We start from the raw sequence: 72,089 nt of genomic DNA on the forward strand, positions 1-72,089 counted from the left end.
TAAATAACAAAATTATGTGTGTCCGAATAACACTGAGTATATTAATTCGTTTACGGTTTTATTTTTTTTCTCTTTAGTTCTCGATTTTCATGTGCTTACACTGCAGTAATACAAAATATTACGATTACGAGATCATCAGACTTCGGCGAGATTTAATATCTTTATACATTCTAATTAATATATTCCGCATAATAACAAAATTTAGCTTTCATAACAATAAGTGGTTACATTTAAGAACTAATTTTGTTTTTCGAATGTTTAACCAATAGACATCGCTATTCTAAATCAAAAGTAACCAATATCTTCTTACGTCATCGGAATAAAAATTTATAATCGCTGTTCATTTCGGTTTCTGGTGTCATAGTGTAGAAGGTTGTGTTTTTTTACAAAAGAGTCACCACTTATCAAGGTCCAGAGGCCACGCGAGGATAAGGGTTAATAAGCGTACAGTGGTCAATGAGACAGTGTCGTAGTAATTGTTAGTAGTGAAAATTTGGTAAATTGAATTACTTAAGGGGAACGGCTCATCAAGAACTTGTTTATGTTGGACTTGAAGACGACCATATTGTAGTCAGCCAGAAAGCAGGCAAATAGAACAGAGTTCCACAGGTATGCAGTTCTAAGAAAGAAGCCTTGTTCATGTAATCTACGTTTAGGTTTAGGCACAGATAAAGAGTGGGGGAAATTATTGATCGTGTTTTCAGCTAGACGAGTGTTTCTTGTGAAAGTTTGGCGAGGTGGGACCATAGATTGTAGCTATTTATGACTATTACATTTGTTCATTTAATGTTGGTTTATTAATTGGTGTATTTGTAAATTTGTTATTAAAACTTTTCATACTGATCGTAATTGCAAAACTCAGAATATATGTCATTACTAAACTTATGATGGTTAAATGCAACCATTATTTTTATGGCAGCAATAATGATTATTTCAAAAGAATTCCTACCAGTTATTTGCTACTAATTAGCAATGATGTAACTTTACTAGGGTTATATTATTATTTGTAAATAGTAATGCCCACGGATCTTATGCACGTAAAAGACTATGTGTACACACGTATCCATATGCTGATATGTTATGTAACCACCCGGGGTAGATGTATACAGGTGTTATATATGGAGTTATTTTCAATGTCTATATCATATGGTGTCGTGCATCATTTATCATTCAGATTTCGGTCACACTAAATGATTATGGTATATAAAAGATGTGTCAAGATTGAGGTTAACGATTTGAAAGAGTATTATTGGAGCGTTTCACTTTAGTGGAAACATAAACATTGGTTTTAGGGAGACAAATAAATAAATATATATATATATATATATATATATATATATATATATATATATATATATATATATATATATATATATATATGACGATAAATTAAATCAATCCTTTTTAAAAGAAAGTAAAATGCATTTTAAGTGCGAAAAAAGTCCATTAAAATTATTGATTACACTGACAATTTATTCATTAAAAATATAAGCAAAAAACAATCTATTAATAATTAAAAAGAATCCTGTCTGTTTCGTTTTTGTTTTTTGTTTTTGTTTTTTGTTTTTGTTTTTGTTTTTTGTTTGTTTGTTTTTTGTTTTTATGAGAAGAGGTTACAATTTTGCCTATCAGTATCTGTCTGAATTAATCGTTATTTAAAATATTTTTTTTTCTTAGTGATCTGCAATCTCCATTTTCTTTTTCAATATTTTGTTTTCATGATTATAAAAAAAATTCTTACGCTGATCATTATGTGTACAAGAAAAATATTGTTTGCGAGAATTGTTATGATTTTTATCGCATGAAACATTTTCTTCAATTATATTATTTTTTCGGTGAATGCTTAATTCAATGATAATATCAATAGTTCGAGATATTCATTTTCTTTTTCAAGTTATATTGAATTCATTAATACGGACTTTAGATGCCTTTTTCGTAATGTTTCTGAAATATTATTTTTTATTCTTAACATCTACAATACTTTATTTTTATATTAAAAAAAAAAAACAGAAATTCATGCATATTTTTTTTAAACTTTAGCAAACTTTAGCATCTTTTTTAATGCTTAAAACTTTAGCATCTTTTTTTAATACTTACAACTTTAACAAACTTTAGCATCTTTTTTTAATACTTAAAACTTTAGTAAACTTTAGCAAACTTTAGCATCTTTTTTTAATACTTAAAACTTTAACAAACTTTAGCATCTTTTTTAATACTTAAAACTTTAGCAAACTTTAGCAAACTTTAGAAAACTTTAGAAAAAGTGTTTTTTTGTTTACAAAAAATGGTAAACCCTGTGTTTTGTTAGAGATTTTCGTGATCGCTGACAACAAATCTGATATTCAACCCTGTCACAAATTTACCGTTTAAATGGTATTAACCCTTATTTTTCGCTATATCACCGTATTCGTAAACGCTACGCGTGAGCAGTGTGACGACACGTCCCGATTGAAAAATTCCAAAAGGGAATTTGTCCCCGAAACGTATCGTAAAATAAAAAATTTAAAAAAATGATGATGTACGTGCCGGTCGTAGAATTATCACGATCAAGTAGCACCTACCCAGATTCTGGACAGTCATTCCGTCGTGTAATGTTCTTATGAGATTCACGGTTGACGAAATGCCAGGCAATGAATTACGGAACAATACGGTCATATATTTATTATGCACACGTCATTTATTACGCATTAAAGTTCAATAACCAAGACAAAGCAATCAAATGGGGTTTGTATTACTGTACTAGGTGTATCAGAATTTGGGGGGAATTTTTGAACACGAAACTGCAAATAAAATATAAAAAACTCATAATTTCTCCTTTAAAAGTGGGTTGTTTATTTTCTTTATGGATTATAATTCCAAAATAAACTATTAAAGTTGTACGAAAACTAATAGAAATATTATTTTTTTATTTTTAAAAAAACAGTAATAAAATCAGTTGAATTTTACGAGTTAAGTATTTTTCAATTTTTAAACTTTAAAAATCTATCGAAATTTTTCTATTGATTCAATTTTTACGATATTTTCAGGGTCAGTGTGAAATTTTATGCTCTTTCCAATAAACTGAATATAATATTTTAAACAAACGTGTTTTTTAATTCACGCCCCCCATTTTGAAATATCTATTAAAAAGTAAATAATTAATTTACTCACCAAAGTTTTATATATCACAAATTGAAGATAAAAGATAATAAATAATATATTCAAATTTAAAACAAAAAAAGAAGCATTTTTTAGAAATTTACCTGTAAAGTCCGAAGTTTAAGAATTTTTTTTTTAAAAAACACGTTGTTTTTTTTGTTTTGTTTTTTTTGTTAGTGTTGTTTTTAAATGAAACCTTGGTCCTTGCTTCTTTAATTGAACAAAAAATTCGGGTTTGAATTACATTTTTCAAATAGTTATAAGCTTGGAAAGACAGCGGGTCGGATTAATTCACGCACCCCATTTTGAAATGTTAGAAATTTACCTGTAAAGTCCGAAGTTTAATAACTTTAAAAAAAAAAAAAAAAACACGTTGTTTTTTGTTTTTTTTTGTTTTTTGTTTTGTTTTTTTTTTGTTTTTTTTTTGTTTTTTTTTTAAATGAAACCTTGGTCCTTGCTCCTTTAATTGAACAAAAAATTCGGGTTTGAATTACATTTTTCAAATAGTTATAAGCTTGGAAAGACAGGGGTCGAATTAATTCACGTCCTCCATTTTGAAATGTCTATTAAAAAGTAAATAATTAATTTATTCACCAAAGTTTTATATATCACAAAATGAGGATAAAAGATCAATAAATTATATATTCAATTTTTTTTTTTAAAGTGTTTTTTTTAGAAATTTACCTGTGAAGTACTTTTTTTAAAAACCACGTTATTTTTGTTATTTTTTTTTAATGTAACCTCGGTCCTTGCTCGTTTAATTGAAAAAAAATTAGGGTTTGAATTACATTTTTCGAGTAGTTATAAGCTTGGAAAGACAGAGGGTCGAATTATTCAATATATTTCATGCATTCGTAAGGTCAGTTTCTGACATACCTATTACTGTACACATTGTTGGAATTCTTTTTGTACCAATAATAGTGCATCCCCCTGTTTACATTTATTATTTATATTCTGGTTCTTATATTTGATTTTCTGTATTTCGTATCCTTTTATTCTTAGTTTCGAACAGTTTGGGTTTGTACGAAACTCCTTTTAATTTGAAGAAAAGGGAAATGCTAGCTCCTTGATGACGTCACGAGCCCAGCGCGAATTTCGGTCTCTTTTTGGTTCCAGCGGCGTGCAGACAAGGAATTTTGGAGCCTCCTTCAAAGAAGAAAACTCGGCAAGAATACCCCGGACATGCGACGAGGCATGCTTCTGAAAACTATCTACATGGCTACGGTCTGAATGTATTTGGAAGGAGTGTAATTTAAAAAAAAGGACCTTATATTACGTGGCTACGGTCTGCACGTATTTGGGAGGAGTATAATGATTTAAAAGGACTTTAAATCGAGATAAAAAAAAAAAAAAAGAAAAAGGCACGTGCCTGACTGGCTTTCAATTTGTGAGTACGCTCCTAAAATTTATTACATATGAGAGTGTGATTAGGGACTACTATTTTGAATCATAATATTGTGTTCGTTCATGGATACGACATTTTAATATAAGAACCAGTGTGTTATTTTTTTCATTATATGTTACCTTAGCGTTCTTTGAATTTAATGCCCGCAAAGGGAAAAATTTGCAACTAATTTTATTGTAAATAAAATTTCTTCTTCGTTTTGAAACAAGACCTTTATATTTTATTCTTTACCCTCCCCCCCCTTTATTTCATGCTTTTATTTCTTTTTTTTTTATTCAGGCTAGTTACTTTCGCGTCGAATTTATCTAGAAACAAGATAAATTTCCGACAACATAGATTCGAAAAGTTGTCAAAAAACAAATATATAACAAATAAATGTTATCAAAGGCAAGATAAGTTACTTTTCTTCCTAACTGGATATGTTTTTAGTGTTTTTATTCAATGTAACACGTTTATTCAGCTAAAAAAAATACAGTGTTTACCGATGTATTGGAAAATTTTAAATAGCGCCCGAATCTATCTTTGACACGGTAAGTTTGGGAAAAGGAGTTATAAATTAAAAAAAAACTAGACAAAATACGGTTAAAAACTCGCTCAATATATGTTACCGTGAAATAGACTGATATATATATATATATATATATATATATATATATATATATATATATATATATATATATATATATATATTCGGTGGGTTTTTAACAGTATTTTGCATGTTAGGTAGGCGTTCTGTTGTAGTAAATATAAATTTACCCAAAAATTAATGCATTTTCATTAAAAGTTTAACAAAACCATGGGTACATTATACTTTGTTAATTAATAAATACTGAAAGTTTTATTAAAATTGTTTGATTTTTTTTAATTTAGTGACTTTTTAAATAAAGGAGGGAATAAAAATATTTATATATTTTAGAAATGGCCATTCATTTTGCACGTGTGTAGTAAATTCACAGGAGAAAAATGGAAGAACAAAATATGCCCAGTCCAAGGGAGGTAATTTCACAAAAAAAACTTCTTTCTTTGGACTTGTCTCCCTTGCATTGTGTTTTAAAAAAAAAGCCAAAAAAAACGTATCGTGAGATGTCTGTTCGCTGTTTTGTAAAACTTTTTTTTTACTAATATTGACAATCAGCATAGATATTTCGTGAAATCGAGTCATAGGAAAGCCTTAAAAAATATCTTAGTAACCCCTGAAGATTGAACTTTCTTTATGATTTATGGACACATCTTCAAACCCATAGTTCGAATTCTTGCAATGCAGATTGCAGAGCTAACCTCTCTTTTTCTTAGTAGAGAAAGGGTAATGTGAATTTTACACCTGAGGAAAGTCGTAGGTTATAACGACCGAAACTTTGTAATAATAACACCCAAGATGAGAATAGTGTCCTAGTAATCAAAACTAAAGGAAATTACTTTTCTTTTCTTTTTTTCTTCTTTTTTTTTAACTGATGTTTACGCTTGTACGCTTTGTCGCCCATTCGATGAAAACGACCATTTCGTTTGGGAGTCAACAATTTATTTGTCCCAACTAAACAAAATCTATATAAAAACAAGTGAAGCATGCATGGTTCTCCGTAAGTGCACAGTGAACGAGGCATAATAAATGACTAAGTTCAGCATTTGCCCCATTTAGCCCCAAAAGTCCCCAGGGGTAAGAGTGTCAGAAGTCGCCATTAAAAAGGAGTGATTAGTTCGACTTTCGAAGCTTATAACAACATGAATAATGTCATTTTAACCCCTATTTTTTTTTTTCAATAAAAGGAGCAAAGACCAAATTTTAAAATAATAAACGGTTTAATCGAAAAATGTACAATATTTTTTTTTTAATCGGTTTTCTTTAAAAAAAAGATTTCACGAAATTCAACGAATTTTAACTTAATCTAAGGTACTTGTACAGTTTAGTCAAGAAATTAAAAAATGAAAATATCGACAAAAGATTAAATTGTACGCATCCGTTATGGAATGAAGTTCTCTGAAGAAAAAAAATTCACTTAATTTCATCAAGTAGTTTGTGTGTGTGTGTGTGTGTGTGTGTGTGTGTGTGTGTGTGTGTGTGTGTGTGTGTGTGTGTGTGTGTGTGTGTGTGTTACAGCGGAAAAGCACGTTTTTATGAGAGCACGTTGAAGGCGGCCATCTTGAATTTAAAAAAATTATTGGAATTTTAGAAATGCCAAAGGTAGATAACTCCAGTTAAAGCGCTGACACCCCTTCCCACCTTTAATACTAGCTTTTCTTCCTAAAAATCGAACATTTTCCTCGGTATCATAAATTGTTTTTACGCTGTAAAAAAAAAACTACTTGATGAAATTAAATGAAATTTTGTTTTCGTTTAACTTCGTTCCATAACGGATACATACAATTTAAACTTTTTTTTTTTCAATATTTTCATTTTTTTAATGTCTTAACTAAACTGTACAAGTACCTAATCTAAATATCATAAATATATATAAATTCAAAAAAAATCACTTACCTATATAAAATACTAATCAATGGCTGCTTCCATTCTTCATTTATAAGAATTTGTCCACATTTATATTTTATATTCCATGTACTTTTTAAATAAAAGAATATTTTTAAACAACCTATCAAAAAAAAAACGCCATTCTGTAAGCAATTACCCGGTGTTAGCGAAACGGTGTTCATTGCTTTCTTGCAATTGTCAAATACGGATGCATAAAACGGTCATAAGTAATTATTTTAAAAACGTAAAAACAACACATACGCGTGAGCCGTCGTGCCTTGTGCGTTCACAAGTGTTCAATTTTTTTCAGGACAATATTTTAAAGATGTGAGCTTTCACTTAAAAAAATCAACGTGGTTTTTAAAAAGAAAGTTTTAAACTTTTGACTTTACAGGTAAATATGCACAGAACTATTTTTTTGTTTGTTTTAAATTCGATTATTTTATTTATCTTAAATTTGTGATATATAAATCTGAGGAGAGAAAATTAATTATTTTCATTTTAATATACATTTCAAAATGGTGGGGGTTAATTAAAAAAAACGTTTGTCTAAAATATTATATTCGGTTTATTGGAAAGAGCATAAAATTTCACATTAAATCTGTAAATATTGTAAAAATTGAACCAATGGAAAAATTTTGATAGATTTTTAAATTGAAAAAAATTTAACTCGTAAAATTCAAGTCATTTCATTACGTAGAAAAAAATGGCTGTATGAGCGCACACAGGCACTTTGTAAAAACCGTTTTTTAAAAATAAAAAAATAAAAATAATACTTCTATTATTTTTCAAAAAACTTTAATAGTTTATTCTGGAAGTATATTCCATAAAGAAATTAAACAAACTACTTTAAAAAGAGAAATTACGAGTTTTGTATATTTTAATCGCAGTTTTGTGTTAAGGGTGTAAAAAATCCCAAAAATTCTGAAACACCTAACTCAAGGGACGTCAAATCCTGGTGAAAATGAACAGACGGTGCGGTTTTTAGGCCTTAACATATGTAAATTTGAGTTCTGGACCATACAAAAAAATAATAAATAAAATGACTAAGTTCATCATTTGCACACGCCCCATTTAGTCCCGAAAGTCCCGAAAATATTTAAATTTGAGTTCAGCACCATGCAAAACTGCTAAATAGACATACACAGAAAATTTGGGATAAATATGGTAAAAAAAAGTCCCAAAAATGGAGTGTTTTTATTAGCCCTAAAAGAGCCCCTGGTGCACACGCAAGAGTTATTGCGAAGTATAGGCAAACAAAATTATATAGAAATCAATTACTTAACAACTTTTCAGAAAGTTTTATAAAAATCCAAGGCATCAAATTTTTTTAATAACCACAAAATGCCAATTTTAGCCATTTTAACTAGAAAGTCAGCTCTGGGGGAGGGGGTGGAGTTTTTTTTGGAAAATCCGATCTGTTACTTTTTTACTCATATCATGTTTAACGTTTGTGAAAATTTTCAAAAATTCCAAGGCGAAGTTATTGAGAAAAGTGCGGACAGACGAACAGACGAACGGACAGGGGTTAATTTATAGGACCACCTTCCTTTTGTCGGGGGGGGGGCAATAAAATTGTTCACAGGTATTTAGAGAAATATTAATTGATTTTATAAATGTTATCCATGAAAAGAATTCTTTGTTAAAAGTTTAGTCTAAAAGTTATTTTTACGTTTTTTTTTTTGGGGGGGGGTGTCTTGTTTCTTTTTTTAATATTATTTATGGGTACTTGTACAGTTTAATCAAGACATTAAAAAATGAAAATATCGAAAAAAGGTTATATTGTACGTATCTGTTATGGACTGAAGTCTCCGAAAAAAAACTTCATTTAATTTGATCGTGTAGTTTTTTTTGTTTTATTTTATTTTATTTTTTATTTTTATTTTTTTTTTACAGCGGAAAAAACACGTTCTTATGAGAGCGCGTTGAAGTCAGCCATTATGTAATTTGTTGAACATAACTCAGTTTAAAGTGCCGACACTCCCTCCCCATCTTTAATACTAGCTTTTCTTCCTAAAAATCGAATCCTTTGCTCGGTATCATAAGAAATTGTTTTTTCGCTGTAAAAAAAAAAAAAAAAATACTACTTGATAAAATTAAGTGAATTTTTTTTCCAAGTACTTCATTCTATAACGGATACGTGCAATATAACCTTTTTCGATATTTTCATTTTTTAATGTCTTGATTAAACTGTACAAGTACCTAGTTATCTATGTCGTTAGACAAAAATATGAAGCCACTTGGATTTTTTATTATTTTATTATTTATTCTATAAAAACTGTCTTGAAATAGTCTAACTGAAATCTTATATTTTATTTTATTTTGCCTCTAGACAAACATTTTTGCTAAATATTTCAAATTATTTACATTTTTGAAGGAATTATTCCGTATTTAGATTGAAAATGTAGAATTACTAACAAACAAATGTAATCCTTTGTACAAAAATAAAACCAAGTCACGGCCAAAATTATATCGAAAAATGAAATAATATTTTTTTTCTAATCAAAACTTGCTTCAAGCTTTAATGTTTACAAAAAAAAATAAAAATAGTCGTTACGTAATTACGTTTTCAACTACGTTCGCCACACACCAAAACGTTTCGGTAATTCTTGAAAAAAACTAATTCTTTGTTATTACGCTTTCACCACACCCCAAAAAAGGCTGGATAAGAATGTAAGTTTCGAGGTAGTTTCTTGACGCTAATCCGAACAAATGCATATCGAATAAAAAACCGTAGAGTTCTGATTGAAATCTATGCAACTCGATAATAGGCCCTAAAATGGACGACATGACGTAATGTTCCATTGTAATAAAAGTTTAACAATGTATCAAGCGGACGACGGAATGTAAACCGTTAGATTCATTACGATGTAAGGGAGACAACGTTGTTCAGACAAATATTTTCAGTGTTCATTTTAAGACAAAATATATAGTCAAATATTGTTTTATTTAATTGTCCTTATTTACTTCCACGATGGCAGAGTTAACCAGAAGAAATAACTGTCAATGGATTACATACACACACGCATATATATATATATATATATATATATATATATATATATATCTATATATATATATAGGGTGACCCCCCCCCCAAAAAAAAAGCTAAATGGAGGCTATCTAGAACATATGCTGTAGAACGGAGAAAAAAGGCCAAAGACCCTAGTGTTTTGATGTGATGTTTTGAATATAATAAACTAGTTATGACCAAAGTTTCATTTCATTCGGACAAAACACTAAGAAACGGGGCTTAATTAGAGTTGGGTCCCGTGTGTTTTGGGGCGGGTCACTCTCTCTCTCTCTCTCTCTCTCTCTCTCTCTATATATATATATATATATATATATATATATATATATATATATATATATATATATATATATATATATATATATATATATATATTGTGAATTATTCCATGGATTTCTGCGTTTGGATTATTATGGACCATCTTCTTCCAATTACGGGATGTCTTTGGATTTTACTTGTACAAATGGAAATTCTTTTAACTTTCTTGAAGTTTTACATTTGGATTTTACCGTCACTGGATTTTTTTATCTTCCACCAGACTATCCATTAATGTGTAATCACCTTTTTCTTTACCATATTCCCTCTGCTTAACTTATTTTGTTTTCAAGTAAGATCTTTGACTTATTTGTTGTTTCATCAAATACTTCTGCATGCAAAATCCGATCCTGGATTTTGCTAATTCATACCCTCTGATGAGAAGGAGAGTATTTCTTCGAAACTCCGCGGATTAAGGACTATCCATTTATCTAGTGTTTCCTTTTCAGATTAAATATGTTTTTAACTCATTTCAAAGTGTTTTTTAACATATTTCATTAACTGTTTGCTCATATTATAAGCTCTATTTCCTATTTGGTATTATCGAGCTTTTATATCTGGCTGAGATAATTTTATAAATATTAATTCTTTAATATTTATAATTGTCTTTAATTTTACCATCTTGGATCATTTTGGTAAATTCAATTGTAATTTTCATTATATATATATATATATATATATATATATATATATATATATATATATATATATATATATATATGTAAAATCTTTAGTCATTGAATAAATTTAAAAATTTATGACGTGAAATGTTTGAGCTTCAGATTCCAAGATTTTTATTATTCTATGTAAGACAAAGGATTTCGATGTCTACCATCTCTTCAGATGAGAAAATATTTGCAAATAGTTATAATGGTTTACACCTTATTTGCTAAAGTCAGTGAGACATGGAAAATCACAATTACAAATTGATTGAGTAATTAAAAGTCATACAGTAAGGGAAGTTAAAGAAAAGGATATAAAAGTTAACATCCAAATTGCATGCTAAAATCCAAAGTGAATGTCTTCAACTTTAAGTTTTATACCCTTTTCTTTAACTTCCCTTACTCTATGACTTTTAATTACGCAATCAATTTTTAATTGTGATGTTCCATGTCTTTTTCCAGTTATTCAAAAAGAAAATACAACGTTGTTGTATATGGGTCGTGGAATTGTATTTATCTGCAAAAGATCTAGCTAATTTGCATATTCTTTTAAACATTCATTTTAATTAATTCCCTATTACTTTTTTTTTTCGGTTTTCTTATGGGATGATAATCTTTAGTAAACTATTACGTGTAATTATATTCATGCAGATATTCTACATGATATATACTTGCATAATATTTGCGTAAAAAGGCTATAGTAAAAACACAAACGTCTTTATATATATTTATGTATGCGTATATTTGTTTAACAAATTTGCCTACCTACTTTCAGTTTTTTGTCTACAGACATAACACTTAATATATAGGGTATTCGAACCCATGCAAAATTTTATATTTGGGTTTTAGCCGGGAAATCGGTGCAAAAGTGTGAAAATTAAAAAAATTAAATTTGCCAGGTGAAGGTCAAACGACAGCATTACGAATATGCATGCATAAGGTAATAGCTATTGCTTATAGCTATTAGTATAGCTATAAACGTAATGTAAAAGCTATTAGTTCATGTTTTAAGTTTTACCATGCATAGCTCAGGCATTAATGTTAAAGGAAAAAGTAAATTGTAAGCTAAACGTTTTGGTTTTGATTCGCAGTGGTGGCGTACGAGTTGTTTTTTTTTTTGTTTTTTTTTAATAGATATAGGCAAAAATGGTTGAATAAACATGGAGGAACATAGTTTTGAAAGCCGATTTATCATATTTTTTGTAAGTCTCCGACTAGTTTTTGATTGTATTTGAAAGATTAAAGACTAAAGTTAATTTTCAAAAGGAAAAAATATTTGTACACATGAAAGAAAAAAAAAAGTTATGAAAAATGTTTTCACGGCGAGCTAATCAATTCGGCTAACTTTTGAAGTTAAATAAATTCATTATAACAATCCTTTGAAAGATAAATATTAGTATTTAGTAAATTAGTAAAGTTCTATGATATTGAATTGAATTTAAAAAAAAAAAAAAAAAAAAAAAACACCTTGTTTGTACAAAAAAAAATAGCTTAATTACCTCCCCAAAGCGAGAAATTCTCGCTTGGTAGAATGTCAACAAAACTGAAGTCTCTAAAGATGGATTATATTTAAGCCCAAAATCATAGGCAGTCGAAAGGCTGTTTTAAAATGACGTCAGATAGTTTAAGAGAGGTAGGAGGTGCTGGATTTCTTTTTTTCCCCAGCCGTGTATCCATACATTTCTATCGTGAACATTTCTATGATTTTTACGATTTTTTAATTAAATTATTTTTCTATGTTCCTGCCATTGAATTAAAATATTTCTTTTTCATTTTTTAACATTATATAAAACTTATGTTACGCCAAAAGGTTCACATTCGTGCAAGAAAGGAAAATATTAGAATTTACATATAAAAATTATGCAGAACCTGTGATTTAAAAAAATATATATATATAAATATTTTTGCAATTAATATATAGACTATAATATATGAAATATAAAATATTAAATAAACAATGCTTAATTCAATGATAATATCGGTAGCTCGGGAAATTATTTTTTCTTGGAGTTTTATTGAATTCATTAATACGAACTTTAGGGGGCTTTTTTCGTAATGTTCCTGAAGAAATTATATAATTTTTATTAATTGTTATAATTTCACTTTATTTTCATTAAAAAAAAATCAGAAAAAATAAATTCACGCACTTTTTTTTACTACTGAAAACCATAACTTCAGAAGCAAGTTCTCAAACAGTTGTGCATGGATTGGATTCAATTAAGACTCTTAATTGATCGTTGACAACATTCGATAACTGACCACTATGCCGATCATCTTCAAGACTCGTCGCCGCCATAAAATTTCTTAAACCACCATTGTGCTATGCGTTTAGTAGTGGTTCCTGAACCAAACATTTTTTTGATATCGCAAGCTGTTTCAGTAGCTTTTTGGCCTAGCTTGAATTGAAATAAGAAAATTATGCAAATTTGCTTTTCTTCCATCTTTTATTCAACGTTCTGAAAAGAAAACTTAATTGTTTTAAAACGATTGTAATTTAAACGATTAGATTGAACGAACCCCCCTCTTTAAAATAATATATAAAGTAAACGCAAACTTATTTGGAAATTCATCATTTAAAATCGAAATTAAAAATTCCGCAAGAAACTTTTTTGTCATCCTAATATATTAATAATGTTCGCATTAAACAATACAATTTGAATGAACAAATCAGTATAACATTCGTTTGAATAGCAATCGAATGGAACATCGATATTAATACAGAAATAAGCACAGAATGAAATATTAGATATTTGAATTATTTGGACTACAGTTATTTTAACAACGTTTCGTCTGATGTAACCTACGACCTTCTCCCGGTGTAACTCAGGATTCTTTTTTGTCAAACTCGGGAATCTACACAGAATTTATAACAGTAGCCTGGGTAATCCATATTAAAAATTCAAACACAGAAAGATGAAATATTTTCTTCATAACTAATCGTTTTTATCATTGATGTTGTTGCTAATAATTTGTGAATCATTTGCATATTTTTTTATATGAGCATTGGCACATTTAAAATCATGAACTCTTCCAGGTGTAAAAATTACATACGATATCACTTTCTTTTTTCTTTTTTTTTTTTTTTTTTTTTCGTGTCTGGTGTTGAAAAAACTTTATTTTCATTTTTAATCTTAATATTTCAGGGTGTTTATGCTTTTAAAACGCATTTTTAATTGATCCAGTACAACATAAAATAAGTTAAATATACATTGGAAATATCATAGGATGTGTTTAATGTCTTAATTGATGATGAACCGCCAAAAAGTAATTTATGCATAGATTAAAGGGAAATTATTAAAAAATTTTAATTTACCGTTAACTATTTTTATTTGCTTTTTTAAATATTTTTGGTGTGAATTTTTATCATTTTTATACTATTGTTTAATGTTATCAAGTTCGATTTTCCATTTTTTTTTTTTTTTTTTTAGAATGTTTGTTAATATTTTTCCCCCTAATCTTAAAAATTTAAAACTTCCAATTATTTTGTTTAATTTTGTTTGCAAAAATATTCTTTGGGGAGGGGTATCGAATGGATGTATTAAGGTTATTTTGTAGAGTTCGTCTGAGTGAGATGATTCCATTTTACTAAGAGATTCGAGCATTTTTCTCATCCGAGAATTTGAGACGCTAAAACCAGCACGACTTGGACGAATTGTTTCTTTTTTTTTCCCCCTACTTATTGTTTTATCAGGAAAGTGTATTGTCGAAAAAAATAAGTAAAAAAAGTCCTCGAATTTGTGTCGGTTTTAGTGTCCCAAATTCTTAGATGAAAAAATTTTAGTAAAATGGAGTTATCTCCCTCAGACCAATGACGAATTGCACAAAATTGTGTGTGTGTGTGTGTGTGTGTGTGTGTGTGTGTGTGTGTGTGTGTGTGTGTGTGTGTGTGAGGGGGGGGTCTGTACCTGTGTGTTGTGGGACCCGGAATAAGTTCGATAATTAAGCTGTATATGAGCATGTATTCGTATGAAAAGGGAGAGGGAAGAAGAGAAGATGGGGAAGAGGGAGGGAGTGTGAGAGGGAGGGAGAGTGAGAGGGAGAAGAGGAGGAAAAGAGAAGAAGGAGAGAGAAATACGTAATCCATAAGTCAAAACTTGTTTTTTACTCACGTTTCGAAAGATGTGCTTTTTATTCCACATTTTCAATTTATAACAAGTTGCCTCTCTTTCTAGTAGTATTCTAGTATTTTTATGCCCTCACTCAGAAACGGTGAAATCCTTTTCAACTCGAACATTTTATTTTTCCTATCTTTAGTCTTATTTGTTTTGTATCTAAATAATAAAATGAATGTTCGTCCTTAAAATCCACGAAACAACATGTTTTTATTTACTAGGTACGTGCAAAATGAATAGCCGATGTTCAAAGTGTTTTGACCCCTCCCTTTACTTACAAATTCACCAAAAATCAGGAAGTCAACCACCTTTAATAAAATTTTCAGTGCATATCAATTAATAGTTGCGGAATATAATGAAGTCATTATTTTTATCTCAATTTACAACCACCTGACGTATTATTTTGTTTAAACAAAAACACATTTACTAAAGTTATGGTTTTCAGTAGTAGGAAAAAAATTATGTAATTAATTTTTTATCTTTTTTATGAAATAAAACATCATAAATTGCAACAATTAATTTTTTTAGGAATATTACGAAAAAAGCCCATCATGTCAAAGACACATTAATTCCTCGAACTAACGATATTATCATTGAATAAAGCATTGTTTATTTTATATTTTCACATTGTTTATTTAATATTTTAATATTGTTATTTTATATTTTAATATTGTTTATTTAATATTTTAATATTGTTTATTTAATATTTTAATATTGTTTATTTAATATTTTAATATTGTTTATTTAATATTTTCACATTGTTTATTTAATATTTTAATATTGTTTATTTAATATTTTCACATTGTTTATTTAATATTTTCACATTGTTTATTTAATATTTTGACATTGTTTATTTAATATTTTAATATTGTTTATTTAATATTTTCACATTGTTTATTTAATATTTTCACATTGTTTATTTAATATTTCGACATTGTTTATTTATTATTTTGACATTGTTTATTTAATTTTTGACATTGTTTATTTAATATTTTCATATTGTTTATTTAATATTTTCACATTGTTTATTTAATATTTATTATATATTATTTATATTTAATATATATTATTTATTGTTTATTTAATATTTCGACATTGTTTATTTAATATTTTGACATTATTTATTTAATATTTCGACATTGTTTATTTAATATTTTGACATTGTTTATTTAATATTTTCACATTGTTTATTTACTATTTTCACATTGTTTATTTAATATTTCGACATTGTCTATTTAATATTTTCACACAAAAAATATAATTGCAAAAAATATTTCCTCTTTTTTTAGATTAAATTTTTAGCATAATTTTTATATGTAATTTTTATATGTAATTTTTATATGTAAGATTATAATATTTTCCTTGCATGAATGAACATGTAATCTTCAGTGTAACACTATTTTTATATCATCTTAAAAAAATGAAAAATTTAAAAGAACACAGAAAAATAATTAAATTAAAAAAATGGTAAAAATTATACAAATGTTCATGCTAGGAATGTATGGATGCACGGTTGGGGAAAAAAGAAAAAAGAAAACCAGTCGGTTTAGTATCTCCTCTCTTCTTTCATCCACCTGGCATCATTTTCAGATAGCCGTTTGACTTTCTGACATTTTGGGCTACTGTAAAGCTCATGCTAGACGAATTGTTATTTGTTTTGTTTGTGCAAAGCTAAAATCTCTCGATTTTGAGGTCTAATTAAGCTATTTTTTGGCACAAATAAGGCGCCTTTTTTATATATAATTCAATATCTTAGAACTTTACTTTACTAATTATCTTTAAAATAATCCCAGAAAACTAATATTTATCTTTGATTTATTTTACTTCCAAAATTTAGCTGAACGTGTCAGCTTCCGAACGTCGCGGTAAAAACATTTTTTATTTTATTTTTTTTTTTTTTCATATGTAAAAATATTATTTTCCTTTTTAAAGATTAATTTTAGACTTTAATCTTTCAAATACAATAAAAAAAAGTAATCAGAAACCTACAAAAAATTATGATAAACCAGCTTTCTAAACTTTGTTCCACTATCAGTATTCCGCCGATGATGCACGTACGTGTTATTTATTTTAATGCAGCAGCAACACAGAATTTTTTAAAAATTAATTCTTGTTTAATTTTTAATCAATATTAAATAAAGTTCAGTTTCTGTATAAATCAGATCGTGTTCCCTTCTTTTCTTTTTTATTGCAATTTTTAACGTTTTCTAATACTTTTGACAAAAGTTACCATGCATTATTGGCAGCCTGACTTTTCGAAATGTCTCCTTTACACCAAACTCTATGATATCACGTTAAACCATGCAGGTCTTTTTACTTTGCAAAAGCTATGAAATGACGCCACCCACTAACAACGGGTGAGAGAGCACAGAACCTGTTTTTACTCTGAAAACATATTCTGCATCATTTACTACTACTACTACTACTACTAATAATAATAAGATGAGGAAGAAGAAGAAGAACAACAACAACAACAAGACAACTACTACTATTAATGATAATAATAATAATAATAAGAAGAAGAAGAAGAAGAAGAAGAAGAAGGAGAAGAAGAATGTGGTCCTTAATGATTCTATTACATACAAATAGGTATTTATTTAATAGATATTTATTTGCTTCCCCACGTAAGCAAAATATGACACAAAATCAGTTTTTTATGTGGGGTGAAGGGGAAGGGGAAGGGATAGTCTATATAGAGTTGCCTCTACGTGTGCCAACAACCAATTGCCACAAGGACAATGGTCACAAAGCGCAGCATCTGGAAACAGATACTACACTTTGATCTAAGCCAAAAGGCCGAACAAGGTCAAGGCAATCTAAATTTCATTTATAGCAATCTAGAATGAGTTACTTCACTTGGGATATCATGCAGCTCTAGAGTGTGTTTATTTACTTTCTCTACGGGAGGTTAGACACAACGTCAGAAGGGGGTTTGAAAAGCTAGTGCACTAGGTGAAATATACTCTGGCCTAAAAAACTGCCTGAGCAGCCCTGTCGGTATTTCTAGCAGCGGCATTGTGGGCGATCACCCCTTCTCAGAGAAAAGGTAAAGTCTCAGGCAATGGACATTATAGGACTGCTTAACTGGACAGCAACAAAGTCATTGTCAGACTGTACCAGAAAATGAAAGCGATAAACAAATAATGAAAGGATCAAGTTAAATCAGCAGATCAAAATTCGTTCAGTTAAGAACATGATGGACAGCATACGATCACTGATGAACTCCCTTCTCACACATTTGATCGTCTTGTGCATAATTTGTAAATAAGAGTGTTTCCTTTCTCTTTTCTCTTTTTTTTTCCAAAGAAAAATTTAAAGTGTAATACTTGATCTGTTCTTGGTTTAAGGAAGATTAATCTTTCAAAACTGAGACAATTTCTATTTCTGTTCCTTACTTGCCATATTTTAGGTTAGTTGGATTTTTCTTTTTAAGTAAAAGAAAAACACACAACTTTTGCTCGTTTGAACACTCTGGATTGTCTCATTTCTGCACTCAACTTGTGCGTTTATTAGTTGTTAATTCCCTTCATTCCGCGACAATTGTTTGGCGGCCCGGAGGAAAAGGCTTAGCTAATGGAGCCAAAGGTGGTTTCGTGGATAGGTTTTAATCTCCTGATCAGCAGGAATTGTCATCTTCTACACTGATAATTGCATAAGCATGATACAAAGAATATGATTATTTAACTATAATACACACACACACACACACACATATATATATATATATATATATATATATATATATATATATATATATATATGTATATATAAAATAAGTTATAAAAATATATATGGCAATTAAGCTACACAGTATATTCCGCGTTTCATCCATGCTAGGATTCATCAGGCTTATGCGAGAATTCGAGAATTGTGCTGTTGTCTCGCATTTTTATATACGCACATTCTATTGTTTTTTGTTTAGCCAATCAGCTTTCTAGTTTCCACCGCTCCCCTCCTAATAAGCCAATGGACAGGCACTTGCAGGACAAAGGCTCAGTTGACTTCGGACTCACATATTCTTTGTGTGTGTGTTTTTTTTAGCGGGAAGTGTAGATATCTAGTGATTTGACCTATTTTAAACCTATGCGTAGTTAAATGTGTGTGTTTTTGTTTTTTTTATTATGTTAGTTTATATATATATATATATATATATATATATATATATATATATATATATATATATATATATATATATATATATGATAATTTATGTATAGGTATTTTTATTTTATTTATTTATTTAGTTTCTATTGTTATTGTTAATTTTAAAATTATTTTGTATATTTTGTCCTAGAGTAAAGTTTACCGTGAGTACACAGTTGTTCGTTATTCTCTCCTATACAATTTAATAGATGGTGGGGTTCTTTAAAGTATATGATAGAAAATTTTTCATAAAGGTATGATCTAGATTGATCGTCTAGGTGTCTACATGTGTTTGCTTGTCTTACTATTTTCCATTCGACTACGACTACCGGCGAACGTCCACTTTCTTTGAGTTCCCAGTATTTGTTTGCTAGTGTTGTCATTCGGTGTTTTTTTTTTTTTTTTGAACGTACTTTTGTGATCATAGTATCGGATTTTGAAATCTAAGGAAGTCCTACCTATGTAATATTTCTTGTTATTTGGTTTTCTTTCGCATATATTGTGGGATGGTAAACTATGCTTTTGGTTAGACATTTATTTTGAAGTGGGCAAAGTGTGCGTGATCTATATCTTGTTCGTTATTAGTATTTTTATTTTTATTTCCACTGTGGTTGTCGTTGTCCGACATTATTATTATTATTATCATTATTATTATTATTATTATTATTATTATTATTATTATTATTTTCACTAATTACATATGTGTTCTTTGTGTTAGTTTCTTTTTGCCATGATGTCCACTTTTTATTGTTTATTTTGTTCTTGTTTACATTGTTTTTATTTAATATTTTGTTATTATGTGCTATCATTATAATCTCTAAATTTTCGCAGCAGCTGTATGATAGCTGTTTTATAATTGATGGTGGGTGTTTGGACTTAGAGTTTACGTATATTGGATTAGCGTTATCTTTTAAGTAGGGTTCATATGTGCTCTTATCTAAGTTTAATGTGACGTCGAGGAAGTTTGTTATTTCTATGTTAGCTTGTATGTCTACTTTTAGGCCTAATTTTTTTCATTTCCATGTATATGATTTTCTTAAAGTTATCCCTCTTGACTTTGTTGAAGTTTTTTATCATAGCTAGTCCATCATCTCTATATAGACTGATATCCATAGTATCAAATATGCTTGTGAGGGTATATAGAATGAATAATCCCACAAGATCTGATGCCTCTGCAGAATCCAGATGACCCATCGCCAATTCAAAAGAATTTGTCATTTTAGTGTTTATCAATTGACTATTGTTATTTACTAGAACTGATTTTCTACATTTTTTAATAATATGGATTTCTTTCGAGGATATATCAGTGTATGCCTCGGCAAACTCCAGGGTAATATGGAAAAATTCTTTGGATATCGAGGGATAGAAGTCCATGATGTCGAACTGTATAAACGTACATTTATTTTTGTTTTCTATATTTTTAAACCAAGTGATTCCTTCGGCAGTATTTGCCCACTGGTTTAATTCTAGGTCTTGTTTGATTTGTTTGTTTACTCTAGAAAGTATTGCTTTGCTAATTCTACCTATGTCTGGTTTAGTTGGGTTTATTAAACGAGTACTGGGATTATTATTGAAGTCTCATTTGTGGTCTTTGAGCAAAATGTATGCTTCTCTAGGTTTCAATTTGCCAACTTTATCGCTAATTTTTAATTTATCTGTGATTTGTTTACTTTCAGTATTTATTATATCTATATAGTCGCATTTGTTTGTGTCTAGTTTTTTGTAGTCTTTTTGCAATGTTTTCTGTGATTAGTTTGTTATATTCTTGTCTATCTATTTTATAAAAAATTTCTAGTTTTATCTGCTTTTACAAAGATTTTATTAAAGGATTTATGTTTCTAACGATTTTGTGTAGTTTCCGTTGGAAATTGTTATGTTGATTGTGGACTTCTAAATTTTTAATTACATTTAAAAGGTTTTTTGCTTTTGTATTTTTTAGGGTTTTAAAACCATGCGATTCCTTTTTGTTTATGTGTTAATTTTTAAGGAAGAAATTTGCTCGCCGTCGCATTCGGCGTATTAGTTCATCTGTTTTTTTTTTTTAAATTAATTTAATGATATAGTTATGCTTGCTAGATGTGGGGATGTTATTTAACGATGTTTCAAAATTAACCCTTTCCATATCTATTTTTTGGTGTGGTGAAATAAATTCTTTTAAGAGTGCTCAACTGTTTCAAGAGTTAAGTATGACAACTTCATTTAATCACTTAAACTAATATACGAAAGTATTATTTTATGCGTAAACTTTTACTTAAACAGTGCTCAATACATAGGAAGCGCTAGTAAGTAAGTTATAAAATATGGCCATTAAGCTACTCAGAATATTCCGCGTTTCATCCATGCTAGGATTCGCCAGGCTTATGCGAAGGGATATTGATTCGCAAGAGAAAATAAACCTTCGCGGTTTATTTGAGATACATTTAACTATTTAACTGCAAAGAATTTTATAAGACTTGAGCTTTTTTTTTGCTTTGTTTTTTTTTTTTTGTTTGTTTGTTTGTTTTTTGTTTTTGCATGACGTGGTCAGTGGGTTCAAAATTTCGTAAATCTCTTAATGTTTTTTTTTTCGTTAATTGGAAAGAAGTTTATATAAAATAATTTTATAAAAGAAATACTAGGTTCTCTGGGATGCAATATAGAATAACGTATATTTTGGACTAAGTTACTGCATGAGGGCATATATATATATATATATATATATATATATATATATATATATATATACTACTACTACTACTATAAATGTGTGTGTGCGTGTGTGTGTGCATTGGCGTTCAAATTGAAAACTCTTTTTTTATTTATTTAAAAAGAAAATACAACTCTTATATATGGGTCGTAGAATTGTATTCATCTGCAAAAGATCTAGCGGATTTGCATATTCTTTTAAACATTCATTTCAACTAATTCACTATTCGGTTTTCTTGTCGAATGATCATATTTAGTTAACTATTACGTGTAATTATATTAATGCAGATATTCTACATGATTTATACTTGCGTAATATTTGCGTAAAAAGTTTATAGTAAACACAAACCTCTTTATATATATGTATATATGTATGCGTGTATATATATATGTGTGTGTGTGTGTGTGTGTGTGTGTGTGTGTGTGTGTGTGTGTGTGTGTGTGTGTGTGTGTGTGTTTACAAAATTGCCTACCAAACTGCTCTGTCGTTTTTGGTCTATAAACATGAAACTTAATATATAGGGTATTCGAACCAATGCGAAACTTTATATTTGGGTTTTAGCCGGGGAAAATCGGTGTAAAGGTGTGAAAATTAAAGAAATGGAAGTTGCCAGGTGAAGGTCGAACGACGGCATTACGAATGTGCATGCGTATCGTAATAGCTATTGGTCCATGATTAAATTTTTAGCCTTGCACCAAACATGTTTTTATAGCAGGCATTAATGTCAAAGGAAAAAGTAAATCGTAAGTTAAACGTTTTGGTTTCAGGTCTCGATGACTTTTAACTTTTTAAATCATTGCTATATATTCAGTTCAATATAATATAATAAAATATCATATTTAAGCGTATTTAACGACCGGGCAATACCGGACAGCCTGCAAGTATATATATATATATATATATATATATATATATATATATATATATAAATGCAACTGTGTGTGAGTTCGTTCCTTATAAACTCCGAAACGGCTGAACAGATTTTCTTTAAAATTTACAGAACTTTGTTTTATAAGCCTGGGAGTGATTTTAGTAAAGTTTTATCTCAGAATACCCCCGATAATTAATGATAATCGATAATCGATAATTTGTCTATCATCGGTAAAGCCATTTTTCTATGTCGTCACTTAGCAACAATGATAGAACAACAGGCCATGAAAATTCTACTGTGGATAAGTTGATAGCGTGTTTTTTTTTGTTGTTATTTTTTTTGTTTTGTTTTGTTTTGCATGACGTGGCCTGTAGAGTCGCACATAAATTTCTATAATTTTTTTTTTTCATTAACTGCTTAGAATTTTATAAGACTGGAAAATTTAAGTGTGTTTTGTTTTGTTTATTTTTTGTTAATATAAAATAATTTTATACAAGAAACAGTAGGTTTTCTAGAGTGCAATGTAGAATAACATATATTAGTGTTATGTTACTGCATGGAGGCATATGAAGCTTCCTCCTGGGCGATTTCACAGATTTCGATGACAATAAAAATATAGGAGTGTGAAATATTCGCTGATCATCATTCAATCCCGGGCAACGTCGGGTCTCCTTGCTAATATATATATATATCTGAAAAGCATAAAATAGGTAAAATATGTGCGTACAGCGAGAAAGAGAGAGAGAGAAAGAGAAAGAGGGGGATCTCGAAACGTGAACGGATATGTAAACAAACTTATAGATCGATACATTGCGTAAAACATCCCTAGACCGACCGACCGATTGACAAACATACAGATGTGATGCTGCACCTTGACCGATAAACTTGCATTCATCCCTTCTTAAAGCAAGTTAAGCAATCAATATTAATATTAATCGTTCCAGAATCACCATCCCCTCCATCCTCTTATCTTACACGTGGAATGCAATAATGCATCCTTTGTTTTTGTTTTTTTTGTTTTTTTTTATTTCATTAATTCTCCATTTTGCATGAATTGTAGTGTAAGTTTTTGATTTGCCCCCTTTCTCCATTTTTTTTTCTTTTGTTATCGTCGTCGGTGATACTGATTTTTATCCTCTGATTAAAAGAGCTGATTTGAAATGCATCGTTGGTTTGTTTGTTTGTTTGTTTGTTTGTTGGTTTGTTTTGTTTTTGTTTTTTGTTTTTTGTTTTGTTTTGTTTTTTTTTTCATCTCGTTAATTCGCAATTTTGCATGAATTGCACTGTAAGTTACTGATTTTTCTCCCTACCCCCACTGTTTTTCGTTATCTTACCCGCCGTCGTCAAGTTATAATCGCATTTATTCTAACCCAGCGCCTCCGTTTCAAATCTGATTAGATAAAGAAACAAAATGAAGGGCGTATCGTGTGCGCTTTAGTTTTTCTAAATGCACCCAGGTGTCTTATGTGTCGGTGTGGGTGGTTTGTCCGTCACGCCTAACTTGTTTGCCACCACAATCTTAAATAACTCTGTCACATTTTTTCTGAATGAGTGTCTAAACTGTTTTAAGTTTATTCGTTTTGCTTGATTATATTACCATGCTTATTTCCTCCAGATCTGTTTTATTTTTTGACACTCACTTAGTTTTCACTCCCATTTAGAGATGGACCTGCTTGTTTCCAGATAATTCGGAAAGCAATGTGCGACCGAATATTTAGCTGGAGGTTGGGAGAAGGACTTTGCTTATCATCATCATCACCATTCACCATAGTTTTATTTTCTTTAAACTTTCTTTTTGTGAATAAATTTCATTGGAACCACATGGGGATATTTAAGTAGGATCACATCCACACAGTGACTATGGTATTCTGGTGCGAGTGTCAAGGTTAGTCGAAAAGGTTTTTACAAGATTGCATGATCACTGCCCCCATTTTTTTAGTTGTGCCACCTTATACGGTTTTTATGTTTAATAAACTAAGACTCTAAGGTTGGTCAATGTTGGTATAACCTCCCTATTTATGAAAAAAGATATTACGTCCATACCCAACAAGAAAAACGAATAAAAACAGAACTAGTGACCAATTACAAAGAAAGCAGATATCCACCAATAACCGAGATAGAGTAGAAAATAGAACAACAGGCTAGAACATGTAGAAATTTAGACGACTTGTGTAAATCATGTCTGAATGAGAAATTTGAAATTTGACATTATAAACTTTAAAGACTCTCAAAACCTACTAAACTGTAGAAGTGAAATAGCAAGCTAATGTATGCACAGATTAAACTCTATATTAGGATAGCAATTTATGAGAAAAATAAAGAAAGAAAGAAAATAAACACCTAAAACATAGATAGTAAAAGCACCTTAAACACGCACATGCTAAAATAAAATATTAAATATTAATTCGTCACATTCACAAAAAGGTAGGTCATCACTCTACAAAACAAAACCAAAGAAGAGGAAGTAAAAAGTGAAAGCCTACAATTGAATAACGAAACATTAACCCGTGGGAAGGAATAAAAAAAATATACTTGGTCAGCTAGCTAGTTTAAAAACTACACGTCTAGAAAAACATAAATTCTGTAAATTTTAGCCTGCTTTCTTACGGAGATGTAGCTTAATTGTTATAATTATATTTTTTGTAAAATTATATATATCTGTGTGTGTGTGTGTGTGTGTGTCTTGCTAGTAAACACACACACACATACACATACACACACACACACATATATATATAATACAGGGGCCAAAGTTTTATTTACTTAGCAATCAGTTCTTTCAGTATATCAAAACGTAAGTACATTTTACAGACCTGTTTCGTTTACGTAGAACAATCAATATTTTATGTTACTATTGAATTTTTCCTACGTACACTCATCAGAAAGAAACAGAAATTTTTCTTAGAGAGAAATAACCATGGCCATATAATGTTAGAAATGAAGCATATTGAAGAATTCATACCCTCTGTTTATGTAGGTTGTTAACACACAAACACACACACACACACACACACATATATATATATATATATATATATCCATCTAAAGATAGTGTTTCGCTACATCACAGCTCTTCAGTGCAGCTAGACAATTAACTGCCTCCAGCTGGGACCAAAACTGAACTGTGTATACGATAGTCAGTACTTATAACTCCTAAACCATTTGGCTGCTGCCGAGGAAGGTAAAATCACAATTATAAACGTCGTTAAATGTGTTTAAACAAAAATATTGTATTTATGGACCAGTGGCAATTTCTTGTTTCACTTACCAGTATACTCAATCCAAGGAAAGAGGTATATTTTTAGTCATTCAAACTTTTAAAAGTTTAAAAATATGTATCAAATCAGCTATCATCAGCCATGTTCGAAAGTTTCAAACATGGCTTAATCTTGTTTATTAAAATAAATATTCACTTGGCCAACAATTTTTGAATTGCATGGTTAATAACTGATTATTGCATTTTTATATCAACTTAATGTATGGGTCTTCCGTTGTGCAGCTTATACGATTAACCAGAATAGATTGGTGTTACATTGTTAATTATGTACGGTTTCTATTTTGTAAGGTTGAATAAGGCTGCTTCAGCTGTGGCTTTATTCCAGAGTTTTTGCTACTTTTAGCGAACATAAAACCAAATATTCTATTTCATCAATCGCTGTAGAACGGAGAAACAAAAGGCCAAAGACCCTAGTGTTTTGATGTGATGTTTTGAATATAATAAACTAATTATGACCAAAGTTTCATTTCATTCGGACGAAACACTAAGAAACGGGGCCTAATTAACGTTGGGGCCCGTTTCTTATTTTTTTGGGGGGGTTACTCTGTATGTCCGTGATTGGGTGGGTGATAAAATGTCAGGTGACAAAATAGAATATATACAGGGTGACCCCAAAAAAACGTTATATCTCCATTAATTATTCACCGATTGCCCTTATTTTACAGGACATGGCAGAATCAACGACCGTGAGTACACCAAGACCCCAGTGGGAGCTGGGACAAAGAATACACTGTGTTAATTTCGTTCGAACAAAACACTAATAAGAGTTGGGCCCGTTGTTTTGGGTCGCCCTATATATATATATATTTTTTTTTTTTCAAGTCAGTTTCTATTTTACTTATAGTTGGGGTTCTAACAGATACTACCACTCTGGGTTAGAGTGGACCTGGGAGCAATGGCAATTAAAGAGTGGCTCCACACTCCCCAAAGCCTACAAGCTGGGACCTCACAATCGGATATAGTTTAAGGTCATATCCACACACACACACCACAGAGCTACTTTTAGCGAACATATTTCATCAATCACCTATGTACCGTTTGCATGTTGCATTCTTGTGTTTGGCTGGAGTAGCGGTTATTAGCATTGCTGGGATTCTATTACGTGCCTCCAGAGTTACCAGACCTCGATTGTTACTCTTTTCGTAAGCCACTAACTCAGCAAAACGAATTCCTCTTTCACGATTCCTACAGTTAAAGGGTCATATTTGCGACAGTTAGAAACGTGACTAAGTTTGGAAATGTTGACTATTTGTCTTTAATTGTACATTTTTATTATAAACTTTTAAATAATATAAAGATAATACTTTCGCGAATGAAATTAAATATTTTATTTATTTTGAAGACTTAAAAAATCTTACATGCAGAGTTTTTGCTAAAATAAACAAGCTCCTACTATCGGTTTCTGTTTAATATTATTGGTATCAGGGAAAACTCTGGATGGCCTAATTGGTGCGAAGGTGGGTGATTGTCAGTGTTATGAATAGTGGGGCAGGTTATGTCAATATTCCATAAGAATCTTCCAATTAGTTATATATGCACCGAAATTGGCACAAATGACGTTCAGAACATATATTTAAAGAAAAGAACGTTAACCATCAGAACATTCAAGATGACTGCCAGTTTTCAAGATGTCTGCAGAAGCAAACCTGACAAATTTCGATTTTGGTGAAAGATTGTACAGCAATCTGACCCACTAGAAATAGGAAATACTCGATAGAGTATATTTAAATAGTAAAAAGAATATTACAAAACAAAATATAACAGTTAAAATTTAGATCAAGAGCATAAGCAAAAGGGATTGGAATGTAGTTGCATAAACAAAAGTTAATTTACATCAGAATTACATTAATTTACAAATTACATTTTAGGTTTTACCAAGACAAATGGCGACGTTTTTGGCGACGTTAGAGAAAGAGTTTGATATATAGGTAGTCAGTAAGAAAATGGGTCAGCTAACAAATGGGGGTTGAGAGGAGCCATCGAGTTATGCGTTCGGAAGAGATTTTGGTCTCTGAGTCCGGGGAAGCATCTATGATTAACTAGCGAAGGTTTAAATAAGAGGAGAAAGCATGCTAACTTCGAGAAAAGTCACAAACGGGAAATAAATGTTATGCATAAGATATAACTTGGTCTTTATGAGCTTATTCAGAGGGAACGTGTCTTCAATTTCAGAACAGTATGTCAAGGAACTATGCCAGAAGGTATGTGTCCCTTTCTCTGATGTTGAACCAGACAAAGATCTTGGTCACTTTTTTAAAATAACTGTCTATAAACTGTTTTGCGTCCCTTTGCTGAACTGTATTTGTATGTGTAATTATATATGTGTAAACGTGTAAACGTCTTTACGCAGTCAGCCGCCCAATGACATTATACACACAGAAAAAGATCATTACAAAAATAGAAACTGACACGTATGTACGCTCGTATACAATCAAAACACTAGACAGATAAACGTATATATATAAATATATATATATATATATATATATATATATATAATTCATTTACTCACATGTTTACTGTACCCATGCGTGTTTTTATATATCTCTTTTTAATTATAACATTATACTTAATATTTCTTTAATAAATAGGTGTTTTTCTTTGTACGATGGGACATTTTTTTTTATTTGGGGACAATTTTTATCACCGCCTGCCGTCACGTGACATAACTAAAAGGATCTTTTGGTCTCACCACTCACCACTACAGGCCGTGGTGGTCTCGCTTAATGTAAACAAAATGGGTTTATTTTTGTTTTTTATATAAATAAAGCATCGTAATTTGTAACAATAAAAAAAATAATTTTTACAGGAACATTACGAAAATAGCTCCTAAAGTCCGTATTAATGAATTTGATATAACTCGAAGCAAAATGAATTTCTCGCATTACCGATGCTATTTTTAGCACAAACAAGGTGTTTTCTTTTTTATTTAATTTAATATCTTAGGATTTTACTTTACTAATTATCTTTGAAACTTAGACCCAGAAAACTAATATTTATCGCTAAAGGGATGTTTACAATGAATTTATTTAACTTCAAAATTTAGTTGAATTGGTAAGCTCGCCGTGAAAACATTTTTCATGGCTTTTTTTTACAACATACAAATATTTTTTTTCTTTAGGAAAGTAAGTTTAGTCCTTCATCTTTCAAATGCAATCAAAAAGTTGTCGGAAACCTACAAAAAAAATTCGTTTATTTTTGCCCGTACCTAAACAATGTATATATTAGCAGCAAATCGACCATTGTGGACTGGATCATCTTTTTACTATTTAGGAAATTAAAGATTCAATTAGATTTCTATTTCAGTCACCTAAATTACTTAGAGTGAAAGGAGTTTAGGAATGTATATCAAAACCTAAATATTATTTTTATTTAAGTAAAAATAACATTAATACACTAAGTTAGGTAAAATTTGCATAGAATGCTCTGCTTTACGGTTGTTGTAAAAATGGAACGGAAATTTAAATTTCGTTCCCTTTTAAACTCGGTACATTTTTACATTACGTCCAATTCATCCTTCACATTCGACATGTCAATTCAAATAGGTTTTCGGGTATGCTGACAATGTTAGGGGCGTCTATTCCGAAAGCCGTTCTTAACATGGGGAGGTTTGCAATGTCTATTCTGAGAGCTGTCCTTTACATGGGTAGATGGAGTGTTTGTTCGTTGTAAACGTACCCGACATCCTATAAATGTCAACATGTCCAATATGAACGGTAAGTTTGACTTATGTAAAAAATAATAAAAAGATATATCAAACTGACTTTTTTCGCTTATAAATGGAATTATTTCCCTTTCGTTAATAACATTTTTTCTTTTAAATAGTTTGTGTTTTATATATATAAAGTACAATTGTTGAATGTTATTCTTTTGATTATATTCGTTTGGAGCCACAATTTAAAAGAAAAAAAGATTAAAACGGAGCGAAATTTAAGTTTCCCTTCCATTTTTACAACAACCGAACAAATAACAGATTTGTATTAGAAGCTGAGCACTTATTAAAATTATTTTATTGTTGAATTTTTTACATTTTGATTAAATTTGTTAGTTTGTTATTTTTTGCATAATTAATTAATTAATTAATTAATTAATTAATTAATTAATTATGGGAGTATTTTTCTGCTTATTTTCTTAACATCTGTTGACAAAAAAAATAATTTGTACATTCTCTTGAAAAAAAATCATTTTTTCTCTACTTTCACCTAACTATTTACAGTATTCATATAAAGCATTCATCTTTTCTTTTTATAATAAAAAATCCGTTTTCAAAAAGAAACGTTTACTGCCAAATTTCTTTTAAAAAATGCTAGTTTTCCTGAAAAAAAAACTTTCCCCTAACAATTTATGGTAAAAAATGAATCTTTTTTTGAGGAAAACAAATTGCAAAAAATAATAAAAGTAAATAAACAATACAAAATGCATTTTTCTTGAGGAATGTGTTCCATTTTAACAAACTGAGCCACAGCAACGCGTGGCCGGGTACAGCTATTTAATAATAGTTTTTCTTTTCAATAATTTAAGAGAATTAATAATCTAAGAATTTCTATGAGACAATAAATTCTCAAATAGATTAAATAAAACAACAGGGAGGAGAAAATCTGTATAAATATCTTTCCAAAAGTTGAATTTTACGAAACAATAACAAAACATCGAAAGACACGTACATAAAATACTTATAATGCATAGTGTTTTTTTTTTGTTTTTGTTTTTTTTGTTTTTGTTTTTTTTGTTTTTGTTTTTTGTTTTTTGTTTTGTTTTTTGCAATCGTGTCTATTATATATTTTGTTTTGTTTTTATGTGTTTATTTTCTTTCTACTTATCTATTTAGTTGCGCGCGCATGCGTGTGCGTGCGTGCGTGCGTAGTTCTTGCGTGATTATTATCGACCGCCACCGGAAATGAAGTGCTGAGTCTTTTTTTCTTTATACACAAAAAAAACAGCAAAAGAAAAAATCTAAACATTATAATGGAAACATTCGAGGAAGGATCTGACTAAGATAAGCGGAAGCCACAGCAACCGATTAGTTGGTTCCTGTATTTTAATCATTGCAACAACAAAGTTCCGTTCGTCTGGATCGTTAAAAACTGACAGCATACTATAGCTTGTATAGACATAAATAGATTTTAATTCTCCTCCCCCTCCCCCCTCAACCCATTGCTGCTGGGTTCACTGCCTTGTAGAGGGTCAGATTAGAAAACTAAAGATTACTTTGGTCTCAGGATCGAATCGTTCGACCAGCAGAACTGTCATCCTCCATACTAATATTTCCATAAAAGTAAAGAATTGTGCGTGGATGAGAATTTGATAAAATTATTTATCATAATTAAATTAAATATTGCAAGGCCATGTTTACAATCCGATCAGGACGGCGTAGTGATGAAATATTTCCTAGCAAAAGATACCACAATTACAGGATCCCATTATGCATAACTTTTTCATGAAATTGATAGACGCAATCAAAATCAAGAGGCAGGGCAAGTTCAAACAATGTATTTTCCTTATGTAAGAAAACGCTCCCGTTCACAATGTGTGTATCACCAGATCAGAAGCACGGATGTATCGCTATAAAATTCTCCTGTATCCCACATACTCTCCTGATCTTGCACCTTCTGACTTTACCCTCTTCTATTACGTTATTTATGAAAGAAAGACGTTTCCCAGATGAGACTTCATTTCCGAAGTCACGTCGTCGTTGGAAGACAAACATTGGATATTCTACAAAGACTATCCCCAGAGCTGCATTAAGCGATGGATTAAACGCATAACTTTGAGTGCTTTCTGTGTAGATAACTACTACATTGCTATGAGAAGTAAGTTAGAGACATTACTTATTGAACTTTTCATCGCATATGTATGTGGTGTGTGTGTGTGTATGTGTGTGTGTGTTACTTTTAAATAGTCTGAGGTCAGATTCCTAGAACAATCAAGGTACGCTGAAGAGAGATAGGACCTCGGAACATGCATGTCCGTAGATTATTATTTTATAAGTAAAATAAAAATAATTAAAAAAATAAATAAAATATTATTTGTTTACATCCGAATCATTCAACCACGGTAGTGGTTGACTATATGCTTAAGTCCGAAATTGAATGAATCGAGACACATTCAAACCCCCACCACTAATTCCGTTCGCAACCAAATTTCAAACAGGTTATATAGTTGGATAGAACACCTCATTAGCTACATTTTGAAAAAAATTTTTCGAAAATTGGTTCAGTAGAAAAAAAGTTACAACAAAATATGTGGGTTCACAAACAGGAGAGTAAGTACATAAGTGACTAACGCTTTTTTTTATTTTGCATAACTTTTTTTGTATATAAATATTTTTTACTGCGATTTTGCCATTATAACATGTTAGCGTAACGCTTAGAGTACCGGGGGTTGGTGGAAAGATTTTAGGTTCAATCCCGTGTATCGTTTTTTTTTATAATTAAAAAACCGAACTTTTTTTTTAATAACTAATTTTTTTAACTCTCCTTATGATTTTATAGCAAAAAATGGTGAATTTATCGATTAAAAATATTAGTGAATTCTATGATATATTGAATGAACTCAAATTTTTCGTTATCACATTTGATGAAAAATGTAGTCCCATTTTGGCAATGCGTCTGACCAATGATGGTTTTGAACCCGCGACCAGCACTGCGATGTCATCAGCAGCAGCCTGGGCATAAATATTCCTTTTTTTAAACTCCTTTAAAAGAGGATTCAGCATACAGTTCCATAGTAAAGGTGATAAAATCCCACTTTGGGGGTTTCATTTAACTACTTCCCTTTTAACAGTTGCCCTCAGTAGTTCTACTTGAACTGTTCTGTGCCTCACCATATACTCAATCCATCGGATGAGTACTGGTGGCACATTGAGTTCTCGTAGCGACTTGAACAGACTACTGAAGGGTATGTTGTCAAAAGCTCCAACGATATCTAAAGAGACACCAAGTGCCATCTTCTTTTTTGTTAGTTTACGCTCTATACAGATCACGAATTCATGAACCGCAGTCTCGGTAGAGACCCTGGCTCGGAACTATTGTGATTGAATGATAAATATTGCATAAATGTGTGTTTGAGAGCTAATCTTTTTTTATATTCATTAATAAATATTATAAATTTATATATTAATACAATAGCAATGCCTGGAAAAATCATGGATTATATGGAAAAATGCGCGCATGAAAAGTAATATTCTTAAGATTTTATTAAACCTGGAAAGTAAAGGACAAGAAATTCAACCTGGAAAAGTAAAGAACAAGATATTCTAGTAAAGTAAAAAAATCAGAATTTTTTAGACTTAAAATATTGCAGCTAAAAATAAAATTTTAATATTGATAAATATTTTATTTATTATTTGCATATGTTGTTTTTTATTGTTGAGTTAGAAAGAATTAAATGATCCTAATTATGATATAATAAAATTATTAATTTTTATGTAAATTATAAAATTATTAATTCCATCTACTAACTAACTAACTAACTAATGAATTAATTTTATTCAAACAACTTTCACTACATAAATGTATGCAAATAATAGGGGGGAAATAAGTTCAATCCAGCGACTGACACCCTTTCTAATTAAACAATAAACAACAACATATGCAAATAATAAATAAAATATTTATCAATATTCAAATTTTATTTTTAGCTGCAATATTTTAAGTCTAAAAAATTCTGATTTTTTTACTTTACTAGAATATCTTGTTCTTTACTTTTCCAGGTTGAATTTCTTGTCCTTTACTTTTCCAGGTTTAATAAAATCTTAAGAATATTACTTTTCATGCGCGCATTTTTTCCATATAATAAAATATGGGCGATTTTCTAAGAAAAAGATATTCAATATGAAGACGCTAATTAACTGTATTATCTTTTAAAAAATCAACAAGAAATCTACATAAGTTTAGAAGAGATAAAAAATAACGGCAAAATTATGTAATACTTCGTGGCGTAACGGTTAACGCACTAGACCATAATACATACAGTCTGAGGTTCGATTCCCAAAACAGTCAAGTTATGCTGAAGAGAGGTAGGACCTCGAAACATGCATGTCTGTAGATTATTGTTTTAAAATAAAATAAAAATAATAAATATTTGTTTACGTCCAAAAATATGCGCGATTTTCTAAGAAAAAAGATATTCAAAGTGAAGACGCTAATTAATCGTATTATCATTTAAAAAAATCAACAAGAGATCTACACACACACACACACACACACATATATATATATATATATAATTATTTCATGTATCTTCATAAAATGTTGCAAGGAAATATAATATTTTGTGTAAATTTTCAGCATTTACTTCAGCAGTGCTCAATACATTAATATAGCTTTTTTTACTTCAACGTCACCGTTTATCAAGGCCAGCAGACAGCTCAAGGATAATGGTTAATGCGTGTTAATTAGCTTGTGAGACAATTTAATGATAGGCAATAATTTATGAAAATATATGGCAATCAAGCTACACAGAATCTTCCACGTTTCATCAATATATCCTGACGATTGCCTCCGGGGATAAAACACAGAAGATTCTATGTAGCTTAATTGTCATATATTTTAATAACTTACTACATATAATGTGTGTGTGTGTGTTCATAAAGCAAAATATATCAATATATTATATTATACAAAAAGAAACTTCATTTCAATTATTCTAATTAACTTAGAATTTACTCATCAAGTGCTCCATCTTTTATTGCCTCTATCATATCTCCTCTCGCCGTCTTTTATTTGACCCCCTCTTCCCCAATCTGATTCTATGTGGTATTTACCAGATATCTCTCTCTCTCTCTCTCTCTCTCTCTCTCTCTCTCTCTCTCTCTCTCTCTCTCTCTCTCTCTCTCTCACACACACACACACACACACACACACACACATCCACACACACTCTAACTCTCTCTCTCTCTCTTTTTTTCTCTGCTTATTCGAGATAATGCAAATGGTAGGGACTTACAATCTCCAAATAGTACATCATCAACCAAAGGAAATATCAACACATGCAGTAATTTAACCCGTAATTAGATTAGAAAAGATAAAGACAAAGAAAGAGAAATGGATAGCGAACAGAAAGTTGTTAATTTTGAATTGTGTCTTTTTTTTTTTAATATTTAACTGGCTTTATAAACTTCCTTTTCTCTTATTCAAACAATGTAACCCAGGCTCAATAGATAATTCATCGGATTACATTTTTTTTCTTTTCAAAGTATAATTTGAAATGTGGATTTTGTATTTCTTTAATACGTTTTAATGCACTTAACCCAATATTTCAGGAACTGGGTGACATATTCTGGCACTCAGCTCCAGCGACATTTGAGCAATGGCAACTCGGATTTATTACTAAAGTTCAATGATGTTACCCGAGCGTTGCTAAGTAGACTTTGTCTTTGAGAACATCCTGTATCAAAAGATCGGGAGGAGCCAAATCTGGCGAGCGAATACATAGTTACTCATATTAAACCCCATATATATATATATATATATATATATATATATATGCATAAATGTAAAAAACGCTCTCTTCCAAACCCGTCTATCAATTTTTGGTCTAGTGACTTGAAACTTGATGAATAGAAGATTTGGACAAGTGAAACAAATTCGATTTTATTTTTAACCGGTAAAAATACCTGCAAACTGGTCAAAATTGAAAAAAAAAAAAGACGTAAGTCGAATTAAAGTGTTCTGGTCCGCATTCACAAATATACATTTATAGGGTAAACAATGTCATTTTTTAACTTCTCTTTTAATTTTGAAATCACTTCTACATTATAATAATTCATAGAATATTGGCTCTATAATAAATACGAAATGGGCATAAATTAAAATATCGTATTTAAGCGTTTGTTACGACCGGACCACGCTAAGCGACCATTACCATATATTGAGTACAATATAATAATCAATAGATAATTGGTTCTATAATATTAATAAATACGAAATCTGTATAAATTAAAATATCATATTTAAGCGTAATTTATGACCGGGTAACACCGGGCGGTCTAATCTGGAAAAATATTCAACTGCAAAGAAACTAGAATGCACTTAAGTTTTTCCAACGTCAAGATGGTGTTTATTAAGTCTCCCTGGAGCGAAATGACCTTTGTTTATCTTTTGGGGAATAAGCAGCATAGGTGTACAACATAATCATGTTGACATACAAGTTCTATTTAAATCGTCGATGCAAAAAAGAAACGTTGAAGCTGGTCGGTACATATGTTATATATTGAAGGGGACAGCTCCCCGTAATTAGAGAACCGAAGTAATTAGGGTCGAAGATAATTATTATTAAAGGAGAATGCTGGGATCGAATCAATGATCAAAAGTTAAAAATTAATACATATTGCTATTCAGATGCGATTCCAGGAATGTAGTAAATTGTCCATTATAGTAGAAATAACTATACAACAAGTTAGGTCAGAGTAGGTAGAATAGGACAATGGAAATTAAGGAATGTTTTTGTGTTGTCAGAAACGTGTTCAAAACAGATGCAATAGTCACGTGGAAAAACATTCACATGTTTGGCCACGTTCTGACGTCACAAAGAAATATAGTTTTACTATATACAGTAGAGTTAGAATTGAGAGTTTAGAGTTCGAGTTATAGTCGGGAGAGTTGACAGTTAAGAGAGAATTAGCCTAAGCCCCTTTCGGTGGCGAGGCAGAGTAGAGGGAGGACAAAATGTAGAAGTCTAACGCGGCATCGGATTCTGATCATTCTTATAACCAGATTGAATGTCTTCGGTAAGTAAGCATTTGTCTTCGTTTGTCATTAAAATTGGTTTTTACCTTTATCGTCTTGTAAAATGAACGGTCTATAAAGTCCTTCTCAAAGGTGTTGTATATGAAATACTTTCCAAGGGTGTTGTCTGTATCCCCCTCTTCAATAATGAATTCCCCTCTGTGTTTAAAAAGAACTGTTCATTACACATCTCTTCACATCTTTCTCAGCTCTCTATCATAAACGTCGTCTCGTTCCTGTTATGAATCTCTCCTCTATGCTACACAAAATGTGTAACTATTTGGGAATACCAGGCGCTGTATGCAGGAAGATATCGACCAATCCCTACAAGAACTGCTAAAACCTAATGTCAACAAATCTCCTTGATCGGGATATACATGCGACTGGGGACCGCTTGTGAATTTGATATTCCCTGGAAAAATCCTTCTTTAGAGAAAGCCGGTTCGACCCTTCTAAGGTGAGCGCGACTTTTGTTCGGTAAACATAGTTTGACGCAATATTCTAACGGTACTTTAACAGTGTTAGCTTAAGTTCAACGATGCTAGGTTGCTTTGCTGGGTAGATTTGTCTTTGGGAACATCTTACAGGAAAAGCCCTAACTCGGGGTACCCGGCATTGCCCGGGTGTTTTTGGGTGTGTGTGTGAAAAAAAAGGAAGCTTTTCCGACGCGCAGTTGGAAAATAGTGTGAAAAAAAAAACATGTGCTCGTTTTTGATTGACGTGATGGCGATTTTGTGCGGGACAGTTTTTACTGAGGTCAATTGATAAACCCGCTCGCCCGTCTGATATGACGAAGTCGACACTGGCTCTGAGCCTGTTATTAGAGTCGAGTTTCGCTTCCGGGAGATGAAAAATCTGGCGAATAAGACGCTCACTAACTTATTGACTATAGACATGTTGCCGTCCAACCAATCTTGCCTGAACGCATGCTAAAATTATTGACTCTCGCCAATATCCTGCTGTCATAACAACTGCAAACATTGATGTTGTGATATAGATACATAAATACTTTTAATGGAGCCTAAATACAGATAAACCGAAATGAAGAGAGCAAGTCAGATAAAGTCAGGAGGATTGAGAGAAAGAGAGGGAGAAACCGTAGAGGAAGGATATTTTTAAAATGGTTGTTATTCAGTGAGAGGAGGATATGCGGATATTTTGTCTTAGTATTTTATTTCTTTCGCGTTGAATTTATGGCAGGATGGTGATACCAAGAAAAGGGCGGAAGAGATAAAACCTACCAAACGAGTCGACCAATAAAGCAGCCATTATTGTCAATCCATCAATCGAGTACTTTGTCGCCCAACCAGTCTAGCACAAGCGCTGCATAATGAGTTGCTACCCTGTCCTGTTAAAAGTACAGACCATCAATAAAATGTAGTTATTTATGGCGAACCCTGTATAGTTAAATATTTGTGGGGTAATACAGTATTTATTTCAATAATAATAATAATAATAATAATAACACAAGAATGACAATCGTAAGACAGGCATATAGAAAATGCAACAGAAATAAAATTAAAATCAAATCAAGTAAACTGAAGCTACAAGGTTGTAAACTGATTAATCCCTCCCCTTTCATATCTCCCCCTTCCATCTCCCTCATCTTCCCATCTCCTTTACCTTCCCCTTTTCCATATTCCTCTCTTCCACCTTACTCTCCCAAAAAATAGTTTAAATATCAAGGAGAATGGAAAGACTGAGGAGTGAAAGCACTTACCAGACCCGCACTGGATTAGTGCGGAGGTTATTGCCACCCAAATTTAAGTGAAGACTAATGGTTATTGTCAGCGAGAAATTAACGAGACGCGGCTGTTGCAATGGTGCAAATTTATTTGCAAAGTGTGTCGAAAAGAGTGAAGATCATTGGAAATCTTGGGAGACTTGTTGTTACCCAGACTCCGGGGAACACCACCGGTTTTTGTCATTTGGCAATTTCTGATGATGACCTGCGTGAGAACTCCCAGTGAGTGAAATACTAAAAACAACGAGCAAAACCCGTGGAAATTCTACGGAATGAGAAATATATTTAATCATGAAATATGTTTTGATAAAACTGATATTTTTCTGAATAGCACAAAAATAAGCCTTTTTACACACACACACACACACACACACACACACACACACACACACACACACAAAACAATAACAAGCACAAATATGAGTTTATTAACATTTCTATAAAAATAGTTTCTATTATATATTCAATATATAGAATTGACTCTCTATAAGGCCACCATTCGCCCATGTATGGAGTACAGTTGTCACATCTGGGCTGGTGCATCTGCTGCTTGTCTTTCGCTCCTGGACAGGGTTCAAAAGAGATTCACCAACTTGATAGGTCCTGAACTGTCATCTAGACTTCAGCCTCTGTCCCATCGACGAGATGCTGCATCCCTCTGCCTGTTCTACAAATACTTTAATGGTGAATGCTCTGACGAACTGCAAACACTTGTACCTCCCCGACGTAACTACCCCCGACAAATCCGACAAGCTACTAAGTCTCATCCCTTTACAGTAGAGATCCCTAGGTGCAAGAAAGCCTTTTACTCCAATAGTTTCTTCCCCAGAACTGCGGGTCTTTGGAACTCCCTTCCGGGATTCTGCTTTCCCAACTGCACTGATATGCAGAAGTTCAAGTGTAATGTTAACAAACATCTTTCTACTCATCTCCCTTCATAATGACCCCGCTGATTAAGTCCCTAATAGTAGCCCCCTGCTTCAAAGTGGCACTGTGCCTTGTTTGGGGTGAAAATTAAATTTAAAAAAATTGAATAAAAAAAATAAATAAATTGACTCAAATGAGATAAATTAATAAGTACTAATAAATATTCAGACAGTAATATTGTGCTACATAGTTCAATACAAATAGTTGACTTCTTCTTCAGTGAAGAACCGTTGTACATCGAAATTACTGAGTTCTTTATTCACACCGTTACAACAATTATCATATATTATTATAACGATATCCAAAAACGAGGCTACATCCAAGGGAGGTTACTCTCATATTTTTATCTAACGTTGCCAGATTGACATTTCTAAGACCAAATTTCGTGAACTTGGCCTTTTTTTAAGCAGTTTTACCTTCAGAAATTGTATTTAGCCTTTTCCAAAGCGTAACACAATGACTAACGAAGGAATAAACAATTAAAATACTATGTAGATAGTTCTGTTAAACACAATTGAAACCTTAAGAAAAGTATGTGAATGCGGAAACCAACCTAAACAAAATACGAACGAATCAGTCACATGTGTTGAGATAGAAATAAAGTGAAAACATGGAAAGATCAGCACCACATGAACCCAAGGGTACTGAAATGACAAAAACTTTCATAAACTGTAACACATCAAAGAAAGAAATAATGACACCAGCCTCGGTTGATAACACATGAAATAGTCGTGAAAGATCAGAGAGAATGGACAGACCGAGGAAGGTGAGCACTAACCAGACCTCCACTGGAAGGCTGCAGAGAGTACTGGCACCTTGGGGAGGCTTATTGCCACCCAAATTTCAGTGAAGACCTATGAGCGTTTTAAGCGAGAAATCGGTGGTAGGCGACTGTTGCGATTCAGCAAAATCATTTGCGATAGTACTCGAAAGAGATAGTTAGTACGAGAAATCTAGGTAGGCTTGTTGTCACAGTCTTCAGGGAACACCACTGGTTATTATTAGTGAGAAACCACTGATGCTAACATGTTTGAAAACTCCTAGTGAGTACTGAATAAATAATAATTTGACAAACCCTCTCAGAGAAAAAAAAAAGTGATAAAACGAACATCGGTTCGTGCTAAGGAAAATAGGCGTCAAGGATGATGGAAAGTCGAAAGAATGAAAGTATCATCTATTTATTTGTTGGAAGGGTACGGGGAGTATCACAATTGTTAGAAAGCTGATTCTCACTCAAATTCCAGAAAAAGTCGATAAGATTTGTCGCTCAGATATACCGCCCGTTTTTACAAGTGAGCGATCACAATTAAAGACTTATGCGACAATTCCTGTTCAGTAACTAAATTATATTCGTTTAATCGTTTCATGTTTTGATTCTAAATCCCATTTAGCATTCGACTGATAAGAGCGAATGTCGAAAAGCATTTATTATAACTAAGGAATTAGAACTGAGTTCTCGAAACTGGTAATGTAAGCAATTATAAACTTTGTGATGACATTGGATATACGGCATAATCGCGTTGACACACCGGTTCTCGTCAGATCACCTAAGTTAAGCAACGTTGAGCCTGGTTAGTATCAGATGGGTGACCATTTGGGAATTCTAGGCGCTGTATGTGCTCTCCATTTATTTCGGTATTTGTTAACAGTCGTCCTGTACTTCACTTGCCACTGGTATTTAACAATGTCGTCTCAGGAGAGGTGTGGTTGGAAATTGCGCACCTTCTGCCACAAAAATTTCACGCGCAGGCAATACTTCGTGGGTATCCATAGTCTGTCTAAGACTGAAGGCGCCTGATGACATAAAAAAACAAACAGACTTTCATGTGTGATGCTCGTAAAAAGGACAGAGGCCATAACGTTCGGATAAGATTGGATGCGTCAAGACTTCCACATCGGCCAATTCTTCAATTTTTGATGCTGTATGTTTAGCGTTATACAGCTTTGACGATGATCATGATGATCATGATGATCAGCATCATGGTAGTATTAGTAGTATATATATATAAAGAGAGTAGTAGTAGTAGTAGTGGTGGTGGCGGTGGTAGTAGTACCACTCTGCTCTATTCACTCTTGTAACCGAAATAAAAAATGTTTTTAACATTAGCTTCGCTTTCACACCAGCAGGTGGCGCGATGATGCTATTTAACAAAACTTCAAGAACATAATTCTGACAAACAACGCCTCAAACTTCTTATCGGACCCGTTTGCCACTGTGTTAGACATTGTGTTGGGCGGGAGTGAAATCGAGAAGTTTTGGAATTTGTTTTCGTTAGATTTTATTTTATTTTATTCTTATTTTGTTGGTTTATTTATTTATTAATTAGGTCGATGCAAGACTGTGTAGCACGGGCATTTTAAACTATTCTAATTTATTTTACGCACTATGATTAATTTATATTTTTTCTTTCGAATTATCAAAGCATCATTCATATCTTTTTTTTTTTGCAATATTCTCACCCATGTTGACCCGAAAATGGCCTTCTTTAGTCAACAGAAAGGGAATCATATTCCATCATGATAATGCTTGTCCTCACATAGCACTATTGACTAAACATTTGGGAGAATTTGGTTGAGAAATCTGCCCCATTGACCTAGCTCCCATATATTATTACTAGAGCTATGCCAACAGAATACTCTTATTATTGTTTTGACTCTCGAGTATATATCCAACAGAGACACAGTTAGACACAGTTAATCAACCGAGAACCACATCACTCTATATTAAAGCATATAAGATATCAACGGATACACACTCGAGAGTCAAAACAATGAAAAGAATATTCTGTTGTCATATCCCTAATTATCACTTATTTCGAGGATTACAAAACCATTTAGATAGCCTTAGGTTAAAATGAGATTGTGTTACATAACGTTATCTCAACGTTCGCTATCGTAGGACCTCATTATATAACAATTGAACGTGAGTTAGATTCATATTTTTGATAGAAAACCTAAAGAATTTTACAAACAAGGCATTTATAAGCTAGTTAACAGAGGGAATAAAGTTATAAAGAGCAAAGGTCGTTATTGTTATACACAAGCACACTTTTTTTTTCATATGAAATTTTAGATATGAAACAACTTTTGCACTGACTTAATGTTGTGGTGGCACCCACTCATTTACATATGTGGATAATATTACACATAAATAACAAGACTCGGTTAGTCTGAGTGTGTGTTAACCAGAAGCCACCGAAGGCTTAGCCGAGAGCAGATATGTTCTCCAGCCAAGACTCTTTTACCTGACAACTATTATTTAAATATACTGTAAATATACTTTTCCTAATACACTTCTTATTGATATATCTTTGTTTGTTGAGTCTTCATTTGTATTGCCTTATACGTTATTTGGTTCAACCTGCAAACATAACACTTAATATTTATTATTTGTATTCACTAGAAGTTCTCAAGCAGGCTATTATCAGATGATGAGAGCCGGTGATTTTCCCTGGTGTTTGATTGATAAGTTTTGCCAAATTTCCAGTGCTTTCCACCTTTTTCTATAACCTTTGCAAATGATTTTGCAATTTCGCAACAACTGTTTATCATCGATTTAGTCTCCACTGAAAATTGGATGGTAACTAGCGTTCCAACCGCCCTAGCACTTTTCGCACTCAGCCAGTGGAAGTATAAACAGTGTTTTTCATCCTCGGTCTTTCCATGCCTTTTGATCCTTCATGATTATATTGTGTGGTACCATTCAAAGTTGATGCTTTTCAATATGGGAGGGGGGGAACTTTATAAGATTTCTTGCAGCTTCAATTTTTCATTTTACTTCATGTAATGTTCCTTCCAATTTTTCTTTTACTTCTGTTGCAATATTCATGTGACTGCTTAGTATTTGTATTTTGTGAGTTCGATTCTGCATTTAAGGGGTTTCTTCGTCAATACGATCCGCTGCATAGTCTCAATCTGCCTCTTAATTCCAAATTTTCCTGTTTTTTGTTTGCTTTGGATTTTGTTTTATTTTTATTTTTTATTTTTATTTATTATTTTTTGTTTTTTGATTTTTTGTTTGTTGTTAGTGCGTATTTGCTTCATTATTTTTTCGTCTCTTTGCTCTTCATTATGTGGTCTGCCGAAACACAGAAACTATAAGTTAGCAGTTTCTTTCCTTTTTGTTAATTATTATGATGTCTGATATCCTGATCGAATCAGCTTCTATTTCTCAAAGGGTTTTATGGTTTTGATTTTCCGATACTGTTTCCGGTTTATGCCTCTGCCATTTGTTTGCATGTTTGGAGTGCAGTTGTTTGCAGATTTTCCAGTGTACTGCTTTCCCAACTTAGTTGCATTTGTTCTTGTATGGTGCACCCTTTCGTCTCTTTGTACGCAGAGTCTTCATTTACTGGTTTCCTGGGTTTCATCAATTTTCGCCTTGATGTTAGTTCTAAACGCGTTGTTGTTTTATGCAACTATCAGTAGCGATTCGGTTACTCTGTTCATGTACCTTTTTCTAAACAATGTCAAGGTTTTCCCGTGATTCCTTTCTCTTGTCATTCTTATGAATTGTCCATCTAGCTGTTTTACTTCCTACTTTTCTTTTCTTGTCTTTTTTTTTTTGGTTTAACTGTCCCCTTGTTTGACCGCGTCTTACTGAGGTTATGAGTCTTTCCGTGTTCTGAGTTATGTATTTTACAAGTATTGTGTGTGTATGTTCTATATTTACCAGACCTTTTCCCCCTTCATTCCTTTTCACATAGAGTCGTATGATTTTCCGAGTGTATGATCATTAGATTCCTTGTCTTCTGGTAAAGATGCCTGTTCATTTTTTTTCAACCTATGAATGGTTCGATGTGACACTGCCTAGATGTTTACTCCTTTAATTAAATTTCTACTATATAGTATTGGTTTCTAAAAGTTTCCTGGATTTTTTTTCTTTTTCAACATTTTCTTTAATTTCCACAGATTTAATGGTGTCTACTTCTATTATAGAACGCCCAAATATTTGTAGGTTTCTTCTTGGCTAAAAGCCCTCATCTCCTCTTAGTTGGACAGTTCTATGTCCTCTAATGTCTCCAGTTATCCCCTTTTCATATCCAGCAGTACCCACTTTTCCATTACTTATTATTATTATTATTATTATTATTATTATTATTATTATTATTAACCTCACAACGTTATGATGTTTTACACCGTTGTTTTTTTTTGGGGGGGGGTCACTCAAAAGCGGGCTTTTACACCAAAGCTAGTGGGCATAACCAAAGAGTCAATTAGATGGAAAACACATGGCGTAGGATGTTTACAGTGTTAAGTAGAACTGACTTCTGAGGTATGGTGATCTTGTACTTGAATCCCAAGGAGTTCAACTGTTCCTAAGGATCATTTTGAATTGAGCAAAGCGCACCTGTGATGATTGGCATGATAAAAGTTTGTTTTTTTATTCCACATCCTAGCATTCTCACCCCCTCATTTTCTGATTATTCCGTAGTTTCTCATTCTTGTTCCTGCTAAGTTGATGTTGTTTGAGCAAGCCAAATGAATAATTTGGTATTCATTGGTCTTTTTGTTAACAACTACAATATCCGGTTTTGTGTGAGTTATCTACCTGGTTTCCTATAAGTTATCTACACCAATCTTTTACCATTTGGAAAAATGATGCCTTTCATGGCTCCTTTCTTCCCTCGTTTAAGACTAACTACTGCACATTCGGAAAATTTCAAACTCCATATTTATGTCTTCACTCCACTGCTGTATAGTTTAAACCAGATGTCAATTTCCTTTTCTGTTTTGCCAACCAATTTCAGATCGTCCATAAATAAAATGTGGCTGATCTTCGGTCCGTTCTTCCCCAGTTTGTATCTTTTTCTCTCTTAGTACATGTGTCAATAGTATAAGTGCTATTACGAATAGCGGTGGCGAAAAGGAATCTTCTTGGAAGATACCGTGTCTGATGGTGATTGTCCCTAATATTTTCTCATTTGAAAACAAGGTTGGTTTTCCAAATGCTCGTAATTTTCCTTGTGAACTTGATTATATTTTCAGCCACCCATATCATTCTCAACGTCCTGAGTACCCACAAATGCGGCACCATACCATAAGCTTTTTTGTAATCTATTCAAGTTACATTTAAATTTGCTTTTCTCCTTTTGCAGTTTCTTTAAAATACATTTATCAATCGATAGTTTGTCTTTTATTCCTAAACACCTTTTCCTTTCACCTTTTTGCTCAACTGGAAGTGAACCATTTGCTTCAAGATGGTCATATACTTTTGTACTTCTAAAGCAAGTTCAAGCAAGTAATTCTCCTGAATATGACCTTAAAATATATATCCGATGTTGAGGCCTCAGCTTAAAGCTCACAAGCTGAGGCCTCAACATCCGATATATGGAACCACCCTTAATTGCCATTGCTCCCAGGTCTACTCTGATCCGGAGTGGTAGTACCTGTTAGGGTTCCAACTATGGGTTAAATATAAACCGACTTGAAAAAAAAAAAACAAATATATTCTATTAAAAACTTTTTCTTCAAAATCACTGGATTCGGCATTGAATAACCTGAAAAGGTTTGATATGCCGTAAAACAAAAACAACCGACCAACACGCATCATAAAACGTTTATCTTTTCCTGGATTCTAAGTGACAACAAGTTTTACCAGATTTCCAGTACTCTCCACCTCTTTCGATAACCTTTGCAAATTAATTTGCGTTATTGTAACAGCTGTGTACCATTGCTTTTTTGTTGGCAGCGACTATCGATCTTCACTGAAATTTGGGTGCCATTAAGCCTCCTTAAAGTGTCTGTCCTTTTCGCATTGATGCGACCCCTCTATTCAGTTATGGCTGATAGAACGAGAGCATGCTGCCTCCATAAAGTAAATAAATGGTTCCGTTCGAAATTCCGTCCAAATTCCCGAGTTCGACAGAACCATTCCTGAGTTCGACAAAATATACCTGAAGAAGGTTGGAAGTTACATCAACCGAAACGTTGTGAAAATTACAGTCACAATTGGAACAATAGTTCGAAGAATCCAAATCATAGGTTTAAAGAAATAAAAAAGTCATCGGTTAGCAATTGTTACATAAAGCATAAAATTTTGTAAATAAAAATTGAGAAAAACGAAATTTTATGACAAAACATTTTTATACAAGAGATAAAAATATAAAATTTACTTTCAATCATGAAAATTTTCATATATGAAAACTTGTATTGTCATATACAGCATGTATACAGACATTAGAATGTTATATACTGTGTGTATATACAGACACGCGTGTCTTTAAATGTATGTGTAGAGTATATACTTCATTGTTATTGCGAGAGTAAATAGAAGCTCATGTAACATATTGTGTATCAATGTATCAGAGCGTGTGTGGGAGAATGCTTATGTGTGGGAGTATGCTGATGTGTGGGTGTAAAAATATACAATACACATGTTCAATAAACAGTTCTTTCAAACAGGCTGCTACTTCCAATCCACAAACGCATATATAATTAACAGCACAACCCAATTCAACATTAAACATTCACTGTGCGGTTCTTTAAACAACAATAAAGTCACACTTTTTTACAGTTTCAAATTTAGCTTTATTTTTTAATGCATGTCGAGGAGAGTCTCTTCTGGAGCTACATTGATCTTTCTCTTCGGTTCATAGAACCGACTCTCGGATTATATTATAGACTACATGATTCAATGTCGGTCGCGTTCCACTTCCCGACTCTAACTGACTAAACCATTCGATTCCCTATTCGATACTATGTATGTGCTGTTTTCTTTGTTCTACTGAACTACAACCTCCCCCGACCCCCGGATAATTGCGTCATCTTTGACGATTAGAAATATTCGTTATTCTATTTTATTCTAAAATAACTCAAGCTTAAATGTGCAAACTGCATATTTATCTTGCTAACCTACTCACTAACTATCGTGGAACTCCAATCTGTTACATTCCTCCTCTTTATACCAAAAATATTTTTCATAACCCAACGGACCAAGAATAGATTAGACCTCTTCCACTATTTTTTTTTTAATTTTGGTTAGTCATTGATAGGTCTCTCGGTATTAGTATTTCCCGAGATGTGAGTCAACCCCCTTCACGATTAAATGTTATCTGTTCCATAAATCATCCCTTCTCGTTGCTTACTGGCCATAATTCCTCTACGCCCCACCCTCATGGCATTTATCCAGCGATGTGAGTCAACCACTTTACGATAAATATCGGTTGTTCCATCCGCCAAACCGTTGCCATTGCCAACCAGAGGCGCCTGTTTCGCTTCACTACACAAATCGACGAAATATCGCTTGATCGCTCCTCTAACCCTTCCTCCCTCTGGGCGCCAATAAAATAAAACTCAGGCACACTCATGCATTTTTCAATTACATCAATCCCACCGATCGCTATACTAATAGTTACGTTAAGAAGTAAAACAGAAAACCCCACCTATTTTATCAAGTGGTAAGTCCTCACTTCTACACAAAATACCTTTTCTAATATGCAGGTTTGCTCAAACTCCAAAGCTCTGAATACTTCAGCATTCTCGGTACATATCACTGGAAAAAACCCGCCATATCTCACTATAACTATGACTCTTAAATAGTTACGGATGATAAACGAAACTCCGATTGCGCATCGCACTTTTTCACTCGTACCGACAGCACTTCCTCTACAGCTTAACCCTTAATTACAGTCCCTGGTCAGGGGTGAGCGATCATTTCTAACATCTAAACCGGAATGTTACAGAATACACAACTAGGGTCATTACACGAATAACCCATTCAGTGTAACTTAATATGGTACATTGTCATCCACACTATAACGTCGAGCTACCTCCAGCGTGCAGGCATTCAAACTTATAGTTCCCATGTGGGAACCACAATTTCATTTTATACCAAGTCACCCCTTCTTAAATCGATACGTAACTGCGGCATTCTATTTATCCATTTTCTTCTCTTTTTATTTTCACTCATTCGTAAGATAATGGCGTGTTGCCATTATATATACCGTTCGCCTTTCCGTATTTGAGGGATATACGGCATAATCACGTTGAGACACCAGTTCTCATCAGATCACCGGAGTTAAACCTGGCTAGTACCAGATGGGTGACCATTTGGGAATTCTAGGAGCTGTATGTGCTCTCCGTTTATCTCGGCATTGTTTCCGGTCGTCTTGAAACTCCACTTACCACTAGTATTTAACAATGTCGACTCAAGAAAGGTGTGGTTGGAGATTGCGCAACTTTTGCCACAAAAATTCCCTGCGAAAGCACCCTTACACTGGGTGTCCATAGTCTATCAAGACTGAAGGAAGCTACGATGTAAAGGAAATTTCTATGAATTTCTCCCAATTGGTACTCGCAACCAGCCATTCTAGATCATAATGGCCAGGCAAAAAAAAAAACATGTTCTTTACAAGCCGGTTCATTCTATGAAAACCTGAAAAAATTTTCAGTGTAAACCCATTACCAGGGTTTCCGTGGATCCATCGAAAGAGTAAAATAATTTACCGCCTACGTGAGAGTAATCTCTTATTACACTCTCAACTATAAACTCTTTCGTTTCTCTACCCTCCAACAAAAAATAGAAACAAGAAAATTTACAATACAAATATAAAGTCAGTCCAAATAGAAAAAAAAAACAACATACGCGGTGCCTTCAATAATTTTCCAGACTTTTTCATGTGGGCACTTTTATCATTAGTACACACATAAAACTCTAGTCCACTTCGAAGTAATCTCTTCCGGCTGCAATGCACTTGTATTGTTCCAATAATTTCTGGAAGATTCCATGAAAGTCCTCTTGTGTGAGCATGTCCCTCGTCAATTATCTTATAACAACAACCTCTAATTTTTTCTTAAGCTTAGGTAATAACCAAAAGTAATAGAGAGCAAGGTCTGGACTCTAGGGAAAGCGAATAAGTGTCTTGATGCCCATCTTGGTCATAACAACGTCTTTCTTTGTGATTTTCTCTGAGCACCCTTGAGAAAAACTTCGCGCAAATCTTCCGCATCTTCAGTTGTTCGCGAATAATTATGTATACAGTTCCCACACTTGTCCCTATAGACACATGACGGTCCTTATCAATGAAATTCTTTATTTGACCAATCAATTCTGACTTCCTCACTTCTCCCACATCTCTTATCATAACTCACAAATTCCCTACTTTATTCTCCCACACCTCTTATCATAACTCACAAATTCTCTGCCTTACTTCTCCCACACCTCTTATAACTCACAAATTCCCTGCCTTACTTCTCCCACACATCTAATCATAACTCACAAATTCCCTGCCTTACTTCTCCCACACCTCTTATCATAACTCACAAATTCCCTGCCTTACTTCTCCCACACCTCTTATCCTAACTCACAAATTCCCTGCCTTACTTCTCCCACACCTCTTATCATAACTCACAAATTCCCTGCCTTACTTCTCCCACACCTCTTATCATAACTCACAAATTCCCTGTTTTACTTCTCTCACACCTCTTATCATAACTCACAAATTCCCTTCCTTACTTCTCCCACACATCTTATCATAACTCACAAATTCCCTGCCTTACTTCTCCCACACCTCTTATCTTAACTTACAAATTCCCTGCCTTACTTCTCCCACACATCTTATCATAACTCACAAATTCCCTGCCTTACTTCTCCCACTCCTCTTATAACTCAAACATTCCCTGCCTTACTTCTCCCACACATTTTATCATAACTCACAAATTCCCTGCCTTACTTATCCAACTCCTCTTATAACTCAAACATTCCCTACCTTACTTCTCCCACACATCTTATCATAACTCACAAATTCCCTGCCTTACTTCTCCCACACCTCTTATCATAACTCACAAATTCCCTGTTTTACTTCTCCCACACCTCTTATCATAACTGACAAATTCCCTGCCTTACTTCTCCCACACCTCTTATCTTAACTCACAAATTCCCTGCCTTACTTCTCCCACACCTCTTATCATAACTCACAAATTCCCTGCCTTACTTCTCCCACACATCTTATCATAACTCACAAATTCCCTGCCTTACTTCTCCCACTCCTCTTATAACTCACAAATTCCCTGCCTTACTTCTCCCACACATCATATCATAACTCACAAATTCCCTGCCTTACTTCTCCCACACATCTTATCATAACTCACAAATTCCCTGCCTTACTTCTCCCACTCCTCTTATCATAACTCACAAATTCCCTGCCTTACTTCTCCCACTCCTCTTATAACTCACAAATTCCCTGCCTTACTTCTCCCACACATCTTATCATAACTAACAAATTCCCTGCCTTACTTCTCCCACTCCTCTTATAACTAAAACATTCCCTGCCTTACTTCTCCCACACATCTTATCATAACTCACAAATTCCCTGCCTTACTTCTCCCACACCTCTTATCAAAACTCACAAATTCCCTGCCTTACTTCTCCCACTCCTCTTATAACTCACAAATTCCCTGCCTTACTTCTCCCACACATCTTATCATAACTAACAAATTCCCTGCCTTACTTCTCCCACTCCTCTTATAACTAAAACATTCCCTGCCTTACTTCTCCCACTCCTCTTATCATAACTCACAAATTCCCTGCCTTACTTCTCCCACACCTCTTATCATAACTCACAAATTCCCTGCCTTACTTCTCCCACACCTCTTATCATAACTCACAAATTCCCTGTTTTACTTCTCTCACACCTCTTATCATAACTCACAATTTCCCTTCCTTACTTCTCCCACACCTCTTATCATAACTCACAAATTCCCTGCCTTACTTCTCCCACACCTCTTATCTTAACTTACAAATTCCCTGCCTTACTTCTCCCACACATCTTATCATAACTCACAAATTCCCTGCCTTACTTCTCCCACACCTCTTATCATAACTCACAAATTCCCTGCCTTACTTCTCCCACTCCTCTTATAACTCAAACATTCCCTGCCTTACTTCTCCAACACATCTTATCATAACTCACAAATTCCCTGCCTTACTTCTCCCACTCCTCTTATAACTCACAAATTCCCTGCCTTACTTCTCCCACACATCTTATCATAACTCACAAATTCCCTGCCTTACTTCTCCCACTCCTCTTATAACTCACAAATTCCCTGCCTTACTTCTCCCACTCCTCTTATCATAACTCACAAATTCCCTTCCTTACTTCTCCCACACCTCTTATCATAACTCACAAATTCCCTGCCTTACTTCTCCCACACATCTTATCATAACTCACAAATTCCCTGTTTTACTTCTCTCACACCTCTTATCATAACTCACAAATTCCCTTCCTTACTTCTCCCACATCTCTTATCATAACTCACAAATTCCCTGCCTTACTTCTCCCACACCTCTTATCTTAACTTACAAATTCCCTGCCTTACTTCTCCCACACATCTTATCATAACTCACAAGTTCCCTGCCTTACTTCTCCCACTCCTCTTATAACTCAAACATTCCCTGCCTTACTTCTCCCACACATCTTATCATAACTCACAAATTCCCTTCCTTACTTCTCCCACTCCTCTTATAACTCAAACATTCCCTGCCTTACTTCTCCCACACATCTTATCATAACTCACAACTTCCCTGCCTTACTTCTCCCACACCTCTTATCATAACTCACAAATTCCCTGCCTTACTTCTCCCACTACTCTTATAACTCAAACATTCCCTGCCTTACTTCTCCCACACATCTTATCATAACTCACAAATTCCCTGCCTTACTTCTCCCACTCCTCTTATAACTCAAACATTCCCTGCCTTACTTCTCCAACACATCTTATCATAACTCACAAATTCCCTGCCTTACTTCTCCCACTCCTCTTATAACTCACAAATTCCCTGCCTTACTTCTCCCACTCCTCTTATCATAACTCACAAATTCCCTGCCTTACTTCTCCCACACATCTTATCATAACTCACAACTTCCCTGCCTTACTTCTCCCACACCTCTTATCATAACTCACAAATTCCCTGTTTTACTTCTCTCACACCTCTTATCATAACTCACAAATTCCCTTCCTTACTTCTCCCACACCTCTTATCATAACTCACAAATTCCCTTCCTTACTTCTCCCACACCTCTTATCTTAACTTACAAATTCCCTGCCTTACTTCTCCCACACATCTTATCATAACTCACAAATTCCCTGCCTTACTTCTCCCACTCCTCTTATAACTCAAACATTCCCTGCCTTACTTCTCCCACACATCTTATCATAACTGACAAATTCCCTGCCTTACTTCTCCCACTCCTCTTATAACTCAAACATTCCCTGCCTTACTTCTCCCACACATCTTATCATAACTCACAAATTCCCTGCCTTACTTCTCCCACTCCTCTTATAACTCAAACATTCCCTGCCTTACTTTTCCCACACATCTTATCATAACTCACAAATTCCCTGCCTTACTTCTCCCACTCCTCTTATAACTCACAAATTCCCTGCCTTACTTCTCCCACACATCTTATCATAACTCACAAATTCCCTGCCTTACTTCTCTCACTCCTCTTATAACTCACAAATTCCCTGCCTTACTTCTCCCACTCCTCTTATCATAACTCACAAATTCCCTGCCTTACTTCTCCCACACCTCTTATCATAACTCACAAATTCCCTGCCTTACTTCTCCCACACCTCTTATCATAACTCACAAATTCCCTGTTTTACTTCTCCCACACCTCTTATCATAACTCACAAATTCCCTTCCTTACTTCTCCCACACCTCTTATCATAACTCACAAATTCCCTGCCTTACTTCTCCCACACCTCTTATCTTAACTGACAAATTCCCTGCCTTACTTCTCCCACACATCTTATCATAACTCACAAATTCCCTGCCTTACTTCTCCCACTCCTCTTATAACTCAAACATTGCCTGCCTTACTTCTCCCACACATCTTATCATAACTCACAAATTCCCTGCCTTACTTCTCCCACTCCTCTTATAACTCAAACATTGCCTGCCTTACTTCTCCCACACGTCTTATCATAACTCACAAATTCCCTGTTTTACTTCTCCCACACCTCTTATCATAACTGACAAATTCCCTGCCTTACTTCTTCCACACCTCTTATCTTAACTCACAAATTCCCTGCCTTACTTCTCCCACACATCTTATCATAACTCACAAATTCCCTGCCTTACTTCTCCCACACCTCTTATCATAACTCACAAATTCCCTGTTTTACTTCTCCCACTCCTCTTATAACTCACAAATTCCCTGCCTTACTTCTCCCACACCTCTTATCATAACTCACAAATTCCCTTCCTTACTTCTCCCACACCTCTTATCATAACTCACAAATTCCCTGCCTTACTTCTCCCACACATCTTATCATAACTGACAAATTCCCTTCCTTACTTCTCCCACACCTCTTATCATAACTGACAAATTCCCTGCCTTACTTCTCCCACACCTCTTATCATAACTGACAAATTCCCTGCCTTACTTCTCCCACACATCTTATCATAACTCGCAAATTCCCTGCCTTACTTCTCCCACTTCTCTTATAACTCACAAATTCCCTGCCTTACTTCTCCCACACATCATATCATAACTCACAAATTCCCTGCCTTACTTCTCCCACACCTCTTATCATAACTGACAAATTCCCTTCCTTACTTCTCCTACACCTCTTATCATAACTGACAAATTCCCTGCCTTACTTCTCCCACACATCTTATCATAACTCGCAAATTCCCTGCCTTACTTCTCCCACTTCTCTTATAACTCACAAATTCCCTGCCTTACTTCTCCCACACATCATATCATAACTCACAAATTCCCTGCCTTACTTCTCCCACACATCTTATCATAACTGACAAATTCCCTGCCTTACTTCTCCCACACCTCTTATCATAACTCACAAATTCCCTGCCTTACTTCTCCCACTCCTCTTATAACTCACAAATTCCCTGCCTTACTTCTCCCACACATCTTATCATAAGTCACAAATTCCCTGCCTTACTTCTCCCACTCCTCTTATAACTCACAAATTCCCTGCCTTACTTCTCCCACTCCTCTTATCATAACTCACAAATTCCCTGCCTTACTTCTCCCACACCTCTTATCATAACTCACAAATTCCCTGCCTTACTTCTCCCACACCTCTTATCTTAACTTACAAATTCCCTGCCTTACTTCTCCCACACATCTTATCATAACTCACAAATTCCCTGCCTTACTTCTCCCACACCTCTTATCATAACTCACAAATTCCCTGCCTTACTTCTCCCACTCCTCTTATAACTCAAACATTCCCTGCCTTACTTCTCCAACACATCTTATCATAACTCACAAATTCCCTGCCTTACTTCTCCCACTCCTCTTATAACTCACAAATTCCCTGCCTTACTTCTCCCACACATCTTATCATAACTCACAAATTCCCTGCCTTACTTCTCCAACTCCTCTTATAACTCACAAATTCCCTGCCTTACTTCTCCCACTCCTCTTATCATAACTCACAAATTCCCTTCCTTACTTCTCCCACACCTCTTATCATAACTCACAAATTCCCTGCCTTACTTCTCCCACACATCTTATCATAACTCACAAATTCCCTGTTTTACTTCTCTCACACCTCTTATCATAACTCACAAATTCCCTTCCTTACTTCTCCCACATCTCTTATCATAACTCACAAATTCCCTGCCTTACTTCTCCCACACCTCTTATCTTAACTTACAAATTCCCTGCCTTACTTCTCCCACACATCTTATCATAACTCACAAGTTCCCTGCCTTACTTCTCCCACTCCTCTTATAACTCAAACATTCCCTGCCTTACTTCTCCCACACATCTTATCATAACTCACAAATTCCCTTCCTTACTTCTCCCACTCCTCTTATAACTCAAACATTCCCTGCCTTACTTCTCCCACACATCTTATCATAACTCACAACTTCCCTGCCTTACTTCTCCCACACCTCTTATCATAACTCACAAATTCCCTGCCTTACTTCTCCCACTCCTCTTATAACTCAAACATTCCCTGCCTTACTTCTCCCACACATCTTATCATAACTCACAAATTCCCTGCCTTACTTCTCCCACTCCTCTTATAACTCAAACATTCCCTGCCTTACTTCTCCAACACATCTTATCATAACTCACAAATTCCCTGCCTTACTTCTCCCACTCCTCTTATAACTCACAAATTCCCTGCCTTACTTCTCCCACTCCTCTTATCATAACTCACAAATTCCCTGCCTTACTTCTCCCACACATCTTATCATAACTCACAACTTCCCTGCCTTACTTCTCCCACACCTCTTATCATAACTCACAAATTCCCTGTTTTACTTCTCTCACACCTCTTATCATAACTCACAAATTCCCTTCCTTACTTCTCCCACACCTCTTATCATAACTCACAAATTCCCTTCCTTACTTCTCCCACACCTCTTATCTTAACTTACAAATTCCCTGCCTTACTTCTCCCACACATCTTATCATAACTCACAAATTCCCTGCCTTACTTCTCCCACTCCTCTTATAACTCAAACATTCCCTGCCTTACTTCTCCCACACATCTTATCATAACTGACAAATTCCCTGCCTTACTTCTCCCACTCCTCTTATAACTCAAACATTCCCTGCCTTACTTCTCCCACACATCTTATCATAACTCACAAATTCCCTGCCTTACTTCTCCCACTCCTCTTATAACTCAAACATTCCCTGCCTTACTTTTCCCACACATCTTATCATAACTCACAAATTCCCTGCCTTACTTCTCCCACTCCTCTTATAACTCACAAATTCCCTGCCTTACTTCTCCCACACATCTTATCATAACTCACAAATTCCCTGCCTTACTTCTCCCACTCCTCTTATAACTCACAAATTCCCTGCCTTACTTCTCCCACTCCTCTTATCATAACTCACAAATTCCCTGCCTTACTTCTCCCACACCTCTTATCATAACTCACAAATTCCCTGCCTTACTTCTCCCACACCTCTTATCATAACTCACAAATTCCCTGTTTTACTTCTCCCACACCTCTTATCATAACTCACAAATTCCCTTCCTTACTTCTCCCACACCTCTTATCATAACTCACAAATTCCCTGCCTTACTTCTCCCACACCTCTTATCTTAACTTACAAATTCCCTGCCTTACTTCTCCCACACATCTTATCATAACTCACAAATTCCCTGCCTTACTTCTCCCACTCCTCTTATAACTCAAACATTGCCTGCCTTACTTCTCCCACACATCTTATCATAACTCACAAATTCCCTGCCTTACTTCTCCCACTCCTCTTATAACTCAAACATTCCCTGCCTTACTTCTCCCACACGTCTTATCATAACTCACAAATTCCCTGTTTTACTTCTCCCACACCTCTTATCATAACTGACAAATTCCCTGCCTTACTTCTTCCACACCTCTTATCTTAACTCACAAATTCCCTGCCTTACTTCTCCCACACATCTTATCATAACTCACAAATTCCCTGCCTTACTTCTCCCACACCTCTTATCATAACTCACAAATTCCCTGTTTTACTTCTCCCACTCCTCTTATAACTCACAAATTCCCTGCCTTACTTCTCCCACACCTCTTATCATAACTCACAAATTCCCTTCCTTACTTCTCCCACACCTCTTATCATAACTCACAAATTCCCTGCCTTACTTCTCCCACACATCTTATCATAACTGACAAATTCCCTTCCTTACTTCTCCCACACCTCTTATCATAACTGACAAATTCCCTGCCTTACTTCTCCCACACCTCTTATCATAACTGACAAATTCCCTGCCTTACTTCTCCCACACATCTTATCATAACTCGCAAATTCCCTGCCTTACTTCTCCCACTTCTCTTATAACTCACAAATTCCCTGCCTTACTTCTCCCACACATCATATCATAACTCACAAATTCCCTGCCTTACTTCTCCCACACCTCTTATCATAACTGACAAATTCCCTTCCTTACTTCTCCTACACCTCTTATCATAACTGACAAATTCCCTGCCTTACTTCTCCCACACATCTTATCATAACTCGCAAATTCCCTGCCTTACTTCTCCCACTTCTCTTATAACTCACAAATTCCCTGCCTTACTTCTCCCACACATCATATCATAACTCACAAATTCCCTGCCTTACTTCTCCCACACATCTTATCATAACTGACAAATTCCCTGCCTTACTTCTCCCACACCTCTTATCATAACTCACAAATTCCCTGCCTTACTTCTCCCACTCCTCTTATAACTCACAAATTCCCTGCCTTACTTCTCCCACACATCTTATCATAACTCACAAATTCCCTGCCTTACTTCTCCCACTCCTCTTATAACTCACAAATTCCCTGCCTTACTTCTCCCACTCCTCTTATCATAACTCACAAATTCCCTGCCTTACTTCTCCCACACCTCTTATCATAACTCACAAATTCCCTGCCTTACTTCTCCCACACCTCTTATCTTAACTTACAAATTTCCTGTCTTACTTCTCCCACACATCTTATCATAACTCACAACTTCCCTGCCTTACTTCTCCCACACCTCTTATCATAACTCACAAATTCCCTGCCTTACTTCTCCCATACATCTTATCATAACTCACAAATTCTCTGCCTTACTTCTCCCACACCTCTTATCATAACTGACAAATTCCCTGCCTTACTTCTCCCACACCTCTTATCATAACTCACAAATTCCCTGCCTTACTTCTTCCACACCTCTTATCATAATTTACAAATTCCCTGCCTTACTTGGATCTCTTACGCCGCTCAGAAACTGATGCATGATTGTCTAAAAGTTGTCTGAAGCATTCTATACATATCTGTGGCATTTTTTCAAGTTTAAAACAGAATTTTATTACATATCGTTATTCTAAAATGTCCTCGTGACCAGATTGCATTTTTGAAATGTATAAACTGTGACAATCATGCTTTAGTAGGGTGCATTCCAATTCATGCTGTAGCTGTTCATTTGAACGTGAGATCATAAAAATTGGTCATTCCTCCCATAAGATATATAGCAATAACATACTGAATTTTCAAGTGTCTATAACAATTTGAAATGCCTGTCCAAAAAATGTCTGGAAACTTATTGAATGCACCTCGTATAAAAATAATAATCACTCCAATACATCAGTGACGAAAACAAATATCATACGAAAATTTTATTTCCCGCTTTTTTTCAACAATTCAAAACAAAATAATCATATATAAATGTTTTCATTATGTCTTAGTACACAACCAATTTGTCATTTTTATTTTTGTTACATGTGTCTAAGCGTAAAAATAATTTCGAACAAATGTTTTTCACACGGTTTTCGACAATATTTTATTTTTACAACAAAAAATAAGACCTGCATATTTTCTTCTCTTTTTTCTTAATGAATCGACATCTTGTTTTTTTTGTTGCTGTTGTTTTTTTTGTTTTGTTTTTTTTTTTATCTTTTTCTAAATGAATCGACATCTTGTTTTTTTGTTTTGTTTTCTTTTGTTTTTTTTTTATCTTTTTCTCAATGAATCGACATCTTGGTTTTGGTCTTTTTTACCCTTATTTTCTACGTTGTGTGTGTGTGTGTGTGTGTGTGTGTGTGTGTGTGTGTGTGTGTGTGTGTGGTAACTAATCGTGGGTTTTTTCTTTTCTTTTCTCGGACGCTATTTGCAGCACATCAACCTTCCCCTTATTCCGACTCCAGGTTCGAAAAGTGTCGACAACCTTAGGTCACGGTAGCCAATGCGACACATATGTTACATGCTACACGACCCACTCATGAATATGGTCCCCATATGTCACATTTCTAGGCTGATTCCTAATAGGCTAATTTAAATTGAAACTAAAAACAATCAACAAATTGACCGCGTATGTAATTAATAGGGATATGACAAGAGAATATTCTTTTCATTATTTTGACTCTCGAGTATATATCAGTAAATATCTTATGTTTTTTGATAGAGTGATGTGGTTCTCGATTGATTAACTGTGTCTAACTGTGTCTAACTGTGTCGGATATATACTCGAGAGTCAAAACAATGAAAGGAATATTCTCTTGACATAGCCCTGGTAATTAAAAAAATTTAAAGAGCTGCAACTTAAAGAATTGCGTTTTTTTAAAACGTAAATAAATAATTAATAGATTTCAAGAGAATTAATCAACATCTGTTTTAATTTCTAAACATGATTTCAACACTAAAACGTATGTTTACCATTTTGCTTTAAAATTTTAAAAGTAAATAATTAGAGATCAAAAGGGATTTCGCTTGAATGATTTTCAATTACGTAAGCAATGTTTTTGTTTTTGAAATTACAAATCTGAAGGGGACAAAACACATCATATTTTTTGCTAACGCAATTTATCAAATAAAATAATAAAGGCATTCACATTGGTTGAATGATTGTCAACAACAACAGCCTTAAAAATATCCATAATTTATCAGTTGAAAAATAAATTTTAGGATTTCCTGAGAAAGCCGATCACAATTTACTGTTACTTCAGGACAGGCTTTAACAACTCTGTGTGTGTGTGTGTGTGTGTGTGTGTGTGTGTGTGTGTGTGTGTGTGTGTGTGTGTTTAGACCAGTAGTCATTAATACTATTATTCTTTATAAAGCTAATTTTCAATTGCAACATATTCCCCACCATGAAATTGTGTTTCCTGTTTGAAAGAACATTTCATCAACTATTACTGTTAATTAAGAACAGGCTTTAACAACTGATGGCTCTGTTGTTGTGTTGTGTGTGAGTGTGTGTGTGTGTGTGTGTGCGTGTGTGTGTGTTTTAGACCAGTAATCATTAATGCTATTATTCCTTTTTAAAGCTCATTTTCAATTGCACCAAAATACTCCCCACCATGAAATTGTTTTCCCTTTTGAAAGTACATTTCATAAACTAATAAAACACAATCCTAAGAAAGATTACCTTTTTTTGTAGAGTAGGTTTGAATTTTTTCGGATAAAGAAAAAAATGGTAATAGAAATTTCTCATGAAGTAATTTATAAGCTTATCCTGTATGGCGCAATACTGAAGAAAACAGAGAATGGCCTTTTGGTTTTTTAAACTTGCGTAAGTCACCTGCGTGTTCCAAACATAGTTAGTCCCATAGGCTGTTTATACACTCTAATACAAAAATGTTTATAGTGTTATCATTTTGTAAAATATTGTTATCCTGCTGGTCCAGGATATATTTACGGTCCCTTTTGAACAGTTTGAATCATTTGCATCGTGTTAATATTAATCTAATATATAAATGGATATATGTCTGTCTGTCCGTCTCCATATTTTCAAACTCTATCTCCCCCGAAACTAAAAGTCGCAAAGCGGTGCTAGGTGCCTCAAACGATTGGATTTTTTACAGACTGTTCTGTTATGGGTCTTTAACTATTTAAAATAGTTTTTAAGGGGTTTAAAAAAGGGGGTCAAATTTGAAAAAATCGTTATACATTTTATACATTTATCTTAGTTTATTTTTGACTTTTAATCAGTTCACGTGCGTGTCACATTGGTGCAGTGATAACGTCACCAGCTTTGAATGATACAGTTTCGATTCTAGCTGATGGCATCCAAATACTTATATTTTTACTTTTGAAATCACGAATCTCTAATGAAGATACGAAACCTGGACAAACTAAAATATCATATTTAAGCGTATTTTACGACCGAGCAACGCCGGGTATCCCCCCTTCCGCTAGTCTAATATATAACAGACGCAATTTCTGTCTGTCTGTCTCTATATTTTCAAACTCTATCTTCTCCGAAACTAGGGGCCTAAAATGATTGAATAATTCTTTTATGGGTCTTTAACCGGTTAAAATAATTTCTAAAGGGTAAAATATGCATTTTATACATTCATCTTTGTTGATTTTTTATCAGTTCATATGCGTTTCATGTTGGTACAGTGGTAACGTCACCAGCTTTAAATGCTAGTTTTGCTTTCGGTTTCGATTCTAGTTAATGGCACCCAAATAGTTTTTAAAGGAATCAAAAATGGGTCAAATTTGAAAAAAATCATTATACACTTTGTAGATTAATCTTAGTTTATTTTTAATCAATTCATATACAGTGGTAACGTCACCAGCTTTGAATACTACAGTTTTGCTTTCGGTTTTGATTCTAGCTGACGGCTTTTGAAATCACGACTCTATAATCTATCTATATATCTATAAAAGTGAATGTGTCTGTGTATCTGTCTGTCTGTATCTGTCTCTCTGTGTGTCTGTGTGTCTGTGTATGTACATTTCCTTACGCAATAACTCTGTGAATTTTTAGGCTACAGACTCGAAATTTGATATACAGAGTACAGAGAATTGGGAAAATATGTGATTGGTTTTCGGCCAGAAGTTTGGCTGTTAAGGGGTCAAAGTTCAACGACTTGACCTTTGAGAACTCTACCAAACTCCTCCGACAATTTTCGGTATAAACACTTGAAATTATCAGGGAGGTCATTTATGAATATCAGGAATAATAAATGTCCAAGGAACCAAATTGTTTTCAGTATGTGAAAGCACATAATTCACAATTATTATCCTTACCTAGTTAGCTTCTTCTTCTTCTTCTTCTTCTTCTTCTTCTTCTTCTTCTTCTTCTTCTTGTATATGCCTCTTCTGCGATCCTTCTAGATTGACGGCTAAAATCAAATCTCCTTGTTTATACTTTGCAAAAGGAAATCAAATTTTTGGAGGACATAGGAGATTTATTCGATTTGATCTTTGTTTCGAATCACTGACCAGTGGGATGAGTTAGAGAAAATACTTATCATTATTTAATCATATTTTGTCAGCGCATGTCCATTTAACATGTTCACGTGTAATGTTTCAAATGAACTGTGTGCCTATCTCACTTTCTCTTTGGCTATATCGCGCCATGTCTGTATTTATTAATCTCAACAATCTAATAATATTAACCTCAAGTTCAGAATGTTAACACTAAGTGAACTTTCTCTCCTGTTAGTCTCAGTTAACACATTTATATAGTAATGGGTTTATTCGTACAATATTTAAGTGATTCAGATGTTAGTAATAGGGTTTACTAACACAATATTTAACAGATGCAAAAGTCCGACATGATTAATAAATAAACAAATAATTCATAGATTAGAAAAACTATGATGCATCGTGTCTGTTGATCTTTATCGATTACACACATATACATACATACGTACATGCACACATACATACGTACATACATACATACTGATATGTCCTAAGGTGGCCTATTATTCGGACAATCAAAAATAAAGTATTCTGTGAAAGGAATAACTAAATATACACTGTGGTTTGAATACTGAAAGAAAAGTTTATTTACGTATTTACATAGAGACAAATACAGCGCGTTAATGTTCAGAGGGAAGTCTCTGTTTTTTACGAGGGTCCGGTAAAATCCGGTGACTTGGTTCCTTGTGTAGAATGTTCCGGGTTGGTTACCTATCTCCACATAGCGCATACATATATATATATATATATATATATATATATATATATATATATATATATATATATATATATATATATATATATCGTTTTTTTTTTCTTCTGTTTATTTTCTAATTTTTTTATAGCTTTTGCCAAGTTTCTTAACATTTGGATGACCACGCGCCCAAAACAGCTCACACAAGAACACTGATATTTTAGTTTGGTTCCTATTCAGTATAATCCTATATTTGTTGGCAACTTATATTTTTTCAAAAAATAAAAGGATAAAAATAAAAATAAAAATACTTTTAAAAATGTCGACTTTTTTCTTTTAATAAAACATTTGCACCTTCAAATGGTTTCAAAACAGTATGCTTATTTTCTAAAAATTCATATAAGACTTTTTTTATTAATGGTATTTTTTAGAGCTTTTGCCAATTTTCTTACCATTTAGATGGCCACATGCCCAAAACAGCTCACAGTGAATGGTTTTATTTACAAGAATCTCGCACACATCCTTGATACAACAAGAGGAATAAATTTCTTTCTCTGATGATGGATATTTATGATCCGAAATTAATATGATACATTTCAATTATAAAAAAAATAATATTAAAGAAAAATATGAAATGTTTTTTCTTCTTTTTTAATAGATATTTTCCACCTATAGCTGGTTAAAAAAACAGTGTGAGTCTTTATTTTCTAAGGTTTTTCACTACACGAGATGCATTCAGTAAGTTTCTAGACGTCTTCTGTACAGGCATATAAAATTGTCATAAGCTCTTGAAAATTAAATATGTCATTTCTATACATCTTATAAGATGACTGACCAATTCTTATGATTTCAGGTTCAAATGAACAGCTACAGCAGGAATCGGAATACACCCTACTAAAGCCTGATTGTCACAGCTGATAAATTTAAAAAATGCACTGGACCAAAAAATAAAAGCAAAAGAAGCGAGATTGAGACGATATAGATATAAATCTAACCAATGCAAACAAAGCAGAACATTTGAAACTAATGAAAGCCAATTCTACTAAAATGTGAACGGAGAAAAAACAAAAACAGAACAACCAAACCCGACAGAAACAAAACTCTACTGGAGTAAAATATGGGAAGAGCAACGAAATCACAATATAAATGCCGAGTGGATGAAAGACATGAAAGAAGAGTTACAACAAATAGAAGAAGGAACAGTGAATGAAATCAGCAAGGAAACCCTAAAGAAAACCATAGGAAAAATGGCAAACTGGAGAGCACCAGGGCACGACGGGATACATGCATACTGGTTCAGAAAATTCACAACCTTACATTAAAGGCTAGTCCAAAACCTGAGAAGATGTATGCAGGAAGCAAGCAACCAGACTGGATGATAAAAGGTAGAACCACACTGCTACAGAAGGACATGTGGAAAGGAACCGTCCCTAGCAACTATAGGCCAATCACGTGCTTATCAACTATGTGGAAGATACTGACAGCACAACCGAGGGAACAAATCTACCACTCCCTGAATAACCATGGACTAATCCCCGGGGAGCAGAAAGAATGCCAAAAAGGAAAACGCGGAACACATGACCTGCTATGTATAGATCAAAAGATCCTAAAGGAGGTAAAAAGGAGGAGAAAGAATTTAGCCATGGCATGGATCGACTACAAAAAAGCGTACGACAGGATCCCCCAAGCATGGATAATAGAATGCCTAAAAATGTATAAAATACCAAGCAGGATCACCAACGTAATAGAAAATGCAATGAACACATGGAGACTGGAATTGACAGCTAATGGACAACACATAACAGAGATTAACATACAAAGAGGCATCTTCCAAGGGGACTCACTATCACCATTACTGTTCATCACAGCTGACCACAGGGTGAGTATAAAAGAAAAGGAGAAACGAAGCAAATACACAGAGCTAGCCAGAACGTTAAAAGGGATTTGGATGATGAAGAAAATCAAAATAGTACCGATAATAGTCGGAGCACTAGGAACAATTCCGAAAAACTTCGAAAAAAGAATATCAGAAATTGGAATAAGAGGAATAACTGCAAAAATACAACGACTAACGATAATGAAAACGACTGAAATATTAAGGAAACCCCGTGAATGCGGAGAATAATACAAGAAGACAATATAACGAATAAGCGTTACAGGGAATGAAGAATACCGAAGCTGCATATCTACAAGTTCTACACCCCCTTCATGCAACACTCCCCCCCATTGTTTCATCACCGTTACCCCAAATAAAAAAGTGATACCAAAGAGCCGAGAAGGGTCAAGAAGGACTGAAAGACCGAGGAGTGGGCGCCAACCAGACCTCGGCTGGACAAGCGCAAAGAGAATTGGGACCTTGGGGAGGCTGAGTGCCACTCAAATTCCAGTATCAACCAATGGCCACTACCAGCGAGAAATCAATGGTAAGAGGCTGTTGCGATGATGCAAATTCATTTGCAAGGAGGTGGAGAGAGCTGGACGTCTGGGGAGACTGGTTATCACTCAGCTTCCAGAGAACACCACAGGTTTCCAATCAGATCGTTTGTTGACTTGTGTGAAAGCTCCATGTGAGCCAATAATAATAATAATAATAATAATAATAATAATAATAATAATAATAATAATATCATCTTAATTTGAAATTCACCAACAAAAAAAATTAAAAGAAAAAAAACATGCATTATTTCCCCTAGAGATTAATCAGAATGGCCCTATCATATATCTGGATGTAAATGAAACCCTTTGATAAGTTAAATGTCTTACCCCAAACGATAACATGTGTGGGGAAGCGCCTCCACCCACCCAATGTATAGTTGTCCACCCAAAACACTGTTATCGATATATATAACATATATCGAGCAGCGGACACTATGGGAACACTTTATAAGCTAGTCTTAATGACCGATGAACTATGGCAATATGTGCCGTGGGTACGGACGAGTAGCTCCGTAATGCTTTGCAAAGAAGATTCTAGCAATGAAATTTCCAACTTTCATAAGACGTGCGCAATTTTCCTTAATTTTTTTCTTCGATTTGAGTCATTGGAATAAGTAATTTCAAATTTGTCACCACTAAGACCTATAAGAAGATAATTGATTAACTGTCTATATTGATATTGATTGCCTATATTATCTTATTTATTTCCGAATCACTATAATTTAGGCATACAACTTTTGCACCGCTTAGTTACTGAATTTTCTTTATATTATTGCAATGTGGGGGGAGCAAAAAAGAAATAACTAAATAAATGAAAGAAAAATAAGTAATTATAAAAACCGTAGCCAACCATGATCTTCTCTACCCGCGACTATTCACGTCTGTGTAAGGGAGACCTATCTTCAAATTCCCTCTCACAGAGAGAATATTTTAACATACTAAGTAGATATTAATAAGTCTCTCCAAGTTTTTTTTCTGCGTCTTTACAGCAAATTAGCCCAAATTGGCCCAAAAGGAATACACGAACAAGTACGAGCAAGTGGGAAGAGCAGTACACTGGGAACTATGCAAACACCTGCATCTCGAACGCACAGACAAATGGTACAAGCATAAACCGGCAACAGTACTTGGGGCATGAACATACAAACAGACAAATCCATCCAAGCAAGAAAACTGGATATCGTAATAATTAACAAGAAAGAAAAACCCTGTCAAATCTTAGACTTTGCTGTTCCAGCCGACCACAGGGTGAATATTAAAGAAAAGGAGAAACAGGGCAGATACACAGAGCTAGCCAGAGAGCTGAAAGGAATATGGACGATGAAGAAAATAAAGATAATACCTATAATAGTAGGAGTGCTAAAAACAATCCCGAAAAACTTTCAAAAAAGGAATGGGAGAAATTGAAATCGGAGGAATGACTGGAAAGATACAGCGAATAACAATAATGAAATATTAAGAAAAACACTTGAATGCGGAGAATGATACACATCTGCTGTAGAGGCCAAAGATGGAGGGTTACAAGGAAATAAGAACATTGAAGCAGCATATCTAAAAGGCCGCTATCCCATCTCCCCATTGCCTCATCATCGATCCCCCCCCAAGAGTGATTCTAAATAGCGGAGAAGTGTCAAGGATGATGGAAAGACCAAGGAGAGAGCACTAACCAGACTTCTGTTTGACAAGTGCAAAAAGAACTGGGAACTTGGGGAGACTTATTGCCACTAAAATACCAGTGAAGACCAATGACCGCTGCCAGCGAGAACTGAATGGAAAGCGGCTGTTGTGATAATGCAAATTTATTTGCAAATGTTATCGGAAGAGGTGGAGAGTGCTGGAAATCTGAGAAGACTTGTTGTCACTCAGCTTCCACGTAACGCTACAGTTCGGCTTCAAGGAGAGATCTTTGATAACTTGTGTGGAAGCTCCTTGTGGACCAATAATAATTTCTATGTAAAATGTTTAATGAAAAGAAACTATTAAGAGCATATAGTTAATAAATCTATATACTTAAATTAAAATAAAATTGGAATAGCATTTACATTGATTAGATTAAGTAAAAAAGAATAACAGACAATAGTGTCATTATTTCCTTAATGCTAAGAATGAAATGGATAAGACTTGTAATAAAGATTTACAAAAAATAGTCATAAAGATTAAATAAAAAGGCTTTATTAGGTATTTTACTTTTAAGCGGGAACTAAGTCATTTCAAAATTGCGATATTTATACATAGTTTTATGTTTGCATTATATATATATATATATATATATATATAATGCAAACATAAAACACACATATATATATATATATATATATATATATATATATATATATATATATATATATATATATATATATATAGTGATCCACATACAGTACAGTGCGGCTAGACCAGCAACTACCTCAAGCCAGGATCGAAACCCGATCGCACAAATGACGCTATACGGCTGCTGCGATGCGAGCAGTGAATTAGCAATGTTTTGACATTGTCCAAAGTTCCTAAGCTCAATTTGTTTACACTAAGAGCATCGCTTCATACGCTAATGGTAATTTGTATATCACTTCCCAAATGCTCAACCTAAGATAGGGATATATATATATATATATATATATATATATATATATATATATATATATATATATATATATATATATATATATATATATATACTGCTTTTCGTTATGTATATTGTTTATCGATTCACAAAGCGAAAATGACCATTATTAACATCTCTAGCTTTCCAGTTTCCACGTAAACTTATATCTTTCTTCTTTCTATCATCTCCCCCCTCACACTTAAATACAACAGTTATGCGATTGACATTGGCTCATAAAATTAGTCATCGATTTTTTTTTTTTTACTGTGACAGATACATATGACATTAACCCAGATGTTGCTTTGGGCTTTGATCATAATTATCTCTATTGAATGTCTCCGTTTCATATGAACTGCTACGCACAGTTCAAACATTGGAAATGTACTTTTATATACATATATATATATATATATATATATATATATATATATATATATAGGAAATGTACTATTATATATATATATATATATATAGGAAATGTACTATTATATATACATATATATATATATATATATATATATATATATATATATATATATATATATATACATACTAGCAAAAGTACCCATCGTTGACTGGGTTCAAAAACAGCCTACAGAAAATGGACTTTGATTTATATAATAGTAACTGAAAAGTATATCATTGTTGGTTGATGATTTGGGCTCCGAGAAGAATCAACACATTGAATTTCTGTGCATGCATCTTACTCCTTACAAACAAGAACTACATTTTGACGATGCGGACAATTTATTTCTTTTTTCAATTCAATTTAAAAATGAAAAAGAAAGCGTTTACAAGTGTTTTTGATATAGATGTACATAAGAATACTTTGATAAGTATGTTTTAACTTAAATAGGGATGATATAATAAAATTGGGGGGTCTGCGTTCGCGCCTGGCCTCCATGAAATGGAAATAGGCACAAACTTTAATAAAGACTTTTCATATTTATCTGCGTAAGTATACTTTGATAATTGTATTTCAGTTTGAAGAAATATGGTATAATAAAATTATGGGGTGTTCGTTCGCACCTGACCTCCATAGAATGGAAATATGTCACAAAGTTTAACAAGGTTTTTTAATATAGATCCTCACATTATTGTGATAAGTGTTTCAGTATGAACAGGTATGGTATCATAAATTATGGGGTTTATATATTTTATTTTTACTTTCATCATATTTTGCTTTGGTTTTGATACCCCAACATTCGAAGCTATCTCTTTACAACCCTTCCTTTTCATAACCTATCATATTTTCATAAAGTCAGAGTCTATTTTCTGCAAGCTATTTTTTAACCCAGTCAACGACGGGTACTTTTGCTAGTATATATATATATATATATATATATATATATGTATTGCCATACGTTTTCGATAGGATTGAGGTCTGGAGATTGTGCAGGCCAATCCAAACACGGAATATTATGCTTTTACAGTAACCTCTTGACATTGCCAGCTGTGTGAATGGGAGCATTATCCTGCATGAAAATGGTATTATCATCCAAATTCCGACCAAAGTAGGGTAGAAAATGCTCAGTCAACATATTAATGTACTTGGTCGAATTAATTCGATCTTGCAAGCAAACTATAGGCCCTGGACCATTGGTACTAATAATTCCCCACACTAAAAGTGAGCCTCCTCCACCTTGCAGCGTTGAAACTGAACACCTAGGATTAAATTATTCGCGTTTCCTCCGACAGACGTACTGCCTACCATCACTGCTTAGCCTATTGAACTTGCTTTCGTCGCTAAAAAGCACTTTGACCAATATGAAGAGTCATGATCTTCATTGCATCTGACGGCGCTTTACAGAAATCATTGGCTTGCGTCTTGCAACATATCCTCGCAAATTAAATTCCTTTAATCTGTTCTTGACAATAGAAAGAGAGCACTTTTAACAAGATTGCACTGGTGTTGGATTTGGGGAGCGGTTTCAAATCTGTTTCTTAGGCTTCGGATCTTGATAGCATTGTCTTCCCTGTTAAAAGTAACTCTAGTATGACCAAATTTAAGGGCATCACGAACACTGCCAGTGTTTTGGTGCTTTTGCACAGTCTTTCGTGCACTTTCCTCATCACATTTCAATCTGCGTCCGATTTATCGATTGGATAAACCAAAAAGGTGGAGATTAATGAACTCCTGACGATCACTAAGAGAAAGTCGTGGCATATGAACTAAATGTTACGTTGTATAACCTGGAACAACAATAATTACAATCGGAGTTTATATGCCTACTTTTTTAGGAAGTCATTCTGCATTTTCGATCTTTTTCATTTTCGATGTCTTTTATTTATTATTTATTTATTTATTTTTCTTATATTATTTTTTTTTTTAATTTCTACTCTCCATCCTTTTATTCAGCATTTTTTATTCCCTTATTATTTAATTTGTTTTTTACTATTTTTTAATCTCTATCTTTTAATTTTTATTCAGCATTTTTTTTATTTTTGTGATCTCTACTTTTTAAATATTTTATTCCTTATCTTTTTTTTCCCTATTTTTTAATGTTTATTCTCTACATTTTTTTAATTTTTTATTCTGTACTTTTTTAAAAAAATTTATTCCCTATTTAATTTTTTTATTCCCTATTTTCAATTTTTTTTTTCATTTTCTATTTTTTAATCCTTATTTTTTATTTTTCCCCCTTATTTCTACTCCCTATTTTTATTCTTTATCTTTTAATTGTTTTTTATTTCCTATTTCTTTATTCCCTATTTTATTCCCTAATCTTCCCTATCTATCACCTATATCTTTTTCTCTTATCAAATATTTTCTCTACCCAATCCCCATCCTATTCAGTATCCCTCTTCTTTCGCCTTTGAAATTTTTTCTAATGCTCTTACTTGCCTCTCCTTTCATTGCTTCTCCTATCCTAAGGTTTCCATAAGGTTCTCCTATCCTAAGGTTTCCATAAGGTTAAAATGTATATGAAATCCGTGTTATCTATTTTCCCGTACTTTAGTGTCATGCTTATTTTTCTCTTCTTTTGATGAAAAGCATTTAACTTTGAAATGTCATGTCCTAAAGAGGTTTCCCGCTTTATTTCCCTTTCGCTTATTGTGATCGCCATTTACCTTACTGACATAATAATGTAATAAAGTTCTAACGTAACTTTAATATTTATCCCATTATCGCTTTTTATAACTTGCTCCTCTTCGGATCAGTCGTTTTTTTCTCTTAATTTTTTTTTTTCTAGTTCTCTCCCTGTCTCTCCCTCTTGATATCAATATATATATATATATATATATATATATATATATATATATATATATATATATATATATATATACTAGCAGGGCGTCCGGCGTTGTCCGGTCGTAAAATACTTTTAAAAATGATATTTTAATTTATGCAGATTTCATATTTATTGTTGTTAATGTCAGGTTTTCGAGAAATTAGCTACAAGTTGATTATCAAAATAAACAACATTGGTTAATAAGTGGAAATTGTCATCTATATATTTATAAAAGTGAAATAGTCTATGTGGATGTATGTGTGTGTGCGCGTGTGTGTGTGTGCATTTCCCTAACAAATTACTCTATCAATTTTCAGTCTACAGATTCGAGATTTTACATAAGGAGTATTGAGATTTGGGAAAATCATTTTAATTGGTTTTCGGCCAGAAATTAGTCTGTCCAGGGTTCAAAGTTTAACGATTTGACTTTTGAAAACTCTACCAAACTCCTCCGTCAATTTTGGGTCTAAAAACTAGAAATTTTAGATGCATGTTACTTGTGCATGGATCAAACTTTTTAATTTGATTGAAGCCCAAAACAATCAATGTCAAGGGGTCAAAATTGGGGTCAAAGTTTAAAAAAAATGTTACGTCTCAGCGAATTTTTGGTCCAAACATTTGAAATTTTACATAAAGTGTATTCAGACACACATCGCAAGCTTTTTAATAGGTTTTTGACCGAAAATTTTGCTACCAAGGGGTCAAAGTTCAAAAGATTTTTCTTTTACGGTCTCTAGCAAACTATTCAGTAAATTTGGATCCAAGCATTTGAAAATTTACATTTTAAGGTATTCAGACATGCAGCAAACTTTTTAATCAGTTTTTAGGCGACAATTTGGCTGTCAAGATGTCAAAATTGAAAGAGTTGACCTTTGCAGACTCTACCAAACTCCTCTGCCAATTTTGGGTCTAAACACTTTAAATTTTAGATGTAGGTTACTTGGACACAGCATATTTTCAACGAGCGTATTTGTCACTAAAATACAGAGAAAACCGGAC

General features: G+C 33.4%; 1 pseudogene; it reads left to right on the plus strand.

Moving 5' to 3' along the window:
* Positions 1 to 41,004: 41,004 nt before the first annotated feature.
* On the plus strand, positions 41,005 to 41,121 carry LOC145301499 (5S ribosomal RNA; annotated as a pseudogene).
* The last annotated feature ends 30,968 nt before the right edge of the window (positions 41,122 to 72,089 follow it).

Source organism: Euprymna scolopes, chromosome 18, assembly GCF_053919585.1.
Source record: "Euprymna scolopes isolate OS-2025 chromosome 18, ASM5391958v1, whole genome shotgun sequence".
In the NCBI taxonomy this organism is placed as follows: domain Eukaryota; kingdom Metazoa; phylum Mollusca; class Cephalopoda; order Sepiida; family Sepiolidae; genus Euprymna; species Euprymna scolopes.